The sequence below is a fragment of the Bufo bufo genome, chromosome 1, assembly GCF_905171765.1.
Source record: "Bufo bufo chromosome 1, aBufBuf1.1, whole genome shotgun sequence".
Taxonomy (NCBI): Eukaryota; Metazoa; Chordata; class Amphibia; order Anura; family Bufonidae; genus Bufo; species Bufo bufo.
Window position 1 is genome coordinate 756,113,003 of NC_053389.1, and position 72,089 is coordinate 756,185,091.

The following is a 72,089-nucleotide window of genomic DNA, read 5'->3' on the forward strand; positions in this document are numbered from 1 at the left end:
TCTTCTTTCCGAAATGGGTCACATGTGGGGTATTTTATACTGCCCTGGCATTCTAGGGGCCCTAAAGCGTGAGAAGAAGTCTGGAATATAAATGTGCTAAAAAATTTTACGCATTTGGATTCCGTGCGGGGTATGGTGGTTCATGGGTGAGATTTTATTTTTTGACACAAGTTAGTGGTAATATGAGACTTTGTAAGAAAAAAATAAAAAAAAATTCCGCTAACTTGGGCCAAAAAAATATCTGAATGGAGCCTTACAGAGGGTGATCAATGAACAGGGGGGTTGATCAATGACAGGGGGGTGATCAATGGACAGGGGGGGTGATCAATGACAAGGGGGTGATCAGGGAGTCTATATGGGGGTGATAACCACAGTCATTGATCACGCCCGTGAAGGCTTCATTCAGACGTCCGGATGCGTTTGCGGATCCGATCCATCTATCAGTGCATCCGTAAAAATCATGCGGACATCTGAATGGAGCTTTACTGGGGGTAATCAATGACAGGGGGTAATCAATGACAGGGGGGAGTGATGCAGGGAGGTCTATATGGGGTGATCACCACTGTCATTGATCACGCCCCTGTAAGGCTTCATCAGACGTCCGGGATGCGTTTTGCGGATCCGATCCATCTATCAGTGCAGCCGAAAAATCATGCGGACGTCCTGAATGGAGCTTTACAGGGGGTAATCAATGGACAGGGGGTGATCAGGGAGGTCTATATGGGGGTGATCACCACAGGTCATTGATCACGCCCCTGTAAGGCTTCATTCAGGACGTCCGGATGCGTTTTGCGGATCCGGATCCATCTAACAGTGGCATCCGTAAAAATCATGCGACGTCTGAATGGAGCTTACAGGGGGGGTAATCAATGACAGGGGGGGTAAATCAATGACAGGGGGGGTGATCAGGGAGTCTATATGGGGTGATCACCACAGTCATTGATCATGCCCCCTGTAAGGCTTCATTCAGGACGTCCGGATGCGTTTTTGCGGATCCGATCCATCTATCAGTGCATCCGTAAAAATCAGGCGGACATCTGAATGGAGCTTTACAGGGGGGTAATCAATGACAGGGGGGTGATCACCACAGTCATGATCATGCCCCTGTAAGGCTTCATTCAGACGACCGGATGCGTTTTGCGATCCGATCCATGTATCAGTGCATCCGTTAAAAATCATGCGGACATCTGAATGGAGCTTTACAGGGGGGTGATCAGGGAGTCTATATGGGGTGATCACCACAGTCATTGATCATGCCCCTGTAAGGCTTCATTCAGACGTCCGGATGCGTTTTGCGGATCCGATCCATCTATCAGTGGATCCGTAAAAATCATGCGGACGTCTGAATGGAGCTTTACAGGGGGGTAATCAATGACAGGGGGGTAATCAATGACAGGGGGGTGATCAGGGAGTCTATATGGGGTGATCACCACAGTCATTGATCACGCCCCTGTAAGGCTTCATTCAGACGTCCGGATGCGTTTTGCGGATCCGATCCATCTATCAGTGGATCCGTAAAAATCATGCGGACGTCTGAATGGAGCTTTACAGGGGGTTGATCAATGACAGGGGGGTAATCAATGACAGGGGGGTGATCAGGGAGTCTATATGGGGTGATCAGGGGTGATTGGGGGTGATCGGGGGCTAATAGGGGGTTAATAGGGGAGGGGGGGGGGGTGTAGTGTAGTGTAGTGGTGCTTGGTGCTACTTTACTGAGCTACCTGTGTCCTCTGGTGGTCGATCCAAACAAAGGGGACAACCAGGAGACCATGTAGCAGGTATATTAGACGCTGTTATAAAAACGCGTTCTAATATACCTGTAGGGGGGTTAAAAAAAACACATCTCCAGCCTTGCCCAGCGGATATGATCGCCGCTGGCAGGCTGGAGATCAACTCTCTTACCTTCCGTTCCTGTGAGCGGCGCGCTCCTGTGGCCGCGTTCACAGGAAATCTCGCGTCTCGCGAGATGACGCGTATATGCGTGACTGTGCGCAGGGCTGCCACCTCCGGAACGCGATCCTGCGTTAGGCGGTCCGGAGGTGGTTAAACATCTTTTTTTTTGTTTCAAAACTGCTATTAGCTAAAGTGAAATACATAAAAAAATATATACATATTAGGTATTGTCACGTCCGTAACAACCAGCTCTATAAAAATATTACATGACCTAACCACTCAGGTAGACACCGTAAAAAAAAAAAAAAAAAAAACTGTATAAAACAAAAAAGCTATTTTTGTCACATTACATCCCAAAAATTGCAACAGCAAGTGATCAAAAAGGCTTATGCCCCCCAAAATAGTACCAATCAGACCGTCTACTCCTTCTGCAAAAAATGAGACCCTACCTAAGAGAATCGGTCAAAAAATAAAAAAGCTATGGCTCTCAGACTGAGACACTAAAATATCATTATTTCGGTTTCAAAAATGCTGTTATTGTGTAAAACTTAAATAAATAAGAAAAAGTAGACATATTAGGTATTGCCACGTGTGTAACGATCTGCTCTATAAAAAAGTCACATGACCTAATCCCTCAGGTAAACGCTGTAAAAATAAAAACGGTACCTTGCCTCACAAAAAACGTAATATACTGTAGAGCAATTAAAAATCATATGTACCCCAAAATAGTACCAATCAAACTGGCACCTTATCCCGTAGTTTCCAAAATGTGGTCACTTTTTTGTAGTTTCTACTGTAGGGGTGCATCAGGGGGGTTACAAATGGGACATGGCATCTAAAAACCAGTTCAGCTATGGCGTTTCTTTCCTTCTGCGCTCTGCCGTGTGCCTGTACAGCAGTTTACGATCACATGTGGGGTGTTTCTGTAAACCGCAGAATCAGGGTAATAAATATAGAGTTTTATTTGGCTGTTAACCCTTGATTGCTACTGGAAAAAATGGATTAAAATGTAAAATCTGCCAAAAAAGTGAAATTTCATCTCCATTTTCCATCAATTCTTGTGGAACACCTAAAGGGTTAACAAAGTTTGTAAAATCAGTTTTGTATACCTTGAGGGGTGTAGTTTCTAAAATGGGGTCATTCTTGGGTGGTTTCTATTACTTAAGCCTCACAAAGTGACTTCAGAAAATAAAATGTCTTTTCTTCTCCGCCGCCCACTTATCTTTAGTGACGGAGGCTACTATAGGTAACATTACCTTGTCCAACCATGCCCCCATCTATTTATGTTTTTACATCAGAGACTTGCCACAGAGGGAGTGGAACTGGAGACTGAATGAGACCCTGATAGCCGACCCCGATACCATAACACGCATATCCTCCAGCCTACAAGAATATTTTCAGATTAACAAACCTGATCAAACTTCGCCAGCTATAACCTGGGAAGCGCATAAATCCAGAATCCGAGGCGAGCTCATAGCATTAGGCTCTGCGGTAAAAAAGAAGCGTTTAGCTGAGATTACCAGTTTATTGTCTAAGATCTCTACACTAGAAGTAGTTCATAAGCAGTCTCTGGCTAAAAACACTGCCCTAGAATTAGCTACCCTACGGACCGAGCTTAGGAACCTTTTAAACATTAAATCAGCAAAGCTCCTCTTTAGAGCAAAGTTTAAAACTTATGCGCATGGGGATAAAGGCAATAAGCTGATGTCTGCTTTGATTAAGAAACAATGCGCAGATACCTATATTCACGGGATAAAAGATTCCAAAGGTGGACTTCTCAAGTCTACAGCAGATATTGCTAAGGAATTCCGAAACTTTTATAATAACTTATATAATATACCTTCCACCACTCTTTCCCATCCACACTCACTTCAATCTGCCACGACCAAATTCCTTAGTTCCCTGCAGTTGCCTTCGCTGTCCGACGAACATTCATCACTTTTATTAACACCGATATCGGATGAGGAACTTGCTAAAGTGCTTAGTTCTATTCCCTCTGGAGAGAGTCCAGGCCCAGATGGTTTCACGATCCAAAACTATAAGACCTTCCGAGACACCCTAATACCGCACTTCAGGGGACTATGTGAATTCCTAATGAGGGGTGGCTCCTTACCATCCCAATACCTGGAGGCCCATGTCACCATCATTCACAAGGAGGGCAAGGATCCTCTATCGTGCAGTAGCTACAGGCCGATATCTTTGCTCAACACTGATGTGAAGTGGTGGGCGAAGGTTTTGGCCCGAAGGTTACAAAACGTTCTACCTGATATAATCAATCGTGAGCAGGTGGGATTTGTTGCGGGCAGGGTAAGGAAAACACGATCCGTCTTCTTCGTTTGATATCCTGGGCCCGTACATCTCGCACTCCCCTGGCTCTGCTGAGCACCGACGCAGAGAAGGCCTTTGACAGGGTGAGCTGGCATTTCATGTCGGCCACCCTGTCTGGCTTTGGTTTTCCATCACAGTTCGTTCAGGCGATCTTCTCTCTTTATTCTTCCCTTTCAGCAAGAATAAAAATAAACGGTACCTTGTCGTGCCCATTCCGCATAGTACCCTGCTGGTCCTCACAACGAATCTCATTAGCTCCTTCCCCAAACTGCTCTCCATTTTCTCGGAATTCGGGGACATATCCAACTTTAAAATAAATTACACAAAATCGGTGGCCATGAATATTACCTGCCCTCCCAACCTAGTAACTAAATTGAAGGCCCTCACCCCATTCTCATGGACGTTCGAGAGCCTCACTTACTTAGGAGTCCAAACGCTTAATTACACCACTCTTCTCCACAAAATCCGCTCCCAGCTTACTTCACTCAAACTCCCGTTTATTTCCTGGATAGGGAAGAAAAATGACCTTAAAACTTATGTAGTACCCAAATTCCTATACCTTCTACAGGTCCTCCCAAATTGGTTGCCACAGAGATTCTTCACAGAAACGCGTAGACTTTTTTCGTCCTTTTTATGGGGAGGTAAACCAGCTAGGATAGCTTATCTTACCTTAACTAGAGAAAGGCGTTTTGGTGGCTTCGGTTTACCAGACATTCGCCTTTAGTACAAAGCGACACAAATCGATAGATGCCTTTCTCTTGTTTGTGTTACTCCCCAAAACGTATGTGCGGAGCTTGAAACCTCTTTGCTTTCAGACAAGGAATCCATAGTCCTGTGGGGAATTAGGCCTTACTCAAGCTCTCTTTCAAACCTTGTAACCCTAAAAGGGGCTCTGTGTGTATGGTCTGAGATGTTTAAATCACGGGCTGTAAAATTTCCCCTCCCAAACACCCCTTTAACACTGATTCAACCTTATATTCACTCTCCAGTTTCAATTCCCTCTGGAATTTGGGCTTTGCTTAAAGGCACATCATTGAAGGATGTACTATGTATTGATGGCAGTCTCGACTGGAACAATATTTTGTCTCTTCCAAAACTCAAAAACGCTCCCTTTTTGCATATTTTAGATTTTAAACGTGACATCAAGAATCTCACTCTACCAAATCCTCTGAAGGGTCCTGCGACCTGGCTAGAGATCTTGCTTGAAAAACTTAAACCCCCTCCACATGGGTTATCGTTGATCTATAAATCACTTCTCTCTCTCATGCCTCCCAAGTTATGCTTTCTGACCGCATGGGAGAATGAGCTTAATATTTCCCTCTCACATGGTTTCACCAGATGCATTAGGATTCAAGAGAACTCATACAAGCTTTTGGTTAGATGGTACAAGAAGCCCCAGTTCCTAAACAAAATCCACCCTGAGATTCCGGCACAATGCTGGAGGTGCAGCTCTGACATCGGATCTCTCTCTCATATATGGTGTTTTTTCCCGTTGATCTGTCCCTTCTGGACAGAGGTGGGAAAACGCCTTAACCAAATTTGTTCCACCAATCTAGTGCTGGATCCTAAATTAATAATGCTCTGGTGTCCTTCTAAAGCCTTTGTCCCCGCAAAAAATCATTTACCAACAATGCTTATTACTGGAGCACGCCTATTAATTCCATACCTTTGGAAAAGCAATAAGGCCCCCTCTGTCGAAAATTGGGTCGAGAGAGTGGACCAATTATATCGCTTCGAAGAGTTTGCCCACTGGGAAACAGCGTTTTTTAAAGACCTGGGGCCCGTGGAAGAATTACAGGGGGTTTCTTCCATAAACATGTAGGTCCTCTTCAGCCTCTGATATGGAGGGACATGTTAGACACCTCCCCAAAAGCTCTACAGAGCCTTGTGCCTATCCTCAAACGTAATTCCTATGACACATAGACACATGTATTCCACCTGGTCCACTGTTACAAACTTCAGGTGGTTCTGGTATTGGCATAAACTGTTATAGGTCACAATGTTCTGTCGGTTGTGTGTACTACCCCTGCCACTAAGACATTGATTATCTATCGCTTTACATGTAGCTATTGGTCACTTATGCTTTGTGTCAAACAAGGCAACCCTCTATATTTCAGAATCTGATGGTCCCATCTGGATGTTCCCTTTCCTCCCTTCCCTTTTTCTTCTCCCTCCCTTCCCACTTTATCTTCCCACGTTTCCCTCTTCCCTTTACCCCATTCCCCCCCCCCCCAATTCCCCCTTGTTGTATTTCCACCTGTTTATTAAATGGATACCCATGTGTTATGTTGGCCAACATAACACATTACATGTAATACGCTATGTGTACATCAAAGATGTGCTTCACCATGTAATTTGCTATCACTTGTTGTACTGCATCGTATGACCTGTTATATAACAATAAAAAGAGATTTGGTAAAAAAAAAAAAAATGTCATTTTCAAAATGATCCAATCATGAAGTAGACATATGGGGAATGTAAGGTAATTACAATTTTTTAAGTTATTACTATCTATTATAAAAGTAGAGAAATTGAAATTCGGAAATTTGCAAGTTTTTCAAAATTTTGGGTAAATTTGGTATTTTTTTTTATGAATACTTATTTTTACCACTGTCATGAAGTACAATATGTGACGAGAAAACAATCGCAGAATGGCCTGTATAAGTAAAAGCGTTTTAAAGTTATCACCACATAAAGTGACACATGTCAGATTTGCAAAAAATGGCCTGGGCAGGAAGGTGAAAACAGGCCCAGGGTTGAAGGGGTTAATAGCTTTCTGTCCTGCATTCTTTATATACTCTGACAGTATTAGGACCTTCTTACATGATTTCATAGAGTAGTTTGTCACCCTTAGGCCTCTTTCACACGGCCGTTTTTTTTTTCCCGTTTACTGGCCGTTTTTTGCGGTCCGTATACGGAACCATTGATTTCAATGGGTCCGCAAAAAAAACGGAATGTACTCCGTATGCATTCCGTTTCCGTTTTTCCGTTTTTCCGTTCCGTTTTAACATAGAACATGTCCTATTATTGCCCGCAAATCACAGTCCGTGGCTCCATTCAAGTCAATGGGTCCGCAAAAAAACGGAACACATACGGAAATGCATCCGTATGTCTTCCGTTTCCGTTCCGTTTTTTGCTGAACCATCTATTGAAAATGTTATGCCCAGCCCAATTTTATCTATGTAATTACTGTATACTGTATATGCCATACGGAAAAACGGAACGGAAAAACGGAACAGAAACGGAAACACAACGGAAACAAAAAACGGAACAACGGATCCGTGAAAAACGGATCGCAAAACACTGAAAAAGCCATACGGTCGTGTGCAATAGGCCTTAGGCTCAGGCTATACTGTGATCATGGCTGCGGCACTTGTCATATGACCAATGATCGCTGTGTAAGATAATACATCCGGCAGCATCCGTTATGAACGGATACGGTTGTATTATCTCTAAAATAGCCATGACGGATCCGACACTAAAACCATTGTAAGTCAATGGGGGACGGATCCGTTTTCTTTTGTGTCCGAGAAAACGGATCCGGCACCATTGACTTACATTGTATTTCATGCCGGATCCATTTTCTCGGACACAAAAGAAAACGGATCCGTCCCCCATTAACTTACAATGGTTTTAGTGTCGGATCCGTCATGGCTATTTTAGAGATAATACAACCGTATCCGTTCATAACGGATGCTGCCGGTTGTATTACCTTAACAGAAGCGTTTTTGCTGATCCATGACGGATCCTGAAAAAACGCAGATGTGAAAGTAGCCAAAAACTTTTTTTTTTTCCTACTTTTTATTTTAGGCTACGTCTACACAACGACATTTGTCGCGCGACACTTTGTTGCACTAATGTCGCGCGACAATTTTTATAATGGCAGTCTATGTTGTCGCACTGCAACATGCAACATGCTGCGACTGCGACGCAACAGTTGCAGAAAATCCATTTGAGATGGATTTTTCTGCGACTGTTGCGTCGCAGTCGCAGCATGTTGCAGTGCGACACCATAGACTACCATTATAAAAATTGTCGCGCGACATTAGTGCAACAAAATGTTGCGCTACAAATGTTGCAGTGTAGTTGCGCCCTATCTGTCGTGCGACAAATGTCGTCGTGTAGACGTAGCCTTAGTCCTAATCTGGGACTTCAACTTTTGAGGGTCTGATGCCTGTTTCAGTGAAGTACATTACATGCTGTACATTACATGGCAGGCCTGGAGGCCTTCGTAATGCAAAAAAAATAGAACGTCCTATTCTTGTCCGTTTTAGGCATTGTTACAATGGATCCGCAAATTATTTTTTTTTGTGAATCCGCAAATTGTGGACCGCAAAACACATACATTCGTGTGCATGTATCCTTATTCTGAGACGTACAGTTTTTATCTCTGATCTCCTGACCTCATAAGCACTAATTTGAGCCATATACCTAGCAATTTGATAAGAATTTAGCTATAATGAGTGTGTAAGGCCTGTTTCACACGGTCGGTATAATTCTGGCAGAGAACAACCTGGCGGAGCTCTCTGGATCCGGCATTGCTGGACGTTACCGGAATCCCCACTGGCTCCATTGACTATAATGGGGTCGGCGGAGATCTGGCCACTACCTGGCAAATATGCCATGATTCGGCCGGACAAATACCGCTACACCCGTGATAAAAGTCGCGCCCATTACAATAAATTTGATTTTGTAACATACTTACTATTAAATATCACAAAACATTATTTGCCATCCCTGTATTCACGATAACCTGTACAATATAGTGAACATATTGGGGGTCATTTATTAAAGGTCGCCTGGCATAAAAATAGTCGCAAAGGGCATTTTTGCGATTTATTTTTACGCCCACAGGCGTTTTTACGCCAAGTACAACAGATAGGCGGGATTGGGGACGAGCGGGGGCATGCCCTGGGTAGTTTAGGCAACCAGGGGCTTGTGTAGTTTTTCAGACAGGCGCACGCCTCGTCATAAATTAGCCGTATACCACGGCAGAGCATGGAGGACAACTAAGACTGACGTGAAAAGCTGTCTTATTAAATGTCCCCCATTATTCATTGTAGAAATGGCAAAATTTTTCCTTCATTTAACCCATAATAAAAGTTTACTATAATGTGTACAGCAAAATGGCCAGAAGCAAAAAAAAAGTTATGGCTATGAATGGTAGATGGGGGCCCCACGTAGGGCCCTGAAATTCATTTCCTAATGGCAGCACTGTTGATATTCATGGGGGCATTGCAGCATTTTTATTAGGGGCACTTGGCTGGCACTGTTTATCGGGGGGTCATCCTTAGCACTGTACATGGGGCACTCTAGGACTACTACGGCCGCAGCTCACTGCACTCTCACGTCAATCATTAATGGGCAGTCTGCCCATTTCAAAGATGGCGGGGATGGTGACCCGGAATTTCTCCTCAGCATGTAGTCTCGCGAGACGTAGACAGGTGTTCCACGGTTGCTAGGGCCGCCTGGTTACCCGGCCTGTGGCAGGGAGGACGGCCTGCTGGCCGAGAATACACCTCCCCTCACCCCTCCCCGGGAACAGACGTCCACCTGAGCGCGGTGACGTGTCCTTCACACTACGGTGGCGGCTGTCAGCTGTGGGGGAAACGGGGAAGTAACCGGTACGTGTGGTAATGGGGGAGAGGAGGGAGGTGTGTGACAGGAGAGCAGCCATGACGTCTGCTGTCACTTACCGGGAACCGCAGTATAGCTGCCCTGTCATGTGTGTACAGTCCTGTAATGTGTGCCATGTGTGTGTGCAGTGCTGTCATGTGTGTCATATGTGTGTGTGCGCGCAGTCCTGTCATGTGTGTACAGTCCTGTGTAGTGTGTCAGACGTGTGTACAGTCCTGTTATGTGTGCCATGTGTGTGTGCAGTGCTGTCATGTGTGTACAGTCTTGTCATGTGTGTCATATGTGTGTGTGCGCAGTCCTGTCATGTGTGTACAGTGCTGTAATGTGTGCCATGTGTGTGTGTACAGCCCTGTCATGTGTGTACAGTCCTGTAATGTGTGCCATGTGTGTGTGCAGTGCTGTCATGTGTGTACAGTCCTGTCATGTGTGTCAAATGTGTGTGTGCGCGCAGTCCTGTCATGTGTGTACAGTCCTGTCATGTGTGCCATCCTGTCATGTGTGTACAGGCCGGTGTAGTGTGTCAGACGTGTGTACAGTCCTGTAATATGTGTCATATGTGTGTGCAGCCCTGTCATGTGTGTACAGGCCGGTGTAGTATGTCAGACGTGTGTACAGTCCTGTGTAGTGTGTCAGACGTGTGTACAGTCCTATGTAGTGTGTCAGACGTGTGTACAGTCCTGTGTAGTGTGTCAGACGTGTGTACAGTCCGGTGTAGTGTGTCAGACGTGTGTACAGTCCGGTGTAGTGTGTCAGACGTGTGTACAGTCCGGTGTAGTGTGTCAGACGTGTGTACAGTCCGGTGTAGTGTGTCAGACGTGTGTACAGTCCGGTGTAGTGTGTCAGACGTGTGTACAGTCCGGTGTAGTGTGTCAGACGTGTGTACAGGCCGGTGTAGTGTGTCAGACGTGTGTACAGTCCTGTGTAGTGTGTCAGACGTGTGTACAGTCCTGTGTAGTGTGTCAGACGTGTGTACAGGCCGGTGTAGTGTGTCAGACCTGTGTACAGGCCGGTGTAGTGTGTCAGACGTGTGTACAGGCCGGTGTCGTGTGTCAGACGTGTGTACAGGCCGGTGTGGTGTGTCAGACGTGTGTACAGGCCGGTGTGGTGTGTCAGACGTGTGTACAGGCCGGTGTGGTGTGTCAGACGTGTGTACAGGCCGGTGTCGTGTGTCAGACGTGTGTACAGGCCGGTGTCGGTGTGTCAGACGTGTGTACAGGCCGGTGTGGTGTGTCAGACGTGTGTACAGGCCGGTGTGGTGTGTCAGACGTGTGTACAGGCCGGTGTGGTGTGTCAGACGTGTGTACAGGCCGGTGTCGTGTGTCAGACGTGTGTACAGGCCGGTGTCGTGTGTCAGACGTGTGTACAGGCCGGTGTCGTGTGTCAGACGTGTGTACAGGCCGGTGTCGTGTGTCAGACGTGTGTACAGGCCGGTGTGGTGTGTCAGACGTGTGTACAGGCCGGTGTGGTGTGTCAGACGTGTGTACAGGCCGGTGTGGTGTGTCAGACGTGTGTACAGGCCGGTGTGGTGTGTCAGACGTGTGTACAGGCCGGTGTAGTGTGTTGGTAATGGCCACAAAATGATGCAGGTAATCGGCAGTCTTACCCATTACACGGTGCAGTCTATGGTAGGTCATCAGTATCAGAGTGGTGGGGGTCTGACACCCGGCACCCACGCCAATCAGCTCTTTGAAAAGTCTGTGGCACTCCGGTGAGCGCTGGCGTCACGTTCATCGGTCACATGGTCTAGGTGCAGCTTAGTCTCGTTCAAGTTAAGGGTCCTGAGCTGCAGTACCAAGCACAGAGTCAGACCACCACCAATCAGATATTAATCCATATTAAACACCTGGAAAACCCCTTTAAGGCTGTGTTTACGTTGCCTTTGTGTTGATTTTTAGGGATGTGCTAGTACCATGATGACATTGCAGAGGCGATTACTACACATTTCACCTGTTAGGCTGCACAGTCGCGGTAATAACACGTGGCACTTTTGGATACATGTTCCAAAAGCAATGTGTAATCCCGGCCTAAGACCTGTCCAAGAAATGTTACCAGTGTGTTCGCTGCACGGACTAGTCAGATCCTCATCATCTGTAAGTAGACAATGAAGGTTCCCATTCGATGACTTAAAGCAGAGATGTTGAAAACACCACGTGATAGATCGGGATTAATAGTAAATGCCACAGTTTTTCATTGTTTCATAAGCTGTGATACCAGAAAACTATGGTATTCTGACAACGGTGGATTACCCAGAAGCCCCTGTATAACACCGCTGTCTGTGCTTCCTGTGCAGGTAGAGAAGATGGGGGACGCTTCAGTGGAAGAAATCCGGTAGCAAAGCAGCAATTATGGGGTGAATGTGGTTCCCGTTCTGCTGATCTTAACCTAAGTCCAAAATGGGAAGGTGAGTAATCCAACCTGAGGAACACACATGGTCAGTGTATAAGGGGCAGGAACCGAGGAACACACATGGTCAGTGTATAAGGGGCAGGAACCGAGGAACATATGTGGTCAGTGTATAAGGGGCAGGAACCGAGGAACATATAGGGTCAGTGTATAAGGGGCAGGAACCGAGGAACATATAGGGTCAGTGTATAAGGGGCAGGAACCGAGGAACATATGTGGTCAGTGTATAAGGGGCAGTAACCGAGGAGCATATAGGGTCAGTGTATAAGGGGCAGGAACCGAGGAGCATATAGGGTCAGTGTATAAGGGGCAGGAACCGAGGAGCATATAGGGTCAGTGTATAAGGGGCAGGAACTGAGGAACATATAGGGTCAGTGTATAAGGGGCAGGGACCGAGGAGCATATAGGGTCAGTGTATAAGGGGCAGGAACCGAGGAACATATAGGGTCAGTGTATAAGGGGCAGGAACCGAGGAGCATATAGGGTCAGTGTATAAGGGGCAGGAACCGAGGAACATATAGGGTCAGTGTATAAGGGGCAGGAACCGAGGAACATATAGGGTCAGTGTATAAGGGGCAGGAACCGAGGAGCATATAGGGTCAGTGTATAAGGGGCAGGAACCGAGGAACATATAGGGTCAGTGTATAAGGGGCAGGAACCGAGGAACATATAGGTCCCTTTCAGACAAGTGGGTTCCATACTCCGGACTCGCAGCATGAGTATGCAGCAGCTCCCGTCCTGACCTCTCAGAACTGCCGGGGTCGAATAGCATTATATTGATTTATGATGCTATGTAACCCTTAGGCCTCTTAAGACGGGCGTTGCGGGAACACGCGCGATTTTTCCACGCGAGTGCAAAACATTGTAATGCGTTTTGCACTTGCGTGAGAAAAATCGCGCATGTTTGGTACCCAAACCCGAACTTCTTCACAGAAGTTCGGGCTTGGGATCGGTGTTCTGTAGATTGTATTATTTTCCCTTATAACATGGTTATAACGGAAAATAATAGCATTCTGAATACAGAATGCATAGTAAAATAGCGCTGGAGGGGTTAAAAAATAAAATAATTTAACTCACCTTAATCCACTTGATCGCGAAGGTGGCATCTCTTCTGTCTTCATCTTAGCTGTGTGCAGCAACAGGACCTGTGGTGACGTCACTCCGGTCATCACATGGTCCATCACATGATCCATCACCATGGTAAAAGATCATGTGATGACCGGAGTGACGGAACCACAGGTCCTGTTGCTGCACACAGCAAAGAAAGAAGACAGAACAAATGCCGGCTCCGCGATCAAGTGGATTAAGGTGAGTTAAATTATTATTTTTTAAAAATTAACCCCTCCAGCCCTATTGTACTATGCATTCTGTATTCAGGATGCTATTATTTTCCCTTATAACCATGTTATAAGGGAAAATAATAATGATCGGGTCTCCATCCCGATCGTCTCCTAGCAACCGTGCGTGAAAATCGCACCGCATCCGCACTTGCTTACTTGATTTTCACGCAACCCCATTCATTTCTATGGGGCCTGCGTTACGTGAAAAACGCACAAAATAGAGCATGCTGCGATTTTCACGCAACGCACAAGTGATGCGTGAAAATCACCGCTCATGTGAACAGCCCCATAGAAATGAATGGGTCAGGATTCAGTGCAGGTGCAATGCGTTCAACTCACGCATCGCATCCGCGCGGAATACTCGCCCGTGTGAAAGGGGCCTTACAGTTCTGGAATGTATTGGATAACACCAACAGCATTACGTCAGTGTTACATTCCAGAACTGTAAGGTTTACATAGCATCATAAATCAATGCTTTTCGACCCCGGTAGTGCTGGGAGGTCAGGACGGGAGCTGCTGCATACTCACGCTGCGAGTCCGGAGTATGGAACCCACTCGTCTGAAAGGGGCCTATATGTTCAGTGTATAAGGGGCAGGAACTGAGGCAAATCATAAAACGGGTGAGAGTACAGGTAATCACAAGATCACAGATCAAACTTGCAATGAAAAAATAATAAAAATTTGTAGGAGGTGAAATCACAAGACTTTTGCATGATGTCACATCCTGGTGGCATGTCCTACTTAGCATTAACCAGTTCAAGACCAGGCCATTATTTTTATTTATTTTTTATAAGAGGGTGAGGCCTGTTTTTCACATTTTTTAATAGCACAGAGTGCATCTAGGATACTTTTTTAAACTGAATCTGTCCCCACAAACCTCCATAGTAATCCAAGTGAAGTGTCCGATGTGCGCAGGACACAGAGCCAAGGAAGAATAATGTAATCCCTCCTGCCTGTCCTTGCGCCTGCGCCGGTTTCTGAAATACAGTCCTGATGCTTGCCATGGACTTCAGCCCAGGCAAGCAGTAGGACTGTACTGCGCATACACCGACTCCCAAAGTGCCGGCATACACGCGAGAGCACAGGCAAAATGACATCTCCCCTGCCCTGGCCCTGTCGCTCAAAGCTGGGGGAGAGGGAGGGGGCAGGGCAGACAGAAATAAGGAGCACTGCTTTCGGTGCAGTGAGGTGCAACGGTGACACCCTCATTGCACCAAACAGCAAATTTGCATGTCACGAAATCAAGGAATGCGGGCAGTGATCAGGATAAGGGAAATATCAGCTGAATCGGGAGACCTGCGCACATCTGACACAACTTGGATTACTATCGAGGTGTTTGGTGACAGATTCTGAGGGTCCTGAGCTATTAGGACATATGGACCGGAGTTGTCCTGATGGTATAATGGGGCAGAATTTTTTAAAATTTTGTTTAGAGCAAAAGTGGATCAGTTTACCCATTGCAAACAATCTCTCATTTTTTAAAGAGACCTATGGCATAGAATATCATCATTTTTCCTTGTATTAGTCTTGATGACTGTACCCAAAAAACGTCCGCCACATCATTCATTCACCACCACGTGTATTTTGTTTGCTTCCAGGCTTAGCATATCCTGCCTCGTTCCTGCTTCCTGGCACTTTAGCATATCCCCTGGTGGGTGCCCTCGTGCCCTAAATACCACTCTGCGGCAGCTGGTGATTATCGGTACTGTGGTGGGCATTCTCTTATTTCTGATCTACTCTCTGCTGCTGGTCAGGACGAAGTACAGTCGTTCTCAGCGAGACCGAAAATATCACAGGTAAGATACTGTAAGTGGGGCAGGGGAATCCACACCGACCCCTGTCTCAGTGATACTCTGGTCCATGGAAAACTGGTTTGCCTAGGGCTTATGCTTTCCGCTCATACTAATTATCAGTGCAGTAGCCTTCTTGTAAGGCCTCATGCACACGGCCGTAGTTTTGGTCCACATCCGAGCCGCAGCTTTGGCGGCTCGGGTGCGGACCCATTCACTTCAGTGGGGCCGCAAAAGATGCGTACAGCACTCCGTGTGCTGTCCGCATCCGTTGCTCCGTGCCGTGCCCCTGCAAAAAAAAATATATAACCTGTCCAATTCTTGTCCGCGCTTTGCGGACAAGAATAGGCAGTTATATTAAAGGCTGTCCGTGCCGTTCCGCAAATTGCGGAACGCACACAGACGCCATCCGTGTTTTGCAGATCCGCGATTTGCGGACTGCAAAACACACAACGGTCGTGTGCATGAGGCCTAATGGCGTCATGCCATCTCTTCTGCCTATAATACTTATCTACTTAAAGAGGACCTTTCACCGATTATGACAATGTGAACTAACTATACAGACATGTAGAGCAGCGCCCGGGGATCTCACTGCACTTACTATTATCCCTGGGCGCCGCTCCATTCTCCTGCTATGCCCTCCGGTATCTCCGCTCACTAAGTTGTGGTAGGCGGAGTCTTCCCTTGTTCTGCTGTAACGCTGGCCAATCGCAGCGCAGAGCTCACAGCCTGGGAGAAAATAACCTCCCAGGCTGTGAGCTCTGCGATTGGCCAGCGCTACAGCAGAACAAGGGCAGACTCCGCCTACCACAACTTAGTGACTGAAATCTCCGCCTACTATAACTTACTGAGCGAAGATACCGGAGGGCATAGCGGGAGAACGGAGCGGCGCCCAGGGATAATAGTAAGTGCAGTGAGATCCCCGGGCGCCGCTCTCCATGTCTGTATAGTTAGTTCACATTGTCATAATCGGTGAAAGGTCCTCTTTAAAGTAACAAAAAATTGACGTCTGCTATTACACCCCCTTCTCCAGTGAGTGAGAGCAAAAAAAAAAAAAAAAAGTTTAAATATTAACCACTGTAGTATGAATTAAAGGGCTTTTTAGGATTAGAAAAAAAAACTGCCCCCCCATCCCAAAAAAACAAAAAACAAAAAAACACCAATTTTGTCCATAGGCTGTATCTGGTATTGCAGCTTAGCCCCATTTGCTTTAGTGGACCATAGCTGCAATACCATGCATATTTCATGAACAAGATGGTTCTGTTTTTTCTTCAAGGGTGGGGCGGTTGGCAGACCTTTTTTTTTTTTCTCCTCTTCAAGCTGGAAACCCCTTCTCTAAATATAAAGAATATGTCTAATGCTCATGAATACTGACCATACATTTCTGTATGTGGACTGTACTTGAGGCTTCCCTATGTCTGCCGTTCAGGTATCTGGCTCGTGTTACTGATATGGAAGCCACCGACACAGGCAATCCCAATATTAACTATGGAGTGGTGGTGGACTGTGGAAGCAGCGGGTCACGGATATTTGTATACTGCTGGCCCCGACACAATGGCAATCCCCATGACCTGCTGGATATAAAGCAAATGAGAGACCAGAACAGAAAGACTGTGGTGATGAAGATCAAACCAGGTACTGACCGTAGTGGTAAGAGTGTGGGGGGCTACATGTGACTTACCTTCACTATACTAGTGGAGACCATACACATTGGATAAAAAAAAAATTCCTGCGTAATTAGCCGGTTTGTCAGAATTTATAATGTGTAGGGGGGGCTTCCCGACTCCAGCTGAAAATGTCAAGAGGAGGAAGAATCGGACGTGTTAGATTTCAAGATGTCCATTCTCCTAAGCTGCTGCAGGAGGGTCTGGCAGAGGATTATTCCCCCAAGGGCTCATTCACACGGCCATATTTTTCTACACGCATCTGTTCTGCAATTCTGCGGATCGGATGCAGACCCATTCATTTTAATGGGGGCCGCAAAAGATGCAACACGCCGTGTGCTGTCCGCATCTGCACATCCGTTCTGCTGCCCTGCAAAAAAAAGATAGAACATGTCCTATTCTTGTCCTTTTTGCGGACAAGAACAGGCATTTCTGTCATAGGGCAGGAAGTTCCAAACCGCAAAATGCAGAATGCACATGGCCGGTATCTGTGTTTTGTGGATCTGCTATTTGCGGTCCACAAAAACAGATATGGTTGTGTGAATAAGCCCTAAGTAAAGCAGGGTAGCTCTTGATCTGTAGGACAGTGGATTACCCGCAAAGTACCGATCCTCTGAGGCTTAAATGGAAACCTACCAAAATTCTGAAGTCTATTTGGTTTCTGTAAAATTATCAGTTCTAATCTGCAGGCCTTCTGTATTAAGACATTAATGACTGTATTACACTGCCTGATTTTTCGCCAGTATGAACGCTCGTTAGCGATCATCTTGCAGTGTAATACTGCCGCTTGTTGCCTGATAAACAAGTAAACCCTCAATCATCGGGCGATCCAACTCTTTTGACATGTTAAAACATTATTGTTTGCAGGTGGCAGATGTTGGTGTCTAATCACGATCTGCTGCCGGCAAACCACTATACAGCATTGGGGCGAGCGATGGCATAAGCGTTCGCTCCTCCCCATACTGAGGAGGAGATCGCTGCACGTAATAGCAGTGGTCTCCTCCTCTAGCGAGCAGGCGATTGCCGGAAAGGAACACTTCCCTCCCGACAATCATCTGCCACATAGGGCTGTGTAAGGCTGCGTTCACACGGGCGAGATTTCCGCGCGGGTGCAATGCGGTAGGTGAACGCATTGCACCCGCACTGAATCTGGACCCATTCATTTCAATGGGGCTGTTCAGATGAGCGAGGATTTTCACGCATCACTTATGCGTTGCGTGAAAATCGCAGCATGCTCTATATTCTGCGTTTTTCACGCAACGCAGGCCCCATAGAAGTGAATGGGGTTGCGTGAAAATCGCAAGCATCCGCAAGCAAGTGCGGATGCGGTGCGATTTTCACGCATGGTTGCTAGGTGACAGTCTATACACTGTATTATTTTCCCTTATAACATGGTTATAAGGGAAAATAATAGCATTCTGAATACAGAATGCTTAGTAGGTGATCAATTGAGGGTTAAAAAATAAAAAAAATTAACTCACCTTCTCCTCTTGTTCGCGTAGTTCTCCCGGTCTTTAGTTCTTTAAAAGATGAACTATGGGCTAAAGGACCTTTGGTGACGTCAGATCACATGCTCCAATCACATGGTCCTCAGGATAGGTCATCAGTATCAGATTGGCGGGGGTCTGACACGCGGCACCCCTGCTGATCAGCTGTATGATGAGGCTGTGACACTCCAGTGAGCGCCGCAGATTACCAACCACAGAGCCGTACATTAGATAGCAGCCAGGCTTTGTATTGCATGTCAGCTCCATTCACTTGAATGGGACTGAGCTGCACATAGGCCATGTGATTGAGGTCCGTAGCTAAAGAGGCTGCAGCACTGATTGGCAGGGGTGCCGGGAGTCCTGAGGATAGGCCTTTAATAACAGAATCTCAGAAAACTTTTTCAATGATTGCAACAGTTTTATTTGTTGGACTACCAAAATAATTTTTGCAATGTTTTTACATTACACATTAAATAGCAATATGCAAACTTTCAACAAATAAAATAGGTCCCTTTTTTTGTGTTTTTTTTTTTTATATATAATCTGTATAATTTCATTTAAATAGGGCGATAATGGGGACAGTTTTGGCATGGGGCGTTTTTTCTTTATTTGTATTATTTTTTTTTCACATTTTTAATTTTTTTTCTAACATATTTTTGCACATAATTTGTCCCCCTAGACGCCATTAGAAAACTTCTGGGGGACACTGACACTTTTTTTCCACTGTAACTTGACCAGACCAGCCTTGAGTAGTTTCCAGCAGGCTGCGCCAGAGATGTCAGAATAGCATTGGGATTAAAATGCAGTGATGGGGATAGTGCACTGCATTTTAAAAGGAATCAAAATACTGTCTGTTGTAGTCCCCTTGTGGGACTATTAAGTGGTAAGAAAAAAAGAAAAAAAAACACATTTTTAAAATAAACAAAATTCTATTTACATTTTTTTTTGCTTTTTTCCATTGAAAATATGCTTTTCAATGGAAAAAAAATTGCAGAAAAAAAAATCTCCCCCATATGTTCGGTATTGCCGTGTCTGTAACGACCCGGACTACATAAATATCATGTAAATTATCCCCTACAGTGAACGGCGTAAAAAATAATAATATTTTTTTAAATGACAGAATTGCTAATTTATTCTTAGTTGCCAACAAAAAAACTTAATAACAAGCGAACAAAAAGCGTAATTTACTCCAAAATGATACCATCGAAAAATACAAGTCGTCCCGCAAAAATCAAGCCCTCACACAACTCCATAGAAAGAAAACTAAAAAAGTTATGGGTCTTGGGAAGCAGCGATGCAAAAGCATTTTTTTCTGTTTAAAAAAAGGGGTTTTATTGCCAAAAAGTAGTAAAATGTAAAAAAAAAAAACTATGTATTTGGTATCACTGTAATCGTACTAACCCAGAAAATAAAGATATTATGTTATTTATACCGTAAAATTATAATGTCAAAATGCCGTGGCAGAATTGCTGTTTTTCCCATCTAACTTCAAGAAAGAGTTAATAAAAGTTAATCAGAAAATTATGTGTGCCCCAAAATGGTGCCATTAAAAACTACAACTTTTCCTGCAAAAAACAAGCCCTCAAACGGCTATATAGATGGAAAAATAAAAAAGTTATAGCTCTTGGAACATGACGATGAAAAAAAGGAAGAAAAACGCTTGGTCAGTAAGGCCAAAAACAGGCTGGTCACTAAGGTGCCTCTCACACGGGCGAGTTTTCTGTGCGGGTGCAATACGTGAAGTGAATGCATAGCACCCGCGCTGAATCCGGACCCATTAATTTCTATGGGGCTGTGCACATGCGTTGCATGAAAATCGCAGCATGTTCTATATTCTGCGTTTTTCACGCAGCCCTGGCCCCATAGAAGTGAATTGGGCTGCGTGAAAAACTCATTGCATCCGGAAGCAAGTGCGAATGCAACGCGTTTTTCACTGATGGTTGCTAGGAGATGTTGTTTGTAAACCTTCAGTCTTTTATCACGCGCGTGAAAAACGCATCAAAACGCATTGCACCCGCGTGGAAAAAAACTGAACGCAATTGCAGACAAAACTGACTGAACTTGCTTGCAAAATGGTGCGAGTTTCACTGAACGCATCCGGAGCCAATCTGTCACACTTGTGTGAAAGAGGCCTAAGGGGTTAAAATAGTTTTTTGGATATTGTAATGGGTTCCTACAGTCACCAACCCCTTGTTTGGAGCATGCATTCTGACGCATTGTGGCGTTTACACAGAGCGGACATTTTCATTGTCAATTTAACCCCTCTCAAAACCATGAAATAACTAGTGAAAATCTGCAAAATAAGCTGACCTGCCACGGATTTTAAAATCTGCACCGCATGTGCACAGATGAACAGTTTCCACAGGGCATGGATGGGTTAAAATCTCTTGTACTTTGCTGGTGCTGTGTTGTGCTGCCGATGTCATATGCTGTGTGAGCATGCAGCCCATATGCTTTTCTGTATGTGTTCAGTATATAACTTTGTCACGGGAGGTTGACTAAAGACAGAATTCCTGTACAGTACCCCTTATTATTAGGCAGTACCTCTGTTGGGGCACTAGGTGGTGCTGCTGTTCACTTTACATCATATCATACTCCTATCATATGTACAGATACGTGATCAGCAACCTTCAGCACTCCAGCTGCAGTGAAACTACAACTCCCAGCATGCACTCTTACTCATCTGTTCTTACAACTCCCATAGAAGTGAAAGGAGGATTCTGGGAGCTGGTAGTTTCAGAACAGCTGGAGTGCCGGAGGTTGCTGATCATGCAGGGCCCGGGACCTATGAAATAAGGGAAGGGAAATACAAGACGAATACAGACGATTTTAATTCATCTCAAGCTTCATAATATTCATCAGTGACCAGAGCCTAGACATCAGACATCCATGGACTCATTGACACAGAGTGCTCATCCTTGGACCGCCTGTTTGTACTGTAATCCATTCTTCAGTAGTTCCTTTGCACGCTCGGGCCAGTGACGGTCACAGCAACCGGTATTCGGATTTATATGAACTGTCTCAAGCTTTTTATTCATTGAAAAGATTTCGAAGGAGAATTATTAAGTCTAAGAGAAAATATTAGTGCATAATGTATGTTGGTGACTAGATGTAGAGATTGACTTGTGGACATTAGAGGTAAGAAATCACAGCAGGTCGTAGTCTCCTGGGAAGCTCTGTCCTTCATTTCTGCACATTCCTGACATACGCATGACTAGCAGTGAGGAATCCCAAACTGACAGGTGACCCTGGAGGCCCCATTACATAGGCCTTTCCTCATTGCCGTGTCTAATGCATCTATTTCTTTAATGCTTCCTTTTAGCTTTTCTGCTATGTCAGGAATGGGAATACAGCAGTAAAGAGGAATTTTCTTTTATGTAGGCGATAATAGGAAATGAGACCCATAACCTGGCCGTACATGTGAAATACTTGTTCACCAGGGGCATAGCTATAGTGGAAGCAGGGGAAGCGGCTGCCCGGGAGGAAGACTGAAAGATTTTATTGTCAGGGTCCCCTCAACAGTGTTATATATGATGACATTATATACAGTGACATGGCATACAGTATATACATGTAAGAAACAGCCGGAGAGGCTGCCGGGTCTCATCTGAGAAGGTGATCTTGACTTCCCACAGGAGTGGGGGTTGCACAGGAGGAGAGGGTTGCTATGAAATTGCTGGGGGGCCCTGTCCAAATACTTGCTGTGGGGCCCAGTCATTTCTAGTTACGCCGCTGTTCGCTGGGACATCTGACAGCGTGACAAGTAAAAGGAAGGAGGGAACGCGTGTGAATCGGAAAAGACTTTGGTACAATAATATATACGGATATAGGTAATGTAAATGTGCCGTAACAATTGGTCTCCGTATTCTAAATGCTAGACTGTTAGAATCCAGGCTAATGGCGAAATTTTATCATTACAGCAGGCTCAGACGCTATGACATTTCTCCACATCCCACCCTGTCATTTGTGGTGAAGGTGTGATAGACGCCATTGGTTTCCAGCACTGTGTGTTCTCTGTCCTTCCTCAGAGCTGTAGTCTGCATTAGGCTGTTTCCTTGTGATACCTGCGTGCTGGACGGGTTCTCCAGCATTACATCTGTCTTCTCTCTGGAGGACCACAGTCAGGCTATAGGGGAGACAGCTCTAATAAGATTTCTTTGTGCATCTGTGGATCTTTCGTGGAAGACAGTATGCAAATGAGCTCTTAGCAAGATCTGCCTCTGATGCCACCTGATGTAAGGCAGCTATCCTATAAGTTAATGTTCAAATCTTTAAATAGGCTTTGAGACATGACTTGGATAATAAATAAGCCAGCATCTCATCTGCAGACAGCTGTTTCAGGGTGTTTGCCCCTCATCAGTGCAGAGCTGACTTAACTGGATGAGAGAGGATTCGGAAAATACTATATCTCCTTATGGAGAGTACCTAGGCCCCTCACCCAGTTAAGCCAATACTCTCTGCTCTGCACTGATAAGGGGATATCACCCCAAAACAGCCGTGTGCAGATGAGATCCTGGCTTAGTTTATATCCAAGTCATGTCCTAAGGCCTTTTTAAAAGGTCGAACACTGACTTATAGGATAGCTGCCTTACCATCTGGTGGCATCAGAGGCAGAGCTTGCTAAGAGCTCATGTGCATGCCCTCTTCCCAGAATTCCAGAGGAGCATGCATGGCCTAGAAGACTCCTCTCGCCGATTAGGTGCGCTCCATAAGGAGATATAGTATTCCCTGGCTCTTTCTTGTCACCTTGAGCCTCTACCGCACTGTAGTAAACCCCCCTCACATAGATTTTCTACCAGCTTTTTATCAGTCTATTTTCTCCATTTCTAGTATAAATTTGTGTTGGTTACCACGTGTTTTTAATTATTTGAAAAGGACTTGAAATGCGTAAGCAGGAACCGTATGTTGACATGGTTTTAATGTAGTACAATAAAGGGATAGTTTTTAATGAGACATTGGACCTATGTGCCATGAGCACCAATCTGTTTTGGTTCTGGTAGATTCCGTCAATGTCTGCAATGTCCAAACGGTCACTTTGTGAACAGGGAGGCTTCACTTACATGCAGAGGTTGAGCTTCCCTATATGTACTGAATGGCGATCCAGTGGTTCATTCCTACCACATAACTAGGCAGGTTTTCTGTTCAGAAGTCTGGCTGACTTTGGAGATGTGCTGACAGTCGTATAAACGTATACCCTGTCTATAGTTGTGTTCAAAATAATAGCAGTCAGACATCACTAACCTGATCAATCACTGTTTTTGGTAGAAATGATATTTCTACATGGCAAATAATTTACTAGCAGGTGTAGTAGAGTAATAGAAACCCAACAGGCCCAACAGTCTTGAGATGCATGCTGCTGATTCTCTGTAATTCAATCACTTATTGAAAGGGGCATGTTCAAAATAATAGCAGTGTGGAGTTCAATGAGTGAGGTCATTCATTCTTTGAATATCAGGTGGCAATTATTGCCCTTATTTAAGGAAGGAAGGCAGCAAATGTTGTACATGCTGGTTACAGTGCATTTATCTCTGACATTCTGAGGAAAATGGGTCGTTCCAGACATTGTTCAGAAGAACAGCGTACCTTGAATAAAAAGTTGATTGGAGAGGGGAAAACATATAAAGAACTGCAGAAAATGATAGGCTGCTCAGCTAAAATGATTGCAAATGCTTTAAAATGGCAACTAAAACCTGAAAGACGTGGAAGAAAGCGAAAAACTACCATTCGAATGGATAGAAGAATAGCCAAAATGGCAAGGACTCAGCCAACAATCAGCTCCAGGAAGACCAAAGAAGGTGTAAAGTTACCTGTGAGTACGGTTACAATTAGAAGACGCCTATGTGAAGCCAAGTTATCTGCAAGAAGCCCCCGCAAAGTCCCACTGGTGAAAGAAGACATGTGCTGAAGAGGTTACAATTTGCCAAAGAGCACATTGACGGTCTAAAGAGACATTCTGTGGACTGATGAAAGTAAGATTGTTCTTTTTGGGTCTAGTGGCCGGAGACAGTTTGTCAGACGACCCCCAAACACTGAATTCCAGCCACAGTACACTGTGAAGACAGTGAAGCATGGTGGCGCAAGCATCATGATATGGGGATGTTTCTCATACTACGGTGTTGGGCCTATTTATCGCATACCAGGGATCATGGATCAGTTTGAATACATCAGAATACTTGAAGAGGTCATCCTGCCTTATGCTGAAGAGGAAATGCCCTTGAAATGGGTGTTCTAACAAGACAACGACCCCAAACACACCAGTAAATGTGCAACATCTTGGTTCCAGACCAAGAAGATTGACGTTATGGAGTGGCCAGCCCAATCCCTGGATCTTAATCCAATAGTAAACTTGTGGGGTGACATCAAAAATGCAGTTTCTGAGGGAAAACCAAGAAATAGAGAAGAACTGTGGAATGTAGTCCAATCATCCTGGGCTGGAATACCTGTTCACAGGGGCCAGAAGGTGGTGACTCCATGTAACACAGATGTCCAGCAGTTCTCAGAAACAGGGGTTATACAACTAAATATTAGTGAAGTGATTCAAAGGAAAGCTAAATCTTCAAACATTTTTCAGTTTATATAGTGAATGTTTGAGTTTGTAAAGAAGAATACAAACACTGCTATTTTTTTGAACAGTCTAATATTCACTTTTCTTCAATTTTTTTAGAGGAACAACACAAATTTGATATTTTTCTTCATGTTTTGATTTGGAATAGAATGTGTAGTGTTCCCAATCCATTTGTGTGTATGGAAATAAAAGCTATTAGAAGGATTTTGAGCTTTATTCACTTTTTTAAACACACTGCTATTATTTTGAACACAACTGTATAGTATAGAAAATAAGTATCTTGTGAAGACTAGGACCCACACCAATCCTGAGGACTGCCTTTCCAGCTGGATGGAGCATGATCGGGCGTGCTGCTGCGCCTCCATCCATTCTGTATGGGATTGCTGTGCGCTGTGCTCTACTCTCTCCTGCACTCCACCACTCCATTCATTGGGGGAATTCAGGACCACTATTTGTATGATTGGTGGGGGTCCCAGTGCTAGAACACTGATAAGATACTTCTTCCCTATCCTGCGGCGAACCACTTTAAATTCTATTATCTGGCATATGTTCCAGACTACATGAAATCAGGTACCAGACATGTCTCACCATCCAACTCTCTCTTTCTAGGTATTTCAGAGCTTGCCACCACCCCAGAGAAAGCCAGCGACTACATCTCTCCTCTGCTGAACTTCGCCGCTAGCCATATTCCCAGGGAAAAGCACAAAGAGACCCCCCTATATATTCTGTGCACAGCAGGGCTCCGAATCCTGACTGAGAGGTGAGATGTCCCTCAGGGACAAACCTGCATCCTTTCTAACCTCGTGTCGTAACCTATTTCTCTGGCATCAGGCTTCACTTCAAACCACACATGGCTTGACATCTTGCATGGGTATGGAACTGGTCATTGGTGGTTCACCAGAAATCTGCTGGTAAAAATAGCATCACTCGGGCAGTGTTATGTACATCTGTAGACCTCGGCACTTGTGTGGTTTGGCATCTGAAATGTTTCTGCCTACGTTTGCTGACCCACAGCGTACGTACGAACATGTACTTAGTGCACTTGTTTGTTTCAGCCAGCAGGAGGCCATACTTGAAGATCTCCGGACAGATATCCCAGTACACCATGACTTTCTTTTCTCAGACTCCCATGCAGAAGTCATCTCTGGAAAACAGGAAGGTATGTCACATGACCCAGACGGTAGGGACCTCTAAAGAGGGGGCATTTTGGGCCATGCTGCCATTTTTGTTATATTATTATTATATTGTAATAGATGTACCGTGCATATTACTTTGTGCCTCACATGAATTTGTTGGATTTTGTAGGAGTGTACGCCTGGATTGGCATCAATTTTGTTCTCGGTCGCTTTGATCACATAGAAGATGGTGAGGACATTTTGTGTGTGGCGGATTCCTCCTAGAGTCATTACTTTCTCTTTGCTTACATGTCACTTTTGGTCCCCACAGAAGATGAAGCAGTGGTGGAGGTGAATGTACCCGGAAGTGATAAAAAGGATGCCATACTACGCAAGCGCACAGCTGGCATTTTGGACATGGGTGGAGTCTCCACTCAGATCGCATATGAAGTACCTAAAAGTGTAAGCTTTGCCTCCTCTCAGCAGGTCATTATCAGTAATACTTTTACTTTTTTTAATTTGTTTTTATTTGGCTTCTTATTTAGTTGATATCCGCTTCCACTAATCCAAGTAATGGTCACCATCTGGGACATTAATGGTGGGTCCACATAGGATGGCCTCACAAGAGCTATATCATCAAATGCATGTTTGCCTTTTTCTTTTTAAATACACATGTGAGTTTTGAATGTATATTATATAAAGTTGACACATCCCATACAAAGAGGGTACATAGGAAAAAATATTCCCTGTGACTAGTGGTTGTGTTGTGTGAAGTCTGGCAAGCATGCACACGCCATTCAAAATGTATGGGATTGACCAAGCTAGCCGAATGCAGCGCTCCTTTCAAAGTTAGCACTGCGACTGTGCAGTAAGGTGGACGGGGGCCCCCAGGGATCACACACTTTGTGGATAGGAGATAAATATGAATTGTGGGAAAAATCCTTTAAAGCGCCTCGTCACCCAGATCAACCCTACCCTGTCAGACATATAGCCTGGTAGGGTTGATGACTCTGATAAAACTATACCGGTCTGGTAGGGTAGGGTTGATCCTGGTGACAAATCCGCATTAACCAAGCAAGGTATGTGTAGTGAATGGGGGGGGGAGTAAGCTGCTGCCAGACACCTTTTGGAAGTGGCTTACCTTCTGGGAATAAAACGATTGGGCAGTTGAAATACAATGTGTCTGATCCTTATCTACCCTGACAGGAGCCTCCCGTACACCTTAGATGGTTGGCCGAACCAACTGAGTAACCAACTAGGCGGGCTTGGACAACCTAGATCTACAGTGTATGGACAACTAGATTGCAAGGTCACATTGCTACAGCTGAAGTAACAATTACAAATGTTGTCACATTACTGCGCATGAAATGTGACCACTTTAGCACAAATCCAGATCTGCTGCATCCAATTGAAGTCATGTCGCCCTTTTTTTAGTGTGTAATAGGTATTGCAATTCCGAAATTGCACACAACACTCGGGCAGTTCTCACCATAAGATAGTTGTGCGACTGTTGCGTGCACATTTTTTGGTCACCTAGCCTTATGTGCCTGTGACCTACTCCTTCCATATTGTAGATCCTCTGGCACAGCTGGTGTTTTAGGTTTTATGCCCCTTTGTGGTTGATCAGTTGGATCCATAGGTGGGCGTTACTTCCTCTATATTTTATTCTGTAGGGCGTCAGGCCCCTTCAGAGAACACTGTGCAATATCTAATTACAGGGACCGCAGTATTTCATGCTGGCAAACAATCAGGAGGTCAGTTTAGAAAATTAGAGGTCAATTTAGAAAACCAAGACCCTTTTATGCTGAATACATGACATTGCATCGTGCACACTGTCATTATGTCTTTTCATGATAACTGTTCTACTGGCTGCCCTATTACACGGGCTGAAGGCGCCAGGAATGAACTTGCAGTACGAACGTTTTTCCTGATCATTGCCTGTTTGTTAGCTGCATACATGCGGCAATGTTGGGGGGGGGGCTATATTAGAATGGATGATCGCAACTACGATCGTTCATCCCCATACATATCCATTGTTTATCAGCAGCACAGTTAACTCTTTGTGGCAGAACAGCTCAATATTTTTAATGAAGGCCAATTGAAAATATGATTTTTAGCTTAAAAAATTAGTAAAATGCAATCATAATACAGAAATTGCCCCCAAAGGTGTACATAGCCTTTAAGCTGTCTGTCAGACCTTTCGTATCAAAGAACACAATAGTCATCCTCTGCTCGGCCTCAAATAGCTGTCAACAGGGAGCAACAGGTTGTAATGAACTGCACAATAAGCAGGGCGATGAAGTTATTTGATTCTTGTATGGACTATATACAAGAGCAGGTGTCTGGCTGGGGAGGCTTTGTCTAAGGAAAAAGTGACTGATTTCATGGGATGATCGTTCAGTGCAATAACTACAACTAAACCTGGCGGAGACTTGCCCCAATGTTGGTATACTGACAATGACTTCTAGAAATGAGATCCTAATAATGTACATGTGGAAAAGCACTAAATCTTAAGCAAACAATTGGTTTAGTAATTAATACAAAGCCTTCACATACTTATCGCTGCTGCACTGTTTGCTCTTTCTTCTGTATGACGCATTCATACCTATGTAAAGTATTCCACGTATACTGCGTCACCCTGTTATAGAGTGAGACATAATTTAAAATACTTATGCAGGTGGTCCCCGAACCCTCGTACTCTACTCTACGTACTCTAACCTTAATAACCTTCCATCTGTGTAAACCCCATGATGTTCAGGACTTGATCCACAAAGTGAAAGATTGCCCCGCAAGGTGTAAATTGTTGAGAGGCAGCCACCGTTTTTTCTTCCACCAGCCATCCATATTACTGAAGGCACACTTTACCCTCTCGGTCAACAATTCTGCAACACCCCTCCAGCTTTGAGGAGGCTCATATATAACATGGCATTACTGACATTGCCTACAGTACTTACAGGTGAAACTCGAAAAATTAGAATATCGTACAAAATTCATTTATTTCAGTAATGCAACTTAGGCTACATGCACACGACCGTATGTGTTTTGCGGTCCGCAAATTGCGGATCCGGAAAAAGAAACGGATGACATCCGTATGCCATCCGTTTTTTTTTGCGGATCCATTGTAACAATGCCTATAAGGGACAAAAATAGGACATGTTCTATTTTTTTTGCAGGGCTACGGAACGGACATACTGATGCGGACAGCACATGGTGTGCTGTCCGCATTTTTTGCGGATCCATTGAAATGAATGGGTCCGCATCCTATTCGCAAAAAAAACGGAAAGGACACGGAAACAAACAACGTACATGTGTGTGTAGCCTAAGGCTAGGTCTATACGACGACGTGTCGCGCGACACATAGGGCACAACTACACTGCAACATGTGTCGCGCGACACATAGGGCACAACTACACTGCAACATGTGTCGCGCGACAATTTTTATAATGGTAGTCTATGGTGTCGCACTGCGACATGCTGCAACTGCGAAGCGACAGTCGCAAAAAATCAATTTGAGATGGATTTTTATGCGACTGTCGCGTTGCAGTCACAGCATGTCGCATTGCGACACCATAGACTATCATTATAAAAATTGTTGCGCGACACATGTCGTCGTGTAGACCTAGCCTAAAAGGTGAAACTAACATGCAAAGCGAGATATTTCAAGCCTTTATTTGTTATAATTTGGATGATTATGGCTTACAGCTTATGAAAACCACAAAGTCGCAATTTTGAGGTCCCCTTTGCTCAGGGGTATGGATTAATTAGCGGACTAGAGTGTGACACTTTGAGTCTAGAATATTGAACCTTTTCGAAAATAATCAAATTTTAAGTTGCATTAAGGCAATTCCTTTGCATTACTGAAATAAATGGACTTTTGCACGATATTCAAATTTTTTGAGTTTCACCTGTATGTGGCAGGTTTGCCACTGCTAAAATACTGGACTTTTTTTTTCTGTTCATTATTCATTTGTATATGAGCTTCATCAATTAAAGGCTACGTACACCTTCAGAGGCAACTTTTTTTTATAGGATTGCAGTTTACAAATTTTGGCCTAAAAATCATTTTTGAAATGTTAACTGTTTGTCTAGCTGTGGCTAGTATTTTTATTTTCACTTTTTGCCGATCATTTAACCACTTAAGGACCACAGGTTTATACCCCCCTAAAGACCAGGCCCTTTTTTACAAATCGGCACTACACTACTTTCACCGTTTATTGCTCGGTCATGCAACTTACCACCCAAATGAATTTTACCTCCTTTTCTTCTCACTAATAGAGCTTTCATTTGGTGGTATTTCATTGCTGCTGACATTTTTACTTTTTTTGTTATTAATCGAAATTTAACGTTTTTTTTGCAAAAAAATGAAATTTTTCACTTTCAGTTGTAAAATTTTGCAAAAAAAACGAGATCCATATAGAAATTTTGCTCTAAATTTATAGTTCTACATGTCTTTGATAAAAAAAAAATGTTTGGGTAAAAAAAAAATGGTTTGGGTAAAAGTTATAGCGTTAACAAACTCTGGTACAAAAATGTGAATTTCCGCTTTTTGAAGCAGCTCTGACTTTCTGAGCACCTGTCATGTTTCCTGAGGTTCTACAATGGCCAGACAGTACCAACACCCCACAAATGACCCCATTTCGGAAAGTACACACCCTAAGGTATTCGCTGATGGGCATAGTGAGTTCATAGAACTTTTTATTTTTTGTCACAAGTTAGCAGAAAATGATGATTTTTTTTTTTTTTTTTCTTACAAAGTCTCATATTCCACTAACTTGTGACAAAAAATAAAAACTTCTATAAACTCACTATGCCCATCACGAAATACCTTGGGGTCTCTTCTTTCCAAAATGGGGTCACTTGTGGGGTAGTTATACTGCCCTGGCATTCTAGGGGCCCAAATGTGTGGTAAGGAGTTTGAAATCAAATTCTGTAAAAAATGACCTGTTAAATCCGAAAGGTGCTCTTTGGAATATGGGCCCCTTTGCCCACCTAGGCTGCAAAAAAGTGTCACACATCTGGTATCTCTGTATTCAGGAGAAGTTGAGGAATGTGTTTTGGGGTGTCATTTTACATATACCCATGCTGGGTGAGATAAATATCTTGGTCAAATGCCAACTTTGTATAAAAAAATGGGAAAAGTTGTCTTTTGTCAAGATATTTCTCTCACCCAGCAGGGGTATATGTAAAATGACACCCCAAAACACATTCCCCACCTTCTCCTGAGTACGGAGATACCAGATGTGTGACACTTTTTTGCAGCCTAGGTGGGCAAAGGGGCCCATATTCCAAAGAGCACCTTTCGGATTTCACCGGTCATTTTTTACAGAATTTGATTTCTCGCCCATATTCCTTGGGGGACACAGGAAACCATGGGTATAGCTCTGCTCCCTAGGAGGCGTGACACTAAGCGAAAGCTGTAAGCCCCTCCTCCATCAGCTATACCCTTCAGCCTGGAGAAGAGACTGCCAGTTTTTGCTTAGTGTCCAAGGAGGCAAGACACCCCCTGCTTATGCAGGGTTGTTTTGCTATGATTTTTTATTTTTACGTTATTTGTTGTTTTTTAATTCGGTTTTTTTCTACCTACAGGGACAACAGAGGCGCATTAGACCCCTCTGTTTCTCCCGGGGTTGAGTTGCGCCAGTGCCGGTAATTCCGCACTGCCGCCTCCCCCACAGAAGACAAGGTGGACCAGGGCAGCCTCGCTCCCCTGCGTCCCGCCAGCTCAGGGTCGCCCGCACGCCAAGTCCCTCCCCCGGCTTCCTGCCACTGCGGTGCCAGGAGCTGAAGGGGCGACCCCCGCTGGATGGACTGAGGGCGAAGACAGCGTATGGTGAGAGTGGCTGCTCCAGCCTCCCCTTCCTCCCTCCCACCGCTGCTACCAACATGGCCACTGCTACATTGTCCAAGGGGACCTCCACTTCACCGCCCAACCCCGGCCCCCCCCCCCCCCCCCCCCATATCGGGACGTTACCGGGCTTAGTTGGAGGGCAGTTTATCTGGGCAAGTCCTAGAACGCTGCCTTACAGGGGACGGCTGCAGACAAGCAAGCCGTCTGCTACATCCAGGCGCGGCGGGAGCCGTTTTTCTTGGCATGAACGGCGCCATTTCATGGCCGGCACTTCAACATCCTTGGGGGTTAAAATCATTTTGCCGCGCGCGCGCGGCTCTGCTTCGGCTTCAGCGCGGCAGAGGGGGGGCGGAGCTTCCTTACACATTCAGCTCCGTGCCGCTGCGCTCCGCTACTTCCGGGTTCATCTCTCTGCCGTGCGATCCTGAAGCCATTCAGCTCCGTGCTGCTGCCTCTCCTCCACAGCCTCCTCAGTCTGTTCCCCTTACAGCTGCCGCTTGTATCATCCGGGTCTGGTAGGACTGTTAACCCCCTCCGTGCCACAGTACTGTTGCTTGGTTCTCACTTTAAGTGCAACATCTTTCCACCATGTCAGACCCTTCTGCAGCCGCCAGGCCATGGTACCATGCCTGTACTGCTTGTAGGGAACCCTTTCCCCGGGGGCAGTCTGATCCGCACTGTACTGCATGCCGAGCTCCACCGCAGCCTCAGTCGCCCGCTGTGTCGCTCCCTGCTTCCTCTGACCCGCCTGACTGGGCTAGATCCCTGTCCCAGGCCGTGGAAAGCCTCACTCATGTCGTGGGCCGCCTAATAGACAGGCCACCTACCCCGCAGGACGCCACTCTGACTGTCGCGCCCTCCGGGTCCACTGCTTCTGCCGCTGCAGCGGGTTCACCCTCTCCTAGTGACCCCTCCCGAGCTAGGCACTCTCAGAAGCGTATTAGAGTAGAGCGAGCCTCCTCCTCTGAGGCCTCACTCTCTCCACCACGCGTGCGCACCCAGACGGGCCTCTCCTCTCCAAAGGATTCGCTCTCTGAAGGTGAATTGGCGGTTTCAGATCTGGAAATGGACTCGGCCCTGCCGTCCAAGCTAGCCTCAGCGATGGGCCAACTCATCTCTGATATTCGTGACACCTTTAAGGTGCAGGATGACCCCCCTAGCTCGGACGCAGCTAGCGTCTCCTTTATCAGACCCAGGCAGGCCTCAAAAGTCTTTCCAATCCACTCTGATTTCTCCTCCGTGGTGTCTAAGGCTTGGGCTCGCCCGGACGCCCGTTTTGTCAACCCAAAGAAGCTGGACATTTGCTATCCTTTTCCAGCCGATGTCGTGGCCACCTGGTCTTCCCCACCCAAGGTGGACCCCCCTGTGGCTCGGCTGTCAAAGAACACGGCCATCCCTGTTCCCGACGGGTCCTCTCTTCAGTCAGCGGAGGACCGTCGCATGGAGACCCTTTCCAAGGGCATTTTTGCTGCCTCCGGTTCTGCTCTCAGACCGGTTTTTGCCTCTGCTTGTGCAGGGAAAGCAATCTCTGCTTGGGGTGCGCAGCTGGAACAGGAGTTGGACTCAGACGTCCCCATCCAGGACCTACGTTCCTTGGCCCAGCTTATTATTCGGGCCGGGAATTTTGTCTGTGAGGCCTCCCTTGATGCGGGAGCCCTTATTGCACGCTCCTCCGCCCTGGCAGTTGCCGTCAGGAGGGAGCTCTGGCTGAAGGTCTGGAAAGCGGACGCTGCCTCCAAACGTTCCTTGGCGGGGCTACCGTTTGCGGGTTCCCGCCTTTTCGGGGTCCGCTTAGACGAACTTATTTCAGAGGCCACGGGTGGTAAAAGCACCCATCTTCCTCAACCCCAAGCCAGGGGCGCCCCCCGCGGACGCCCTGGTGCGTCTCGTTTTCGGTCCTCCCGCAGGGCCTCTGGGGCTCCCACCACAGCTGCCGCTTCGGCTCCTCCCCAGGACAAGCGTAGGAAGCCGTTTTTTCGGGCGCAGCCATCCTGGCGCAAGCCGCAGGCTGCCCGCACACCCGCAGCAAAACAGTCCTCTGCCTGAAGGCGCGCCCCCACCCACCCGGGTGGGGGGCCGGCTCCTCCTTTTCAAGGACGTCTGGATGGCTCACGTCTCCGACGCCTGGGCCCTCGAAATTGTGTCCTCCGGATACAAAATCGAATTTGCATCCTTCCCTCCGGATCGGTTCTTTCGCTCCCGCCCGCCGCGGGACCCGAAAGGCGCGGCTGCGTTCTCCGCGGCCGTTCAAGCCTTACTGGACAGGGGGGTGATTACCCCCGTTCCTCCAGAGGAAAGATTCCAAGGGTTCTACTCGAACCTCTTTGTAGTTCCCAAGAAGGGAGGTTCGGTGCGGCCCATTTTGGACCTCAAAAAGCTCAACCGTTTTCTCCTCCTTCGACGGTTTCGGATGGAGTCCCTCCGCTCCGCGGTGGCTTCCCTGGAGCAGGGAGATTTCATGTCTTCCATCGATATACAGGATGCCTACCTCCATGTTCCGGTAGCCCGGTGTCACCATCGCTTCCTTCGATTCGCCGTGGGGGACCTCCACTTCCAATTTGTCGCCCTTCCCTTTGGGCTGGCAACAGCCCCCCGGGTGTTCACCAAGGTCCTGGCCCCGGTTTTAGCCTTACTCCGTTCCAGGGGTGTTTTTCTGCTACCGTACTTGGACGATATCCTCATCAAGGCTCCGTCCCTTTCTCAAGCGGTTGCCAGCGTGGATCTCACTCTAGAGACTCTGGCGAGGTTCGGTTGGGTCATCAACTTCCCCAAGTCCTCCCTTCCCCCCTCCAGACAACTCGTCTTCCTGGGAATGCTTTTAGACACGGGAGCGGCGGAGGTACGTCTTCCCTCGGAAAAACGTCTGACCCTCCGTGGGGCGGTTCGGGGTCTCCTTCTCCACCGTCGACCGTCTTTCCGCTTCTGCATGCGGGTATTGGGGCAGATGGTTGCCTGCTTCGAGGCGATCCCATTTGCGCAGTTTCACTCCCGCCCTCTCCAACGGGCGATCCTCTCCTCCTGGGACAAATCACCGCAGTCTCTGGATCATCCCTTCCATCTTTCGCCTCCGGTGCGGTCATCTCTCCGCTGGTGGTTACAGTCCCCTCTTCTGGGCAGGTCCTTTCTGCCACTCAACTGGTTGGTGGTTACAACCGATGCCAGTCTCTCGGGCTGGGGAGGCGTGTTTCCTCCCCGATCCGTCCAGGGCATTTGGTCTCCATCGGAGTCCAAACTCTCGATCAATGTCCTGGAACTGAGAGCGGCCCTTCTGTCTCTACGACACTGGACTCATCTGCTGAAGGGTCATCCAGTTCGTGTACAATCAGACAACGCCACGGCTGTGGCGTACATAAACCACCAGGGGGGCACTCGCAGCGCTGCTGCGATGCGGGAGGTCTCCAGCATTCTCCGTTGGGCGGAAGCCCACGTCCCGGCCCTATCTGCAATTTTTATTCCAGGGGTGGACAATTGGGCGGCGGACTTCCTCAGTCGCACCACCGTCGACCCCGGCGAGTGGTCTCTTCACCCGGAGGTATTCGAGGCCATTTGCCTTCGTTGGGGCATACCGGACGTGGACCTCATGGCCTCAAAATTCAATCACAAGGTCCCCGCCTATCTGTCCAGGGCCAGGGATCCGGGAGCTTGCGGAGCCGACGCCCTCGTTCTTCCTTGGCGAGGCTTCGCGCGCCCATACATATTCCCTCCCATCCCTCTCCTGCCCAAGGTCCTTCGGAAGATCGCGGCGGAAGGCGTTTCGGTGATTCTGGTCGCTCCGGACTGGCCCCGCCGGTCTTGGTATGCCGACCTCATGCTGCTCCTGGCAGACGCGCCCTGGCCGCTGCCCGCCAGGGAAGATCTTCTCTCTCAGGGACCGATCTTCCACCCGCGTTTAGGGTCACTACGTTTGACGGCGTGGTTGTTGAGACCACCGTCCTGACACGTAGGGGTTTTTCTGCGGACGTCGTCCGCACCATGATCCGCGCCCGTAAGCCGTCCTCTTCTAGGATCTATTATAGGACCTGGAGGACCTTTTTGGGGTTCTGTGCCGATCTGGGGATTCCTCCGTTTCCGCTTTTCTCTCCCAACCGTTTTATCCTTCCTGCAGAGCGGACTGGCCCAAGGTCTAGGCCTTAGTTCTTTGAAGGGTCAGGTATCTGCGCTGTCCATTTTGTTTCAGCGCCCACTGGCCCCCCTTGGTCCTGTCAAGACCTTCCTTCAGGGCGTGGCTCACGCGGTTCCCCCGTATCGCCCTCCGGTACCGCCCTGGGACCTGAACCTGGTTCTCTCAGCGCTCCAGGCTTCTCCTTTCGAGCCTCTGCGGACGGTTTCCTTGCGACTTCTGTCCTGCAAGGTTATTTTCCTTGTAGCCATCACCTCTCTTCGGAGGGTGTCCGAATTGGCTGCACTCTCCTGTCTGGAACCTTTCCTAGTGTTCCACCAGGACAAGGTGGTTCTTCGTCCGGTCCCTTCCTTCCTTCCTAAGGTGGTCTCCGCCTTTCATCTGAACGAGGACATCGTTCTCCCCTCTTTGTGTCCTTTCCCTTCCCATCCGCGGGAGAGGAAGCTTCATCGCCTGGACGTTGTCAGGGCGCTCAAGATTTACCTGGAAGTAACCAGCTCGTTCAGGCATACTGACTCGCTCTTTGTGGTCCCGGAAGGGTCGCGCAGAGGGATGGCGGCATCCAAAGTTGCTATCGCCCGTTTTGTCAAGATGGCTGTTACTGAGGCTTATCTCGCCAAGGGCAGGGTTCCTCCCCTTGGTGTTACCGCTCACTCCACTAGAGCGGTCGGGGCTTCCTGGGCTCAGAGAAATCGGGCTTCTTCGGAGCAGATTTGCAAGGCGGCCACTTGGTCCTCCTTGCACACCTTCACCAAGTTCTACAGGGTGCATACTCATGCGTCGGCTGACGCTGCTTTAGGCCGTCTGGTGTTGCAGGCGGCAGTTGATTGATGCCTCTGGTGTTGGTCTAGTTTGTTCTGGTCCCTCCCTTCTGGGACTGCTCTGGAACGTCCCATGGTTTCCTGTGTCCCCCAAGGAATATGGGCGAGAAAAGGAGACTTTTGTATTACTTACCAGTAAAGTCTCTTTCTCGGTCTTCCTTGGGGGACACAGCACCCGCCCTTCATTGGGTTACAGTTGTGGTTCCGGCTTGGTTGCCCCCGTTGGGGCTCGACAGTTCCTTTTCCGGTTGGTGGTTATCTTTCACTACTTGGACACGCAACTGGCAGTCTCTTCTCCAGGCTGAAGGGTATAGCTGATGGAGGAGGGGCTTACAGCTTTCGCTTAGTGTCACGCCTCCTAGGGAGCAGAGCTATACCCATGGTTTCCTGTGTCCCCCAAGGAAGAGCGAGAAAGAGACTTTACTGGTAAGTAATACAAAAGTCTCCTTTTCAAACTCCTTACCACACATTTGGGCCCCTAGAATGCCAGGGCAGTATAACTACCCCACAAGTGACCCCATTTTGTAAAGAAGAGACCCCAAGGTATTCGCTGATGGGCATAGTGAGTTCATGGAAGTTTTTATTTTTTGTCACAAGTTAGTGGAATATGAGACTTTGTATGAAAAAAAAAAAAATCAGCATTTTCCACTAACTTGTGACAAAAAATAAAAAATTCTAGGAACTCGCCATGCCCCTCACGGAATACCTTGGGGTGTCTTCTTTCCAAAATGGGGTCACTTGTGGGGTAGTTATACTGCCCTGGCATTTTCCAGGGGCCCTAATGTGTGGTAAGTAGGTAAATGACCTGTGAAATCCTAAAGGTGCTCTTTGGAATATGGGCCCCTTTGCCCACCTAGGCTGCAAAAAAGTGTCACACATGTGGTATCGCCATATTCTGGAGAAGTTGGGGAATGTGTTTTGGGGTGTCATTTTACATATACCCTTGCTGGGTGAGAGAAATATCTTGGCAAAAGACAACTTTTCCCATTTTTTTATACAAAGTTGGCATTTGACCAAGATATTTCTCTCACCCAGCATGGGTATATGTAAAATGACACCCCAAAACACATTCCCCAACTTCTCCTGAGTACGGCGATACCAGATATGTGACACTTTTTTGCAGCCTAGATGCGCAAAGGTGCCCAAATTCCTTTTAGGAGGGCATTTTTAGACATTTGGATACCAGACTTCTTCTCACGCTTTGAGGCCCCTAGAATGCCAGGGCAGTATAAATACCCCACATGTGACCCCATTTTGGAAAGAAGACACCCCAAGGTATTCAATGAGGGGCATGGCGAGTTCATAGAAATTTTTTTTTTTTTGGCACAAGTTAGCGGAAATTGATATTTTTAATTTTTTTCTCGCAATGTCTCCCGTTCCGCTAACTTGGGACAAAAATTTCAATCTTTCATGGACTCAATATGCCCCTCACAGAATACCTGGGGGTGTCTTCTTTCCGAAATGGGGTCACATGTGGGGTATTTATACTGCCCTGGCATTCTAGGGGCCCTAAAGCGTGAGAAGAAGTCTGGAATATAAATGTCTAAAAAATTTTACGCATTTGGATTCCGTGAGGGGTATGGTGAGTTCATGTGAGATTTTATTTTTTGACACAAGTTAGTGGAATATGAGACTTTGTAAGAAAAAAATAATAATAATTCCGCTAACTTGGGCCAAAAAAATGTCTGAATGGAGCCTGACAGGGGGGTGATCAATGACAGGGGGGTGATCAATGACAGGGGGGTGATCAATGACAGGGGGGTGATCAATGACAGGGGGGTGATCAATGACAGGGGTGTGATCAATGACAGGGGGGTGATCAGGGAGTCTATATGGGGTGATCACCACAGTCATTGATCACGCCCCTGTAAGGCTTCATTCAGACGTCCGGATGCGTTTTGCGGATCCGATCCATCTATTAGTGGATCCGTAAAAATCATGCGGACGTCTGAATGGAGCTTTACAGGGGGGTAATCAATGACAGAGGGTAATCAATGACAGGGGGGTGATCAGGGAGTCTATATGGGGTGATCACCACAGTCATTGATCACGCCCCTGTAAGGCTTCATTCAGACGTCCGGATGCGTTTTGCGGATCCGATCCATCTATCAGTGCATCCGTAAAAATCATGCGGACATCTGAATGGAGCTTTACAGGGGGGTGATCAGGGAGTCTATATGGGGTGATCAGGGGTGATCAGGGGCTAATAAGGGGTTAATAAGTTACGGGGGGGGGGGGGTGTAGTGTAGTGTAGTGGTGCTTGGTGCTACTTTACTGAGCTACCTGTGTCCTCTGGTGGTCGATCCAAACAAAGGGGACCACCAGAGGACCAGGTAGCAGGTATATTAGACGCTGTTATCAAAACAGCGTCTAATATACCTGTTAGGGGTTAAAAAAAAAACATCTCCAGCCTGCCAGCGAACGATCGCCGCTGGCAGGCTGGAGATCAACTCTCTTACCTTCCGTTCCTGTGAGCGCGCGCGCCTGTGTGCGCGCGTTCACAGGAAATCTCGGCTCACGCGAGATGACGCCTATTGGCGTTAGCGTAGCCTGGGGGAGCCGCCGCAATGACGCCTTTCGGCGTTACAGTTGCGGGAAGTGGTTAATAACCCTTATGTCTAAATTACTAAAATTTCACAAGCACTTACCGTATTTAAGCCACATTATTATCAGTAACAGAAGAGCTGAGCTATAATGTTTATAATGTCAGAGAGCAGAGATAAGGAGCCGTCAGATTAGCTGGATGACAGAAAAGAGAGAAAATTCTGATCCCTCTATTAGAGCATCTCAGCCCTGTACAGAGAAAAGGGTTCCTTATTTGTAATAAAGACCAATCTAAAAAATGATTTTTAGCTCAAAATTAGTACAATGCAATAATAATAAAAAATTGCCCCCAAAGGTGTACATGGCCTTTTTAACCCCTTAAGGACTTAGGACGTATCGGTACGGCATGGGTCCCGAGTCCTTAAGGACCCATGACGTACCGGTACGTCATAACTTGAAATCGGTATTCCGGCGCCCCAGGGGTTAATCGGAACGGGATTTCGGCTGAAATCATTCAGCCGGCATCCCGTAACAATGCAGGGGGGGTCATTTGACCCCCCACATCGGCGATCGCAGAAAACCGCAGGTCAATTCAGACCTGCGGTTTGCTGTGCTTTCTGCAGTTTCTGATCCCCGCGGGCCCTGACGGGGAAGGTTCCCATGGCAACAGGACGCCGTCTCAGGCATCCTGCTGTCCATGGTGCTGAACAGATCTGTGCTAAAGGCAGAGATCTGTTCAGACAAAGTGTAAGTAAAATACAGTACAGTACAATATATATTGTACTGTACTGTATTACACAGACATCAGACCCACTGGATCTTCAAGAACCAAGTGGGTCTGGGTAAAAAAAAAAGTGAAAAAAAAGTAAAAATCAAAAAACACATTTATCACTGATTAAAAATGAAAAAAATAAAATTCCCTACACATGTTTGGTATCGCCGCGTCCGTAACGACCTGATCTATAAAACGGTCATGTCACTTTCCCCGCACGGTGAACGCCATAAAAATAAAAAAATAAAAACTAGGGGTGCACCGAAATTCCGGCAGCCGAAAATATCGGCCGAAAATGCACCTAATCCACTTCGGCCGATATTGTTACATATCGGCCGAAAATATGGGGTGTGGGATTTGTCACCCACCATCTGCGGGCGGGCGCCGGGCGGGCGGTTTACTTTGTCACTGCATCTTTATTTTACCTTACAATCGTGAGGCTCCAGTAACTAACAACTCTGCAGGCAGAGCGGAGGCCGGCGTAACGTCACTTACTCACGTGACGCGCCTGCTCTGCCTCCTTCATTCATAAAGTGGGCGGAGCAGGTGCGTCACGTGAGTAAGTGACGTTACGCCGCCCTCCGCTCTGCCTGCAGAGTTGTTACTGGAGCGTCACGATTGTAAGGTAAAATAAAGATGCAGTGAGTGATGCTGTGAGCAGCAGGGCCGGGGCTGTTATGGGTAGGGGGATCGGTCTATGGCACTGTTATGGGGAGGGGGGATCTGTGCACTGTTATGGGGAGGGGGGATCTGTGCACTGTTATGGGGAAAGGGATCTGTGCACTGTTATGCCCATAACAGTGCACATATCCCCTTTCCATAACAGTGCACAGATCCCCCTCTCCATAACAGCGCCACCCACAGATCCCCCTCTCCATAACAGCGCCACCCACAGATCCCCCTCTCCATAACAGCGCCACCCACAGATCCCCCTCTCCATAACAGCGCCACCCACAGATCCCCCTCTCCATAACAGCGCCACCCACAGATCCCCCTCTCCATAACAGCGCCACCCACAGATCCCCCTCTCCATAACAGCGCCACCCACAGATCCCCCTCTCCATAACAGCGCCACCCACAGATCCCCCTCTCCATAACAGCGCCACCCACAGATCCCCCTCTCCATAACAGCGCCACCCACAGATCCCCCTCTCCATAACAGCGCCACCCACAGATCCCCCTCTCCATAACAGCGCCACCCACAGATCCCCCTCTCCATAACAGCGCCACCCACAGATCCCCCTCTCCATAACAGCGCCACCCACAGATCCCCCTCTCCATAACAGCGCCACCCACAGATCCCCCTCTCCATAACAGCGCCACCCACAGATCCCCTTCTCCATAGCGCCACCCACAGATCCCCCTCTCCATAGCGCCACCCACAGATCCCCCTCTCCATAACAGCGCCACCCACAGATCCCCCTCTCCATAACAGCGCCACCCACAGATCCCCCTCTCCATAACAGCGCCACCCACAGATCCCCCTCTCCATAACAGCGCCACCCACAGATGAATTTCATTCATGAAAAAGAATTATTAATAAAATCATTAAAAAAAAAGTATTTTAAAAGTATTTGGGCAAAAAGGCAGTTTCGGTTTTCGGTCAAGGGCATCCTGAATTTTCGGTTTCGGTTTCGGACCAGAATTTTCATTTCGGTGCACCCCTAATAAAAACTATTAGGAAATTGAAATTTTGCCCACCTTACTTCCCAAAAAAGGTAATAAAAGTGATCAAAAAAGTCGCATGTACGCCAAAATAGTACCAATCAAACCGTCATCTCATCCCGCAAAAATCATACCCTACCCAAGATAATCGCCCAAAAACTGAAAAAACTATGGCTCTTAGACTATGGAAACACTAAAACATGATTTTTTTTTTTTCAAAAATGAAATCATTGTGTAAAACTTAAATAAATAAAAAAAAAAGCATACATATTAGGTATTGCCGCGTCCGTATCGACCGGCTCTATAAAAATATCACATGACCTAACCCCTCAGGTGACCACCGTAAAAAAATAAAAATAAAAACGGTGTAAAAAAAGCAATTTTTTGTCATCTTACGTCACAAAAAGTGTAATAGCAAGTGATCAAAAAGTCATATGCACCCATAAATAGTGCCACTCAAACCGTCATCTCATCCCGCAAAAAATGAGACCCTACTTAAGATAATCGCTCAAAAACAAAAAACTATGGCTCTTAAACTATGGAGACACTAAAACATTTTTTTTGTTTTAAAAATTAAATCATTGTGTAAAACTTACATAAATAAAAAAAATTGTATACATTTTAGGTATCGCCGCGTCCGTGACAACCTGCTCTATAAAATTACCACATGATCTAACCTGTCAGATGAATGTTGTAAATAACAAAAAAAAACGTGCCAAAAAATCTATTTCTTGATACCTTGCCGCACAAAAAAGTGTAATATAGAGCAACCAAAAATCATATGTACCGTAAACTAGTACCAACAAAACTGCCAACCTATCCCGTAGTTTCTAAAATGGGGTCACTTTTTTGGAGTTTCTACTCTAGGGGTGCATCAGGGGGGCTTCAAATGGGACATGGTGTCAAAAAAACCAGTCCAGCAAAATCTGCCTTCCAAAACCGTATGGCATTCCTTTCCTTCTGCGCCCTGCCGTGTGCCCGTACAGCGGTTTACGACCACATATGGGGTGTTTCTGTAAACTACAGAATCAGGGCCAAAAATAATGAGTTTTGTTTGGCTGTTAACCCTTGCTTTGTAACTGGAAAAAAAATATTAAAATGGAAAATCTGCCAAAAAAGTTAAATTTTTAAATTGTATCTCTATTTTCCATTAAATCTTGTGCAACACCTAAAGGGTTAACAAAGTTTGTAAAATCAGTTTTGAATACCTTGAGGGGTGTAGTTTCTTGGATGGGGTCACTTTTATGGAGTTTCTACTCTAGGGGTGCATCAGGGGGGCTTCAAATGGGACATGGTGTCAAAAAACCAGTCCAGCAAAATCTGGCTTCCAAAAACCATACGGCGCACCTTTCCCTCTACGCCCTACTGTGTGCCCGTACAGTAGTTTACGGCCACATATGGGGTGTTTTTGTAAACGGCAGAGTCAGGGCAATAAAGATACAGTCTTGTTTGGCTGTTAACCCTTGCTTTGTTAGTGGAAAAAATGGGTTAAAATGGAAAATTAGGCAAAAAAAAGAAATTCTCAAATTTCATCCCCATTTGCCAATAACTCTTGTGCAACACCTAAAGTGTTAACGAAGTTTGTAAAATCAGTTTTAAATACCTTGAGGGGTGTAGTTTATAGAATGGGGTCATTTTTGGGCGGTTTCTATTATGTAAGGCTCGCAAAGTGACTTCAGACCTGAACTGGTCCCTAAAAATTGGGTTTTTGTAAATCTCTGAAAAATTTCAAGATTTGCTTCTAAACTTCTAAGCCTTGTAACATCCCCAAAAAATAAAATATAATTCCCAAAATGCTACAAACATGAAGTAGACATATGGGGAATGTAAAGTCATCACAATTTTTGGGGGTATTACTATGTATTACAGAAGTAGAGAAACTGAAACTTTGAAATTTGCTAATCTTTCAAAATTTTTGGTAAATATGGTATTTTTTTATGCAAAAAAATTAACTTTTTGACCCAATTTTAGCAGTGTCATGAAGTACAATATGTGACGAAAAAACAATGTCAGAACGGCCTGGATAATTCAATGCGTTTTAAAGTTATGAGCACTTAAAGTGACACTGGTCAGATTTGCAAAAAATGGCCAAGTCCTTAAGGTGAAATAGGGCTGAGTCCTTAAGGGGTTAAAGAGGTATTCTAGTTATATCCACAGGATAGGGAATAACTATTAGATCAGGACCCCCAGCCATTGGCGCTCACAGCAGTCCCAAACACTGTGAAGCCCCTTGAAATCAACGGAGCGGGTGGCTGGAAATGTGCGCAGCTTCTCCATTCATTTCTATAGGAGTCCCAGGATTAGCCGAGTGCAGCGCCCCCTTTTCCTACCGCAAGTGCTCAGATCTCAATGTTCAGGAGCTTCCTCGGTTCCCCAAAACTCCATCTAGTGTAAAACCACAGAAGATGGGGGACGCAGGTTAAGTATCTCTTCATCTGAGTATCCACTCCAGTAATCGTGGAGTGAGAACATTTACAGAAAACCACCTTGAGCCATGGATCCCTACAGAATGCATGAACTCTACATCAGAATTATCAGTTCCATGATACTTTGCAGGCCAGAAGATTGATAAAACTACTTGTGTCTGCAGGATTTTACATTAACCCCAAGCTATTGGCCCCCGGAGTCTCTAGGTAGCGTATGCTCCTTCATTAGATGATGTTCTTCTGTTCAGGCTGATTAATCATCTTTATGAGTGTGTCTTAAGGTGTGCAAGACGTTTCTGCCCATTAAGTGTTTCCTGTGTATCCTGTGTGCACTTTGCTGCCATTTGACATCTCTCCCACCTTTCCATCCGTCCCCAGGAAGAAATGGCTAAGAACCTGCTGGCAGAGTTCAACCTTGGCTGTGATGCCCACGAGACACAGCACGTGTACAGAGTTTACGTGGCCACTTTCCTAGGATTTGGGGGCAATGCTGCAAGACAGAGGTATGAGGAATACGTCATCTCCAGCACAATGGAAAAGAACAGGTCAGTGTTAAATTCATATGTCTAAAGGCTGTTTATGGGCAGTAAGCAGTATACTGATGGCTGTTACTTGTCCTAGACTTCTAGGAAAGAAGGTTGGGATGACTCAAGATGTGCCGTACCTTGACCCGTGCCTTCCTTTGGACATCCCAGATACAGTTAAGCAGGGAGGACAGACCATGTTTTTACGTGGCACCGGTGACTTCCATCTCTGCCGACGGATCATCCAGCCTCTAATGAATTTGTCCAACGAGACCCAGACAACCTTAAATGGCATTTACCAGCCACCGCTGCCCTATCACAACAGTGAGTTCTATGGCTTCTCAGAGTTCTACTACTGCACAGAAGATGTACTGCGGATGGGTGGTGACTACAACTCCGCTCGTTTCCTACGTGCAGCAAAGGTAAGGGAAGGGCAGTGATAAAGGGGCTGTCTCATTAAGACAACTTGCTGACCAGCAAGGACCCAACCATGCGTGTCCACTGATCCATCCAGCAGTAGGATCCCCACTAGGGCTGAGTGAACTTGTGTTTCAAGTTTGTCGTACAAGGTTCGGGTTATCTAAGAATTCCATTATAGATTCCGCTACTAAAGACTAAACTTATGGTCCGTGGTAGCGGAATCCATAACAGAATTCTTAGATAATCCGAACTTGAAACCACTAGTTCGCTCATCCCTAATCCCCACCGATAAGACACTGTGTATAGGGAATATGTTGTCTTAATTGGGACAACCCCATGATTTTTATATGGGCTCAGTAAAACCTTTCCACACTACATGTTAATAAAGTATCAAGTTATAGCCTAAAAGAGCACCCGATCTTATTGCAGTGCCAAATCGGAATTAAAGGCTGCAGGTAAGAAGTGTCTATATACTGTATCAGTCTTTTTCCATGACGGCACTCTCATCCCTCTGGTCTTGTGATCTGGAGCTGTCATATGGACACTATGTAGATCCAAGTCTCAAGCTGGGCACCATAGAAGTATCATTATATACCATGATATAGGCACGTTCCAATACAGCGGTACTTTGACCTTGTTGGCCCTGCCGCCTCTGTCTGAAAAAGTGCTCTGTACAGATCACCTCTGCTAGGAGAAGTCTTCCTGGTAACACAGGAGAAGTGGGTTAACATAGATAAGAATTGTCATGGGACACAAGAAAAGAAGCTCTTCTCATAGATGGCACATCAGTTCTAAGAATAAATAGGAGGGAATTTATCATATTCCAGCATTATACGCCAGTCTATGATATCCCCTTGCAGCGCTGGAGGTTGCATCTAATTTATTATGAGGCTCGCGCCTTGTCATAAATTAGGCGCAGCTCTGGTAGTCCATGTGCCCAAACTCAAATCTACGCCACCCCCTAGTCGGCATAGATTTCACTCTTTTACGTCAGAAAACTGATGTAAAAGAAGATAAATATGCCAGGGCTGCTGGCCCTGCCCTCACCACACCCCAGCACCTCACCAGCAGAGAAGCACCACTTACACAAAAATCTTTCCTTAAAAGGATTATGCCATGATTGATGTAAAAAAATTAAATCACATAGTACATGACAATACCTTTCTAACAATGCATACAGAGATCTCCACATTCACTGCTCCAATTGCTCTGCTAGATTATCTTCAGCCTGGCAGTTCAGGGACGTGTCCTTTCTGCTGCAGCTCTCTCCCTGTAACTGCCACAGCTTCTAACAGAACATATGGCTGGTGGCAGTTGAAGAGTTAGGGCTCTTTTAGATGGCCGTATGCTGTCCGCAAATAAACGAACCCGCATTTTTGCGGACAGCATACGCCGGCCTGAATGAGCCCTTAAACTGAGCATGTTCAATCCGGACAAAAGAACAAACAGCAGGTGGCGCTATAAAGATACATTTTATTGTATAGCACTAATAGCTATAATAAATGTTTAATGACCTGCAATTACAAATGTATTCAGATCCAGGTGCTGGTTTGAAAAATGTAAACTATGCTTCGTGACACGACACCTTTACGTGGCGTTAAAAAAGTGGCAAATAGTGTTTGCAAATTTCTTTTACACAAGAAAACTGGTGCGAGGAGGAAGGATATATGCCTCCCATATTTATTTATTTTTGTCACATTTTTAAAACATACTAAATGGACTTTTACTTAGAACCTGTCTGGGTTCTTGAAATTTCATTAGGCCTCTTCTGAGTTTCTATTACCACTTGTTTCCCAAGTCTGAAGCCAGCTTCCAGGAAACTAGCCAAAGACTTATCCTGATGGCAGCCATGTCTGGGTGGGAAATCGCATCTGCTACAGTCATCCTTCTGGGACCACACAAATAACTAACAGCGGGGTCGAATGAAGGGGACAGTCACACAAGGGTTAAAGGGGTTATCTGAGACTAAAAAATGTCCCCCATATGCCCAAGCCCCGGGGAGAAGCAGCAGCGGATAACCCCTTTAATTGGAGTGGTAATGAAATAATTTAAAACAAAAGCCTTTTTTGTTTAACAATTTATATATATGTTTTTTTCATCAGGATTACTGTGCCACCAAATGGTCAGTTCTAAGGGAGAGGTTTGATCGTGGCCTATACGCATCACATGCCGACTTGCACAGACTTAAGTGAGTATCACAAAAATTACTCCTCACCACTCACACAGGGGTTTGTCCGATGAGAAACAACCCTTTTCATAATGAAGCCCCCGAGCTGATTGCAAGCGGTCCCGCTTCTGTCACCCCCAGCAAACAGCTGATTTTGCTGGAGGAGCTGGGGCCAGCCGGGCCGACATGTAGTCTTATATGGTGACCATTCAGATGACAGAGCTCCTACAGAGTGCCTCTCTGGCTCAAAAAGGGAGAGGGTCCCAAACAAGCTACTTGTGTATCTGTATGTCATTTTTACATGGTAATCTCTTCATTTCAGGTACCAGTGCTTTAAATCTGCCTGGATGTATGAGGTTTTCCATACAGGCTTCTCGTTCCCTTCCAACTACAGCAACCTTAAAACTGTCCTTCAAGTGTATGATAAGGAGGTTCAATGGACGCTTGGAGCAATATTATACCGGACTAGGTTCTTGCCATTGAGGTAACAAGTACATTTCTTCTTCTTTCTGGCCTTCATATTCTGAAAATTTGGCACTCTCCACTTAAAAAGGAGTGTAAATAAATATTTGATTATTTTTTGGTGATAGTAGTCAGAAATACAAATATATAACCAGAAATATAAAGTATAGCCCAAACCCCCCTGCAGCCACTGTCCACAAGCTCAGTGCCTCGGGATGAATTTAGGCAGAGTGTGTACAGGGAGGTCAGACCTCTAGTCCTCGGTTATATGAGATTCATTTTTATATTTCTAGAATAATGATATGATTTGCTTTCATGACCTTTTATAATAGTTGGGGGCACAATCCTAGAGTATGCCACCTATTACCAAAAATGAGCAGTCCTTATTCCTGCCCAAAGAGTTTGGCGCGCTTGCACAGCAACTCTTGATAATAGAAAACCTTTCCAAGCCTAATTTGACTCCGTATATGGATGGCCGTCACCTAATGGTAATATTTTTCTCACTGGTGGGGTTATTAATCTGTACTTTATACACTCGTTGACAAAAAATACTGCAGGAAATGTCAGATTGCTGCATGCAGATCTGTCTCAGTCAGATATGTACCGTAATTGATTACAGATAGGGTTGTTCCGATGCCAAAATTTTGATTCAGTTTCGATACCATAAAAAAGTATTGCTATACTCTATACCATTCGATACTAGGCGAAACAAATAAAACACCAAAAAAAGCCGCGCGCAATCCGCATTTTATGGAACGTCTGGTCCATAATCGAACAGTCCAATCTTATTTTTTGGGGGGACAAGGTGACTAAAAAATGGCGAATCGCGCAGTTTTTATTTTATTTTTTTCTATTCTGGCGTTCACCGCATAGGTGATTTTTTTTATATTTTAATAGTTTGGACTTTTCGGACGTGGCAATATGTGATTATTTATTGTTTATATATTTTATATGTAAAATTGGGAAAGGGGGTGATTTATACTTAATATTTTGGTGGGGGTTTTTTTTACTTTTTATTTAATAACTATTTTCCCCCTTTTGATCCCTTGCCCTATTCACCCTAATAGAGCTCTATTTGGGTGAATAGGATCTTACACTGTCCTCGCTGCCCTGGGCTTTGTGCACACGGCAGCAGGGAGATTACCATGGCAGCCAGGGCTTCAGTAGCGTCCTGGCTGCCATGGTAACTGATCGGAGCCCCAGGATTACACTGCTGGGGCTCCGATCAGAAGCTGCCACTGCACCACCAATGAGGAGGGGAGAGGGGACCCTGTGGCCACTGCCACCAATGATTAATACTGGGGGGCTTGGGTGGGGGGGCGCACTGCGCCACCAATGTTTTTAATACTGGGGAGGGGGGGAGGGCGCACTGCGCCACCAATGATAGTTAACCTTTATTACAGGAGGCGGTGCCGGCAGAATCGTATAGCCGGCACCCTGCCTCTATGACAGGGAGCTGCGATCAGCGGCAGTTAACCCCTCAGGTGCGGCACATGATGGGGTTAACTGCAGCTGATCGCAGCGCCCTGTCATAGAGGCAGGGTGCCGGCTATGTGATTCTGCTGCCTCCAGTATTTGTATTAGAAGTTAACTTTCATTGGTGGCGCAGCACAGGGGGGAGGGACAGACTGCTTCCTTCTCCCCTGTGCTGCTGAGGGAACTTGGAGCGCACTGACAGCAGCGCGCTCCAAGTTCTGTTCTTGGAAAAAATGGAAATCCCAGTATCATATCGAAACCGGTACAAAAGTATAGATATTTCGATAACCGAAACAACCCTAATTACAGATGTGATCTCATTAGACACTTAGTCTTGCCACAAAAAGAGCGTTAAATTGCTTCCCCCACTGCTCTATAATAAAACTCTTAGAGGCTACTTTTGGGTAGTGTGCCTTGTGGGGAGAGATCACTGACTGCTAGACTGCCAGATAACAATACTTCTTTGGCCTGTCCAATCGCCATATTTATCCCCAATGGAGCATTTATGGGACCAGCTGGGATGCGAATGTTCTGCAGGATACCATACAGAACCTGTATGCCTCCATGCCCAACCGTATCTCATCTTGTATCCAGGCTAGAAGCCGTATCTCCTTTTGTATCCAGGCTAAAAGCGTGTATCCATGCTGTGGTATACAGAGTATGGAAGTTGTAGTTTTGCAACAGCTGGAGAGCCGCAGGTTGGGCACCCCATCCCTTGGAGGATTAAGGGCTCCCATACACATTAGTGTATTGTTGGCCGAACCTGTCAAGAATGGTGGGTTCAGCCGACAATCTATGTGTGTGTGAGGACCTCCTGACCTTCCCCCGACAGATGATGTCGGGGGAGAGAAGGATTAGGGGAAGTAAATATTTTTGCCTAATCCGTTTCTTCTCCTAGGAGATAAGCCATCGCCAGAAGTGTCTGGCTGCGGCTTTCTATCCATTAAATATGCATACCTGTTTTGCCGGACCAAACATGTATGTTGGAGTCAGGAGAGATAGTTGTCGGCAGCCTTAAGTATTCTATTATTTAGGTGCTTTATGTGATTACATAATGTCATTATCTCTAGGATTATCCCACATCTATCCTTGTGCTCTTGTCACCCACAGAGACATCCAGCAGGAGCAGTTCCGTGGCAGCCACCCTCACTGGCGAGGAGCATCCTTTGTGTACAACCATTATCTGTTTTTGGTCTGTTTCCTCGTGGTCCTACTCTCCATCATGTTATACCTGCTGAGGCTCCGCCGCATCCACCGCCGCATGCAGAGGAACACGTCATCTTCTGCTCTGTGGGTGGAACAAGGGTTACCGCCATCTGGGCTTCCCAGCCCTTTGTAAAGTACTAGTAGCAATATCTTGCACATCTTCTTAAGCCTGCTGGATGGAAAGGCTTAAACTGCCTGTCACTGCTACAAGGACCGATGTGAACTGTCCATTGGATCCTTTTGATGTTGAGGGATTGGATATCGGAACAAGTCTGGTGTTATGGGGGTAAACATGGCTCCGATTGTGAAGGAAGGCAACTAATAAAAAGCCATGTTCTAAGTCTCAGGGTCTTATATCTTGTCAGTAATATTGGGGTGAGACTTGTGTTCCCCATTACTTGTATGGAGCCTGTGAATAAGGACTCCTTGAACCCCCCCACCACCACCAAGGAAACACAGCCTGCCCCAAAAATACCTACCTTTCATTTCTCCCAGCATCAAGATACAATAGTCCTTATTTCAAAAATAATCCAGATGACTGGTGCAGGACATAAATGTTAGTTGCACCCTACGCATGAGGCATTGATGATGAGAGCTGATCCAGGACTCTATTCACTGACTGTCTCTTCCCTCACCGATGTCACTCGTTTCTAGGAGATTGATAGGATAGCCATACGTTAATTACAATAAAATGGCTGCCGTCATCAGGTAAAAGTGGAAGTCTCAGCGAGTTTTCCCTTCAGTCTGCGTGTTTGCTTCTTCCATGACAGCTTTGCCCCTCTCTCTCATACTGCATTATGGCATTGCCTGGCACAGCTGCTGCCAGCCGTAACTGGCTGCCCAATAGGGGGATAAGTATGGGTTATAGCTGTGTAAGTGCAAGCATCTTCTGTGGACACCTGCTCCCTGGAGTAAAAGGGTTGCTAAATTTGCAGATAAATGCTTGCAGATGCTGTATTGCTCCCAGAAACAGAATGGAGTTACACGTGCCAGTCCTCAGTTATATGGGGGTTGTCAGAGTTATTAGAAAAAACAGGGAATTCAACAATGGAGGTAAGCAATGGAGGTTATGCTTGATAACACATGCATGCTCGGCTAAACATGCATGTATATGGGGGAGTTGCTGTGAGCCAAATGATTCTTTGGCCGAGAACAATTAAAGGTGTATGGCCACGGTAAGTCGTGCAGTACATTATAAAGGAAGAAAGTCTTCTATTATGTAGGACAGTGGTCTCCAACCATATGGTTGTCAGTGTCTTCAGTGAGGCTCCAAATGCAGACGCTACTGTGCACTAATGTCACCATAAGGGGGCCACCACACCGTTTATTGGATGAGGTTTTGAGGCAGATCTGCCTGCAGGATTTTGGTCTGGATCTACGAGGAAGTAGACGTTCTTCCTTTATATTTCTGATTCCTATCTACTCCACTTCTGACTTTGGCAAACAATCCTGCAGGCAGATGTGCTTCAAACGTCGTCCAAAATACTCTGTGTCACCGTACCCTACCATTTCTGAATCTTGGCACTAGGAACAAAGCTACAGTATATCAATGCAGGTAACGGATTTATTTTTAATTTTTTGGTTGGTAGCATCTGACCCCACCCCCACCCCAATAAGCAGGGGCAGTTGTGCTTGTCACAGCAGTACCGGCACAGCAGCATCCATATATATATGGCAATATCTGGTACTGTGACTTGTCTTATCAGACTTCATATACTATTTCTCAGTGTGTACTGGTAGAGCAGTTTCTGGCAATTTATCACTCCAATATTTGCTCTTTGGATTAAATGTCCCCTTTAAGCGGACTGTTATAGAGCAGAAAACTAGTAGCTAGTACACTGTGTTTTTATGATGTCTCGCTGGAACTCAGAACGGTACATGTCCCATAAACAGCCCCATATTCTCTTTTAATAACAGCGCTTGGGACGCCGTCCATTCGCTGAGTGTTGACGTCAGCCAGAATCCAGCTGGAAAGACAGATTCCAGAATACTTCTGAATAATGCCAGCTCGGCCTGCGTTATGCTCTGCCCAGAGCGAGGTCTCCTCTCTCACTTGCCTCTTCTCCCCCTACTGCAGAGATGGCACTGCCCTCCTGCCCCATCCTGCCTTCTGCTTCCTCTCTCCGGGTCAATGTCAGGTTTTCCTCTGAACGTGTGCTGTTTTTCTCTTTGTGTCGTCCCTTTTTGTTAAGTTATTTTTATTTAAAGTAAAAGTTTCGTAATACTAGAGTTGTGTTTTCTTCTCAAGCTGTAGACTTTCACAGAAACATTCTTTGTTTCCAGCTGGACCCTTCATGCATTTATTAAATCAAGATGTCTCCTGCCTCTGCAACAGGCCGCCTCCCCCCAGGGCCCTCTCTATAACGCGCCCCAGGTGTAGGAAATGCCGAGTGGTATGTTGCGGCCTAAAATGTCTCTTTTAGGTGCTCCAACCTGGATACCGCTGGACCCCAGGCTTTGGCTCCAAAGCAATAAATAGGGGGAATAATTGAGGGATTTGAAGAAATAACTTGAGTCCAGACCTTGAGATGAAGTTCAATGGCAGCTTTACTTTGAATAAACGTTTCTTCAAACAGTTTACAGGCTTTGTCTTGGTTCCAGCAGGCTTTAGCATTAAACTGGCAGGCAAACTCAACTCTGCTCTACCCTTCTCTCACTCTGTTGTACTGAAAAGCTGACTTGGTAACTTGGCTTCTTTACGCTGCACTTCACTTTTTAGTCTGACTTATCGTCAGCCAAGGAATAGTTTAGAATCCTTGCAACGCCAACATGGAGTCTCAACCAGAACTGCCCTGCCTCCTGGTAGCAAGCTGGACTGGCCCACTTCAGACCAAAGGGGGGGGGGGGAGAATGGAATGGTGAGTTCCATTCTATAGAACTATAGCTCTGCCGTGTTTGCTGCCACCTGCTGGGACAACATGAACAGTTACATAACATTATTATAAATGCACAGTGTTGAGGGACCTGGAAATAAATATATACGTGACATACAGGTTAGACCATAAAAGATAGTAGCAAGGTGCAGAAGTGGTGACGCCACTCTGGTAACGCCTCCAGCACCCTCCCTATACAGAAAACACATGTGATCTCTGTTGAGTATCTGTATGACAGGGTGCCGGAAAGGACGTGGTAGAACAAGGTGACCCTTGTAGGTGTCCAGCCCTCACTCTGTTTAGTTAAATAACTTCAAACTGCACGGTCTCATCATGTATTGTTAGGGAGGAACATGGGTGGTTTCCTCCTATGTATTGTGCCATCACCTCTAGAAAAAAAGATAATGGCCTGGGGGTCTACAATGTGTGCAAATTGCCACACAATAATAAAATACTATGCGTTAAAGAACATATGTCAGCAGGATCAAGCATATTGTCTGGTAGGGTTGACCCTGCTGAGTACAATGATACCTGACTTGTGAAAATCGGTTGCAGCGTTCTCGAGGAAGAAGACTTCTATTCTTGATGCTTCAGATCAGCGAGCGGTGTGGCTAGCACTTAGGCCCTAATTTGCATATAGAATAAGTCTTTTTTTTTCTAGGGTATGCCGCAACTAATTTTCACAAGCCACAATCGGCATGATCAACCCTACCTGTCCGTCTACCCAGTTTAATGGGGTTGACCCTGCTGACACATGCTCTTTAATTCCTGGGTGGTAGTTTATTATTATGTGGCTGTACATATGTGGACCCTTAGCATGCACACATTGTCTGGCAGAGGGTTTACAGATTGCATGTGTCCGAGGGCTTCTTTATTACAAGTGATTTTCTACCTTTTTTTTTAGCACCATGATGTTTTTAGGGGCAGCAGTCTGTGCAGACTAATTTCTGAATTCATGTTTCAAAGCCCCATATTTTTTGCCCCATCATTCTGCCTTCAGTACCCAATAATGATAAAGTCAAAACAGAAGGTTAGAAATCTTTGCTAATTTATTGAAATAGAAAAACTAAAATCTTGCATTGACATAAGTATTCAGACCCTTTTAGGCTACTTTCACACTTGCGTTGCCGGATCCGTCAATCTGCATGCAAATGGACAGCAAATGGATGCGGATCCGTCCTACAAATGCATTGCAAGAATGGATCTGTCTCTCCGTATGTCATCCGGAGAAACGGATCAGTTATATATTTTTTATAATATGTTCAATTGGGTTTAAGTCAGGGCTCTGGCTGGGCCACTCAAGGACATTCACAGTTGTCCCTAAGCCTCTCCTGTGATGTCTTGTCTGTGTGCTTAGGTCATTGTTTTGTTGGAATATGGACCTTCAGCCCAGTCTGAGGTCCAGAGCATTCTGGATCAGGTTATTATTAAGAATATCTCTGTACTTTGCTCCATTCAGCTTTCCCTCAACCCTGACCAGTCCCCTGTCCCTTCCTTTGAAAAATACCCCACAGCATGATGCTGCCACCACCATGCTTCACTGTAGGAATAGTATTGGGCAGGTGATGAGCAGTACCTGGTTCCCTCCAAACATAACGCTTATAAGGCTCTATTCACACGTCCGTGATGTGTTGCGGACCCGCAAATTGCGGGTCCGCAACACACCAGCCCGTCACCCCCATTGAAATGCCTATTCTTGTCCGCAAGCTGCGGACAAGAATAGGACATGCTCTATCTTTTTGCGGAGCTGCGGACCCAAAATCGGGGGCGCGCTCCGCAATTGCGGCTGCAGACAGCACACTGTGTGCTGTCCGCATCCATTCCGTCCCCATAGAGAATGAATGGGTCCGCACACTTTCCGCAAAATTGCGGAAAGGATGCGGACCCATTTTGCGGACGTGTGAATGGAGCCTAACTGAGGCCAAAAAGTTCAATCTTGGTTTCATCAGAATCTTGTTTTGCACAGTCTGAGAGTCCTTTAGGTGCTTTTTTTTTTTTTCTATTTCTGAGAAGCTTCTTTCTGCCATAAAGCCTAGATTAGTGGAGTGCTGTAGTGATGCTTGACCATCGGGAAGTTTCTCCCATCTGCACACAGGATCTTTGGAGCTCAACCAGAGTGACCATTGGGTTCTTGTTCATCTCTCTTAGGCCTCATGCACACGACCGTTGTTGTGTTCCGTAAAATGGGGTTCCGTTGTTCCGTGATCCGTTTCCGTTTTTGTTTCCGTGTGTCTTCCTTTATTTTTGGAGGATCACCAGACATGAAGGAAAGTAAAAAAAAAAATCTAAGACAGGTTTGCCATGCAAATGATAGGAAAAAAAACGGACGCGGATGACAATCTTGTGTGCCTCCGTGTTTTTTAGCGGCCCCATTGACTTGAATGGGTCCGCGAACCGTTTTCCGCTAAAATAATAGGACAGGTTATATTTTTTGGACGGACTGGAACCACGGACACGGATGACAAACGGCGCATTAGCCGAGTTTTCAACGGACCCATTGAAAGTCAATGGGTCCACAGAAAATCACGGAAAACGGCACAACGGACACGGAATAAAACAACGGTCATGTGCATAAGGCCTTACCAAGGCCATTTTCCACTGATTTCTTAGGCTACTTTCACACTGGCGTTTTGGGTTTCCGGTTGTGAGATCCGTTCAGGGCTCTCACAAGCGGTCCAAAACGGATCAGTTTTGCCCTTAAAGGGAATCTGTCACTAGCAATTTACCCAAATTTTTTTTTCATGAATCCATGTTTAACAGAGTACCTTTTTTCCATCTGTCTTGTTCTTTTGATTGTCCGTCTTGTCATTTCTTCAAAAAATCGATTCTTATGATATGTAAATGACGCTGTAAGGAGCCCAGAGGGGCGTTCTTCTTTCTCCACGGTGCCCAGGAACGCCCCTCTGAAGTGCCGTGCCTGCCGAAATTTGAAATCTAATAACGCCTCCAAGTTCATCTAAATCCCCTCCCAGAGGCGCGGCTAAGTGCTCAACAACGCCCCCTCCTCAGCGCCGCGCTCTGCGGCAAACACCCCGATCCTCCTCTCGCCGGCATCCCAATCCCCGCGCAGGCGCAGTGCCGGCGATTTCCTGGGCTATGATAAGATGACTGTCGGCACTGCGCCTGCACGGGGATTGGGATGCCGGCGAGAGGAGGATCGGGGTGTTTGCCGCAGAGCGCGGCGCTGAGGAGGGGGCGTTGTTGAGCACTTAGCCGCGCCTCTGGGAGGGGATTTAGATGAACTTGGAGGCGTTATTAGATTTCAAATTTAGGCGGGCACGGCACTTCAGAGGGGCGTTCCTGGGCACCGTGGAGAAAGAAGAACGCCCCTCTGGGCTCCTTACAGCGTCATTTACATATCATAAGAATCGATTTTTTGAAGAAATGACAAGACGGACAATCAAAAGAACAAGACCGATGGAAAAAAGGTACTCTGTTAAACATGGATTCATGAAAAAAAATTTGGGTTAAATTACTAGTGACAGATTCCCTTTAATGCATTCTGAATTGAAAGGGATCTGCTCAGAATGCATCAGTTTGCCTCCGTTCAGTCTGACGAAACGGAGCCAAACTGATCCGTCCTGACGCACAATGTAAGTCAATAGGGAAGGATCCGTTTTCACTGACATAATATGGCACAATAGAAAACTGATCCGTCCTCCATTGACTTTCAATGGTGTTTAAGACGGATCCGTTTTGGCTATGTTAAAGATAATACAAACTGATCCGTTCTGAACGGATGCATGCAGTTCTATTATCTGAACGGATGCGTTTGTGCAGATCCATGATGGATCTGCTCTAAACGCGAGTGTGAAAGTAGCCTTAGTTTGGTGGGGTGGCCAGCTCTAGGAAGAGTTTTTTTATTTTTTTTTTTACTCTTTTCCAGATCTGTGCCTCCACACAATCCTGTCTCTGAGCTCTACAGGCAGTTCTTTCCTCTTCATGGCTTGGTTTTTGTTCTGACCTTACACAGAACAGGACTGTGTATTTCCAAATCATGTTCAATCAACTGAATTTACCACAGGTGACTCCAATCAAGCTGTAGAAACATCTCAAAGATGATCAAAAGAAAGAGTCTGAATACCTTTGTCCATGCAAGTTTTTCCTTTTTCAATAAGTTTGCAAACATTTCAAAAATAGTTTTATTTTTTTATTTATTTATTAAGGGGCATTGAGTGCAAAAGAATGGGGGGAAACTTTTTTATTTTAATTCAAGGCTGCAACATAACAAAATGTAAAAGGGTCTGAAGACTTTCCGAATGCACTCTATGATATACATGACATACAGCGACACCTCTAAAATGACCATCCAAAATTTCACTAAAATTACAGACTTCTTGGGGGGTGGTCTTTTCAAATTAGATTACATAGTTAATATGGTTGAAAAAAGACATAAGTCCATAAAGGTAAACCAAGGGATAGGTGGGGACGCGAATCCAAGAAGGAATTGAGACTCAGATTTCTACACGTTTTCATAAGCATTAATGTCATTTACTTTTAAGAATTCATCTAAACCCTTTTTAAAACTGTCCACTGTTCCTGCTGTGACCACGTCCTGAGGAAGTCTATTCCACAGATTCAGAGTTCTTAGGCCCCTTTCACACGGGCGAGTATTCCGCGTGGATGCGATGCGTGAGTTGAACGCATTGCACCCGCACTGAATACCGACCCATTCATTTCTATGGGGCTGTTCACATGAGCGGTGATTTTCACGCATCACTTGTGCGTTGCGTGAAAATCGCAGCATGTCCTATATTCTGCGTTTTTCACGCAACGCATGCCCCATAGAAGTGAATGGGGTTGCGTGAAAATCGCAAGCATCCGCAAGCAAGTGCGGATGCGGTGTGATTTTCACGCACGGTTGCTAGGAGACGATCGGGATGGAGACCCGATCATTATTTTCCCTTATAACATGGTTATAAGGGAAAATAATAGCATTCTGAATACAGAATGCATAGTAAAATAGCGCTGGAGGGGTTAAAAAAAATAAATTTAACTCCCCTTAATCCACTTGCTCGCGCTGCCCGTCATCTCGTCTGTCTCCTTCTTTGCTGAACAGGACCTGTGGTGAGCATTCATTCCAGGAACAGGACCTGTGGTGACGTCACTCCGGTCATCACATGATCCATAACATGATCTTTTACCATGGTGATGGGTCATGTGATGGATCATGTGATGACCGGAGTGACGTCACCACAGGTCCTGTTCCTGGAATGAATGCTCACCACAGGTCCTGTTCAGCAAAGAAGGAGAAAGTCGAGATGCCGGCAGCGCCAGCAAGTGGATTAAGGTGAGTTACATTTTTTAACCCCTCCAGCACTATTTTACTATGCATTCTGTATTCAGAATGCTATTATTTTCCCTTATAACCATGTTATAAGGGAAAATAATACAATCTACAGAACACCGATCCCAAGCCCGAACTTCTGTGAAGAAGTTCGCGTTTGGGTACCAAACATGCGTGATTTTTCTCACGCGAGTGCAAAACGCATTGCAATGTTTTGCACTCGCGCGGAAAAAATCGCGCGTGTTCCCGCAACGCACCCGCACATTTTCCCGCAACGCCCGTCTGAAAGAGGCCTTACGGTAAAGAAGCTTTGACGCTTCTGGAGACTGAACTTTTTCTTCTCCAGCCGGAGGCAGTGCCCACTTGTCTTTTGAGGGCATTTTACATGGAACAGTTTGTCACCGTATTTTTTGTATGGCCCATTTATATATTTGTATAAGTTAATCATGTCCCCCCTTAGACGTCTCTTCTCAAGGCTAAATAAATTCAATTCTTTTAATCTTTCTTCATAACTAAGACCCTCCATGCCCCTTATCAGTTTAGTCGCTCTCCTCTGTACTCCTCCGCATCAACGCTTTGTAAAGTGGTAGTATTACATCCCTGCCCCGCGAGTCCATGCCTCGTTTAATGCATGACAATATCCTGGTGGCCTTAGAAGCAGCTGATTGACATTGTATGCTGTTATGTAATCTACAATCTACAAGGACACCCAAATCCTTCTCTATAAGTGACTCCCCCAGTGTTACATCACCTAGGTAGGACATATGATGCACAAAGATTATTACTACCAAGATGCAGAACTTTACATTTATCCACATTAAACCTCATTTGCCAAGTTGATGCCCAATCACTCAGAGTGTTCAAGTCAGCTTGTAGTATATGGACATCTTCCATAGACTGTACAGTTCTACATAGCTTAGGGTCATCTGCAAAAATAGAAATGGTGCTATTAATCCCATTCTCAATATCATTAATAAGTGGTAGGCAATTAAGAGTGCCGCATTTGTGTGAGAGGAGGCGGGGCGTTCACTATTTAAACCTGGCCCTCCTCCCCCCACTTGTCGGTTCAAACGATTTCGAATCGGCTTGTGGGTTGGTGCCAGAGAAGGGCATGCGTCACTGGAGGATCGGGGGATCGGCTGCGTCGACCTCGTCGCTACGGTGATTAGGTAGGCAGGGTGGCTTGCACACCCGTCTCGCTATGTATAACATGTGGGGCTGCCGAGCGTGCCGCCGGTCCCCAGCTGCGCTGGAGACTGCCCGCACTCCCGATCGCTTCCGGCACCCCGAGACAGGCACCCCGATCCGCTCCAGGCCCTGCGCTAAGCACCCCCGCTCCCACATGCAGCGTCCCCCAGGCAGGCACCCCTCACCTGTGGCTCAGCAGCGACGGGTCACGACGTCCGCTCGCATACCCTGAGCATCGGTCACGCCGGCCGTCGGCTCCACGACGCAGCGTTATATATCACTTACTCCCGTATCAGAACGTTCCGCCGTAGAGGAAAACGCCGTCCGCTCACACAGGGATCTATTCATTAGCTGCAATCAGTAAGCGGAGGTCCAGCTGCAGGATCAGGGGACGGAAGCTGAAACCTATAGGCGATTAATACGCCGTGGCTTTCCCTGTACAAATAGTCGATAGCGGTGGGCACGGGATGCAATGTTCCACATGGCGGAGCGCAAATCCCTCGCAGCCGATCCTGATGCACGTTCTCCTGGTAATTACAATTAGCGAGGCTGTGAAGGTGGACATGCTTATGTGACTTTCAGTCATGTCTAGGAATCCGCTGCAGAATAAACTCGTCTTCTTTACTGCGCCAAACTCAGGCAAGACAAGATAAGCAGATACTCAGACATGTGCACTGTATAACAAGTTATGATTTCAATGGTTAATTCTAACCTAGAAGGGAATCACTGGCTTGCTGCGCTCCAGCAGGTCCTGGCTTGAGAGAGGGCGGGGGATGGTCGACACCTACGGCCCATACTGGTACTGCAGTCCAGGTGCAGGGCTCCTCTGCTCAGGCACAGTGGCTAGGTACTAAGGCAGGAGTATAAAAAAAAAAAAAAAAAAATTTAAATAAAATTTGGAATATGTTCAAGGATCAAATATAAAGAGGGCTTCAAGGAGGGGGGCTGGCCACGTCACTTTGCGCACACAGCCGGGCCGCCCGTAAGCCCCAACGGTCAGTCAGGGGGTTGGTTCGGGTGCAGTCACAATAATCCGGTGGTTAGCTAGGGAGCGGTGGCATGAGTGAAGTGTCGCCCAGCTGGCGTGCGCTCACTCACACGTCTGTTCTTGGTTGTTCAGGTCCACAGGTGGTGGGCTAACTTACGATACTGTGGGGTTCGTGGCTGTCATGGCCGCCAGGTGAGTCAGGGGTGGTGCATGCGGGGGCCAACCCCCTCTTTTCTCCTGCATAGGCTTGGGGGATGGTGGACTATTATGTCTAGGCCTCTGGCGCATCTCTTACAGGGTGGCGCCTACAGTCGTGGCCTTTGGTGGGGGGGAAAAGAAAAAAAAAAAAAAGAAAAAATAATAATAATGGTATAGATAGGAATGTTGCTTTGCCAGGTCTGTCACGACTACAGACTCCTTATAAAGCCCTGCCACGACTGCAGGCATCAGTCTGTCACGACTACAGACCCGCTCTAAAGCCCTGCCACGACTGCAGGCAACAGTCTGTCACGACTACAGACCCGTTATAAAGCCCTGCCACGACTGCAGGCATCAGTCTGTCACGACTACAGACTCGTTATAAAGTCCTGCCACGACTGCAGGCATCAGTCTGTCACGACTACAGACCCGTTATAAAGCCCTGCCACGACTGCAGGCATCAGTCTGTCACGACTACAGACTCGTTATAAAGTCCTGCCACGACTGCAGGCATCAGTCTGTCACGACTACAGACCCGCTCTAAAGCCCTGCCACGACTGCAGGCACAAATCCGTTACGACTACAGACTCATTATTAAGACCGGCCACGACTGCAGGCATTAGTCTCATGTCAACAGACTCACGAGGTAATACTACCACGTCTACAGGCGATGGTCCGTTACCGCTACTCTCGATGTAGGGTCCCCTCACGACTACAGGGGCTAGTCGGTCACATCCACAGACTCGGTCGCACTCCCGTTAACTACAGGCACTGGGTGGGCATCTACGGGTAGTTGCGTCATGACTACGCACGTGGGTCAGCCACGGCCTGGGAGGTCAGCCTTCACGGTCACAGGTAGGTCCAGTTAGGCTTCAGTCTCCCAGCGGGTTCCAGTCACAATAACCAGCCCCTAGGTGAGGGGGGGCACTCCCGCACCGGCGCACAATGCCAGGGAGCTGTGCGGCTCCTCACGCGGCACACGGTTCAAACCAGCGGGGGCCGGGGCCCACGGTAAAGGAGGGGCTCCCTCTGATCCGGTGCACATTGCCAGGGAGTGGCGCTGCTCCCCACGCGGTACGAGTGTCCAGCCGGCGGTGGGTCGGCCCTAGCTGAGGAGGGGGGCTCCCCCGCACTGGTGCATTCTGCCAGGGAGCAGCGTGAGCTCCCCACGCGGCTGGGGGGTAAGGCTCCTCATCTTCAATAAAGTCTGGCACGGGCCGCCGTGCCGTTAGGTAGGCAGGGATCAGGGGAAGGAGTACTAGGCTCGGTCAGGGGGAGCAGATCATAGGCGGTGGCTGGCTTCCTGCTGCCGGCCGTACATTAGGTTCCAAGGGGGTTATTTAGGCACAGGATGTTAGTTAGTCCATGCAGGTGATCTGCGTTATACCATGCTCTTCATGCTCGTACTCAGAGCTGTGCCCATACGGGAGCTGCTTAAGTGGTTGATAGTGAAAAAAATAAAAATAAAATACATTTTTGAGTCTCTCACGCATGGCTTCTCCGTTTTAGGTTTACACATACGGATCCGCCATTAGAGTCTCTCACGCATGGCTTCTCCGTTTTAGGTTTACACTTATGACTCCGCCATCTGAGTCTCTCACGCATGGCTTCTCCGTGTTAGTTTTACACATACGGATCCGCCATTAGAGTCTCTCACGCATGGCTTCTCCGTTTTAGGGTTACACTTATGACTCCGCCATTAGAGTCTCTCACGCATGGCTTCTCCGTTTTAGGTTTACACTTATGACTCCGCCATTAGAGTCTCCCACGCATGGCTTCTCCGTTTTAGGTTACACATATGACTCCGCCATTAGAGTCTCTCACGCATGGCTTCTCCGTTTTAGGTTGGCACATATGACTCCGCCATTAGAATCTCTCACGCATGGCTGCTCCGTTTTAGGTTTACACATATGACTCCGCCATTAGAGTCTCTCACACATGGCTTCTCCGTTTAGGTTCACACATATGACTCCGCCATCTGAGTCTCACGCATGGCTTCTCCGTTTTAGGTTTCCACATATGACTCCGCCATTAGAGTCTCTCACGCATGGCTTCTCCGTTTTAGGTTACACATATGACTCCGCCATTAGAGTCTCTCACGCATGGCTTCTCAATGTGAGTTTTACACATACGAGTCCGTCATTAGTCTCTCACGCCTGGCTTCTCCGTTTTAGGTTGGCACATGTGACTCCGTCATTAGAATCTCTCACGCATGGCTGCTCCGTTTTAGGTTACACATATGACTCCGCCATTAGAGTCTCTCACGCATGGCTTCTCCGTTTTAGGTTACACATATGACTCCGCCATTAGAGTCTCTCACGCATGGCTTCTCAATGTGAGTTTTACACATACGAGTCCGCCATTAGTCTCTCACGCCTGGCTTCTCCGTTTTAGGTTGGCACATGTGACTCCGTCATTAGAATCTCTCACGCATGGCTGCTCTGTTTTAGGTTTACACATATGACTCCGCCATTAGAGTCTCTCATGCATGGCTTCTCCGTTTTAGGTTACACAAATGACTCCGCCATCTGAGTCTCTCACGCATGGCTTCTCCGTTTTAGTTTTACACATATGACTCCGCCATTAGAGTCCCTCACGCAGAGCTTCTCCGTTTTAGTTTTACACATATGACTCCGCCATTAGTCTCTCACGCATGGCTCCGCCATTAGTCTCTCACGCATGGCTTCTCCGCTTTAGGTTTACACACAGGACTCCGCCATTAGAGTCTCTCACGCATGGAGATTAAAAAAAAAAAAAAGGGGGCCTATCACTCACCTATTGGGCTTTGTCAGGGTTTTTGCCACTCTCAATTAAACTTGTCCTATAGCATTGTTAACTATACATGGCAGGTATTCAGCACCATTGGTACAGGCTACATCCGGACCTACCGTCACTCTTCTCCGCCCACCCGATCAAAGCGGCGTTGAAGGGTTTGCGCAAGATGTCTGTTGTGAAACGACATGGGCGTCAGCCATTTACCGGTAGCTTGTTCAGGCCGTGACAGGCAAACTGCAGGGGCAAACCGTTCGGGCCACAGGTTAGCGCTCTGGTAGAAACAGCCTTGTACCTGGCCTTCCATGGATTCCTCAGGTCAGGCGAGCTCATGGGCACCAATACGCTGGCTGGGTGCCTGCGGAAAGGTCAGCTCATCCGGCGCGGGTCCATCTATGTCCTCACTTTGGCCTCGTCCAAGACGTCACGGCCGGGGCAACCAGTGGCGGTCAGATACTTTCCCACGGACAGCAGATGGTGTCCGGTGCAGGCCTTGGAGGCTTGGCTGCGTAGTATTTAGTCCAAGCGGCATGTTCTCCCGTACTCGAACTAGGCAATGCCCGGCTAACCACCGCGGCCTTTCTTACGTACATTCAGGTTAGTTGACAGGTTCAGGGGTCGGTCCTCGCTGGATCACAGGACATTCCTTCCGCATGGGCGCGGCAGCAATGGCGTCCATGCATTAGGTGCCAGTACATGTCATCAAACGGTTGGGTCGTCGCAGTTCCGCGTGTTCCATGCGTAATATCCCGGATCCTTATACGAAATATCATTGGCTTTCGAGTTTTGGTCTGTAGTTTCTGTTATCAAGTTTTCTAACTCCTATGCATGGTTCTTTTGGCCCCTTTAGGCTACCCTTCGATAAGCAGTTCCGGCATAACTCTGCTGCTTCTAGGTTGGGGGGGTGGAGTATAGGCTTAGGTAGGGTACCCTCTCAGCATGAGCCGATCCGAGCACAAGTGGTAGGCAATTAAGAGTGCCGCATTTGTGTGAGGGGAGGCGGGGCGTTCACTATTTAAACCTGGCCCTCCTCCCCCCACTTGTCGGTTCGAACGATTTCAACCCACCCAGGAGCCCTCCCTTCTTTCAGGTCTCATCATTGGGGTAGCCCCCTTTAGGCTACCCTTCGATAAGCAGTTCCGGCATAACTCTGCTGCTTCTAGGTTGGGGGGGTGGAGTATAGGCTTAGGTAGGGTACCCTCTCAGCATGAGCCGATCCGAGCACAAATAAATTAAATAATAGAGGGCCCAGCACTTAATAGATGGCCCATATATACAGTTGCAAGAAAAAGTATGTGAACCCTTTGGAATGATATGGATTTCTGCACAAATTGGTCATAAAATGTGATCTGATCTTCATCTAAGTCACAACAATAGACAATCACAGTCTGATTAAACTAATAACACACAAAGAATTAAATGTTACCATGTTTTTATTGAACACACCATGTAAACATTCACAGTGCAGGTGGTAAAAGTATGTGAATCCTTGGATTTAATAACTGGTTGAACCTCCTTTGGCAGCAATAACTTCAACCAAACGTTTACTGTAGTTGTAGATCAGACGTGCACAACGGTCAGGAGTAATTCTTGACCATTCCTCTTTACAGAACTGTTTCAGTTCAGCATTATTCTTGGGATGTCTGGTGTGAATCGCTTTCTTAAGGTCATGCCACAGCATCTCAATCGGGTTGAGGTCAGGACTCTGACTGGGCCACTCCAGAAGGCATATTTTCTTCTGTTTAAGCCATTCTGTTGTTGATTTACTTCTATGCTTTGGGTCGTTGTCCTGTTGCAACACCCATCTTCTGTTGAGCTTCAGCTGGTGGACAGATGGACTTAAGTTCTCCTGCAAAATGTCTTGATAAACTTGGGAATTCATTTTTCCTTTGATGATAGCAATCTGTCCAGGCCGTGACGCAGCAAAGCAGCCCCAAACCATGATGCCCCCACCACCATACTTCACAGTTGGGATGAGGTTTTGATGTTGGTGTGCCTTGCCTCTTTTTCTCCACACATAGTGTTGTGTGTTTCTTCCAAACAACTCAACTTTGGTTTCATCTGTCCACAGAATATTTTACCAGTACTGCTGTGGTACATCCAGGTGCTCTTGTGCAAACTGTAAACGTGCAGCAATGTTTTTTTTGGACAGCAGTGGCTTCCTCTGTGGTATCCTCCCATGAAATCCATTCTTGTTTAGTGTTTTACGTATCGTAGATTCGCTAACAGGGATGTTAGCATATGCCAGAGACTTTTGTAAGTCTTTAGCTGACACTCTAGGATTCTTCTTCACCTCATTGAGCAGTCTGCACTGTGCTCTTGCAGTCATCTTTACAGGACGACCACTCCTAGGGAGAGTAGCAGCAGTGCTGAACTTTCTCCATTTATAGACAATTTGTCTTACCGTGGACTGATGAACAGCAAGGCTTTTGGAGATACTTTTATAACCCTTTCCAGATTTATGCAAGTCAACAATTCTTAATCGTAGGTCTTCTGAGAGCTCTTTTGTGCGAGGCATCATTCACATCAGGCAATGCTTCTTGTGAAAAGCAAACCCAGAACTGGTGTGTGTTTTTTTTATAGGGCAGGACAGCTGTAACCAACACCTCCAATCTCATCTCATTGATTGGACTCCAGTTGGCTGACACCTCACTCCAATTAGCTCTTGGAGATGTCATTAGTCTAGGGGTTCACATACTTTTTCCACCTGCACTGTGAATATTTACATGGTGTGTTCAATAAAAACATGGTAACATTTAATTCTTTGTGTGTTATTAGTTTAAGCAGACTGTGGTTGTCTATTGTTGTGACTTAGATAAAGATCAGATCACATTTTATGACCAATTTGTGCAGAAATCCATATCATTTCAAAGGGTTCACATACTTTTTCTTGCAACTGTATAATATTTGGTTAAACTAAGAAATCTGGGCTGAATAAGGGAGTAGCTTTCTAGAGAGGTTCACACCCAATGAGTTCTTAAAAAGAGGACCTGTCTTCTCTCCTCGTGTGTCTTTAAGGGCTTAAATACAGTACATCTGATAACTTTTCCTCTGTATTTCAAGTGCACATTGGTGTTGGCATCCTGTGTAGAATAAAGACCCCTGTGCCCATCTTTACCAGTGAGTACCGGTAAAACAGAGGTAACTCATGATAATCCCTGCCTGTTCCTATTCAGCTTTACACGTCTAGTCCCAGACGTCTATTATCTAGCCCTTTCTTTGTCCCCACCTATCCTAGGCCCCGTATCACATATATGTAATTTGTCATTGTCCCCTTGATGTACTGGCATGCCTTTGCAGTTGGCTTAGTCTCGGTCGCACCCTGTCCTTTCAGCTATGATGTCTGAGAGTGGTGATAGAGAAGATTTCATTAATCCCAATTTTCCTGACCCCATCCGGCCTCCTGGCCTATATTACCTGTGTGAAAGCACACCCCTCAGCCAGCGACTAATCTGCACAAAGGCACTGTTTGTTTGTTTGCCTTTATTTACCTGCCTGAACAAGGAACACAGAAGCTTCTTGAGGCCATTAAGCAAGGAGGCATGAAGATCATACAATGCTAGGTGTCTTGATCTTTGACCCTTCACGTGAACCACTGGGACTTTTTGACATCCAAAATCTCTCCTCTTCATGGATACTTGAGTATGTCATTCATTTACTACCACTGGGTCACAAAGACAAGAGAAAAGGTGATAATACCACCTTGCCCCACCCTGTCAGACCTATTACCAGTGGCTACAACACCCTCAGACGTCATCTGATCCTTGGTAACATTATATCCCAGGGTCTACATCCATGTTATGACTACATTATAGCTCTCCCATCACACCTCTGAGCATGACCTTGTGCTCCAAGTGTCAAAGTCTAACACGTCTTCCTTGTCTTGCTGCTGTTACGCTTGAAGTATCTTGTATTTATAACCACTCCATAACTAGGAGGTTTGGGTATTTTATGATTTAGCTTTTTTTTAAGGTTTTTTTTTTTAAGCAAAAAAGCACCACTCTTGGCCATAAGCAGTGTCTGGTATTGCAGCCCAGTCCCATACATGTGAACGAGGCAATACAAGATGCAAACTTTGGACAAAAGTTGTGCCTTTTTTTCTAATCTTGTACAATACCTGTTATCATTCTCCTTATTTCTTCATATATGCGTTTTGTTTTTTTTGTGGGTTTTTATTTTTATAAAAGTAATAATACAAATTAAAAATGATACAGGTTTGCTATCGCCGTAATCGTACTGAGCTGCAGAATTGTCCCTGACATTCTGTAATATATGTGAATTCTAAACCAATGACCTTTACCTCAGCTTTTAACACTGTAATTCTACAAAGGTACCATATAATTAAAGGGGTTATCCAATTTCAAGAACACCCCCACATGCGCCGGGCCCCTCACCGGTAATATACTTACCCCGCTCCTGGTCCCTGCAACGCCGCTGCTTCTCCCTGTACACTGATGAAAACATCCGGTGTTGGGGGAGCAGCCAATGGCAGGCGAGGACGAGCCTCCCTAGCATCACGGGTGATGCTAGAGAGGCTTGTCCCCGCCTGCCATTGGCTGCTCCCCCCCTTCCAATACCGGATGTTTTCATCAGTGTACAGGGAGAAGCAGCAGCGGTGCGGGGACCAGGAGCGGCACTGTGAGCGGGGTAAGTATATTACCAGTGAGGGGCCCGACACGTGTGGGGGGGGGGGGGAGTTCTTGAAATTGGATAACCCCTTTAAGTGGTCACCCTCCCCCCTCCCCTCCCCTCCCCTCCAGCAGGTTATGTTACATCTCAACATGGGTGTGACAAGTTAAGACCATATTAGACCACAAGGTTATTGGCAAATTATTGGAAACAAGCTATCATAGGAACGCTTGTTTGCAATAATGGGCTCACGTAATAGAGCAATAGATTGGCTGCTGGGAATCTGTTTAATCTCTGGGGCGAGATAAATGACTTTTATAGAGAAAATGTAATCCAGCAGCAGATTTTGGAGTCCTCAACAAGGTCACTGCACAGATTCAAGGCTTGTTCACATCCTTAGTAATAAGGCAAGGGCTACACTGGTCGCGGCCAGGATCTCTGAGCAGTGGTGATCCCATAGAAATGAATGGTATCGCCGCAGCAGTTGCAAGGAATCCAGCCGTGTTGGATTTCTTCCGACTGCTGTGACGATCCCATTCATTTCTAAGGGATCACTGCTACTCGGCAATCCTGGCCACAACAGGTGTCACCGTGTAGCCCTTGCCTAAATAATATAAAGGTAGAAAAAGCATGTTGTAAATAAAAAAAACAATCCTTTAGGGTCCATTCACACGTCCGCAAAATGGGTCCGCATCCGTCCCACAATTTTGACAAGCGGTCTTAATCATAGACCATATATACACTGCTCAAAAAAATAAAGGGAACACAAAAATAACACATCCTAGATCTGAATTAATTAAATATTCTTCTGAAATACTTTGTTCTTTACATAGTTGAATGTGCTGACAACAAAATCACACAAAAATAAAAAAATGTAAATCAAATTTTTCAACCCATGGAGGTCTGGATTTGAGTCACGCTCAAAATTAAAGTGGAAAAACACACTACAGGCTGATCCAACTTTGATGTAATGTCCTTAAAACAAGTCAAAATGAGGCTCAGTAGTGTGTGTGGCCTCCACGTGCCTGTATGACCTCCCTACAACGCCTGTGCATGCTCCTGATGAGGTGGCGGACGGTCTCCTGAGGGATCTCCTCCCAGACCTGGACTAAAGCATCTGCCAACTCCTGGACAGTCTGTGGTGCAACGTGACGTTGGTGGATAGAGCGAGACATGATGTCCCAGATGTGCTCAATTGGATTCAGGTCTGGGGAACAGGCGGGCCAGTCCATAGCATCAATGCCTTCGTCTTGCAGGAACTGCTGACACACTCCAGCCACATGAGATCTAGCATTGTCTTGCATTAGGAGAAACCCAGGGCCAACCGCACCAGCATATGGTCTCACAAGGGGTCTGAGGATCTCATCTCGGTACCTAATGGCAGTCAGGCTACCTCTGGCGAGCACATGGAGGGCTGTGCGGCCCTCCAAAGAAATGCCACCCCACACCATTACTGACCCAATGCCAAACCGGTCATGCTAGAGGATGTTGCAGGCAGCAGAACGTTCTCCACGGCGTCTCAAGACTCTGTCACGTCTGTCACATGTGCTCAGTGTGAACCTTCTTTCATCTGTGAAGAGCACAGGGAGCCAGTGGCGAATTTGCCAATCTTGGTGTTCTCTGGCAAATGCCAAACGTCCTGCACGGTGTTGGGCTGTAAGCACAACCCCCACCTGTGGACGTCGGGCCCTCATATCACCCTCATGGAGTCTGTTTCTGACCGTTTGAGCAGACACATGCACATTTGTGGCCTGCTGGAGGTCATTTTGCAGGACTCTGGCAGTGCTCCTCCTGTTCCTCCTTGCACAAAGGCGGAGGTAGCGGTCCTGCTGCTGGGTTGTTGCCCTCCTACGGCCTCCTCCACGTCTCCTGATGTACTGGCCTGTCTCCTGGTAGCGCCTCCATGCTCTGGACACTACGCTGACAGACACAGCAAACCTTCTTGCCACAGCTCGCATTAATGTGCCATCCTAGATAAGCTGCACTACCTGAGCCACTTGTGTGGGTTGTAGACTCCGTCTCATGCTACCACTAGAGTGAAAGCACCGCCAGCATTCAAAAGTGACTAAAACATCAGCCAGGAAGCATAGGAACTGAGAAGTGGTCTGTGGTCACCACCTGCAGAACCACTCCTTTATTGGGGGTGTCTTGCTAATTGCCTATAATTTCCACCTGTTGTCTATCCCATTTGCACAACAGCATGTGAAATTGATTGTCACTCAGTGTTGCTTCCTAAGTGGACAGTTTGATTTCACAGAAGTGTGATTGACTTGGAGTTACAGTGAGTTGTTTAAGTGTTCCCTTTATTTTTTTGAGCAGTGTACATACACATACCCTGCTAATATATGGGTAAGCCAGCCCACCAAAGTGCACACAATCGGCACAGATATGGACTAATTAATTATTATTAAATAATGAATTGACCGCTTGTTGGTCGGAACGCGTCACAATAAAGGATTGATTATTTATTTACAACACTCTGGATTCCTTTTCTACCTTCAAATCCTGTAGGTCGTGACTTACATATAATTTTTGAGCCTATGACTGGAGGGATGCTTTAAGGAGGGGCTCAGCATAAAATGGCCACCAATGTAGATAATAGCATTAGGTGGCTGTGTCAGAATATTGTTACACACACATAGTAGCCACGTTTTATTAATCCTGGAGGACCTTTTTAATGTCATGATACCCCTGAACAGATTTGCAATCCACTAATCAACAATCATCAACAGCCATGCTGATGAAATGAATGGATTGAAAACATTTCTGTGACGGACTGAACCATCAACGGGCCTGCTGGGGAAGCCTGAGGGCCAGCCTCCTTCCTAGCGATTACGGACCTAGGATTTTAGAGATCCCCCTTGTTTGGTTGAACCGGGTGTCCAGGGCACATGGACGGCTGTTGCAGTGAAGCCTGTCCCTACAGCCGTTCACTTTCACAATCTAATAACGGCCTGGGAAACACAATGCGAATGCTGATGGACTATCTCGCCAAACAGAATTGGAAGGGTGACTAACATGGACATCCCCAAGTGGACCCGTAGAGGATCTCACCGGGTCTGCCATCCTTTAACTTGGGGAGCTATGTGACGACATGGTCATCAGTTTGAGTTAAAGGGCAGCGCTGCGGCCTTCTCACTGTTTACCGCCGGCTCAGTAACGTCACGACTAGTATCAACTAGCGTGGGAGGGGTTAAGCTCCATTCAAGTGAACAGAGCTTAGCCCCACCCACGCTAGTTGATACTAGTCGTGACGTCACTCGGCCAGCGGTAAACAGTGAGAAGGCCGTGGCGCTGCTGGAGCGCCGCTGCCTTCTCAAACAGCTGATCGGCGGGGGTCCCGGGAATGGAAGGGGGATGTGATGGGATTACAGTTTCATCTGATCACTTTCTGTATATAAGTTTGTACAGTTGCTCAATAAAGCAGACTTTATTTCACCTACACTGAGTCTCAACCAGTGACTGGGGAAAACTGGGAGCT

The 72,089-nt window shown here is 46.4% G+C and overlaps 1 protein-coding gene across 2 annotated transcripts; it reads left to right on the forward strand.

Moving 5' to 3' along the window:
* Nucleotides 1–9,680: 9,680 nt before the first annotated feature.
* ENTPD4 (ectonucleoside triphosphate diphosphohydrolase 4) lies at nt 9,681–51,203 on the forward strand. Of its 2 annotated transcripts, none has more exons than XM_040414543.1 (13): nt 9,681–9,845; nt 12,149–12,259; nt 15,200–15,397; nt 16,821–17,026; nt 25,717–25,867; nt 26,163–26,266; nt 26,413–26,472; nt 26,554–26,708; nt 44,797–44,963; nt 45,040–45,364; nt 47,465–47,550; nt 47,852–48,013; nt 50,578–51,203. In XM_040414543.1, the coding sequence occupies exons 2-13, from the start codon at nt 12,252–12,254 to the stop codon at nt 50,804–50,806; spliced, it is 1,851 nt and encodes a 616-aa protein (XP_040270477.1). In that variant the 5' UTR covers nt 9,681–9,845; nt 12,149–12,251; the 3' UTR covers nt 50,807–51,203. The 2 variants fall into 2 exon arrangements, with proteins under 2 accessions (XP_040270477.1, XP_040270478.1); XM_040414544.1 differs by having other exon boundaries at nt 26,554–26,684.
* The last annotated feature ends 20,886 nt before the right edge of the window (nt 51,204–72,089 follow it).

Bases quoted from the DNA above. Each gene is read 5' to 3' on its own strand.
- ENTPD4 (XM_040414543.1), top strand. The intron at 25,868-26,162 runs GTGAGATGTCCC...TGTTTGTTTCAG, and splicing joins CTCCGAATCCTGACTGAGAG to CCAGCAGGAGGCCATACTTG. The intron at 48,014-50,577 runs GTAACAAGTACA...TGTCACCCACAG, and splicing joins ACTAGGTTCTTGCCATTGAG to AGACATCCAGCAGGAGCAGT.